At 44.1% G+C, this 70903-nt stretch overlaps 5 protein-coding genes and 1 pseudogene across 8 annotated transcripts in view; 3 read left to right on the top strand and 3 right to left on the bottom strand.

Annotated features, from left to right (window-relative positions):
- LOC114763501 (H2.0-like homeobox protein) overlaps positions 1–1188 on the bottom strand; it is a 2648-nt gene extending 1460 nt beyond the window's left edge. Inside the window, exons 1-2 of one of the 2 annotated variants that reach the window (XM_028953241.1) lie at positions 653–1187; positions 308–463 (exon numbers count right to left, since the gene is read on the bottom strand). In XM_028953241.1, the coding sequence (XP_028809074.1) occupies positions 308–463; positions 653–1142 (646 nt within the window). In that variant the 5' untranslated portion in view covers positions 1143–1187. Of the gene's footprint in view, positions 1–307; positions 464–652 lie in introns of both variants that reach the window. The other variant, XM_028953242.1, reaches the window with a different exon arrangement.
- A 7201-nt stretch (positions 1189–8389) lies between these two features.
- On the top strand, positions 8390–15133 carry LOC114803070 (cleavage and polyadenylation specificity factor subunit 3). Its single transcript, XM_029002361.1, has 18 exons — positions 8390–8544; positions 8623–8686; positions 8760–8857; positions 8937–9065; positions 9670–9847; positions 10022–10111; positions 10184–10334; positions 10461–10636; positions 10722–10880; positions 11077–11223; positions 11942–12094; positions 13426–13534; positions 13648–13746; positions 13881–13975; positions 14135–14222; positions 14342–14408; positions 14643–14739; positions 14821–15133. The coding sequence occupies exons 1-18, from the start codon at positions 8474–8476 to the stop codon at positions 14920–14922; spliced, it is 2073 nt and encodes a 690-aa protein (XP_028858194.1). The 5' UTR covers positions 8390–8473; the 3' UTR covers positions 14923–15133.
- A 1-nt stretch (position 15134) lies between these two features.
- LOC114803071 (disintegrin and metalloproteinase domain-containing protein 17-like) lies at positions 15135–25193 on the bottom strand (annotated as a pseudogene).
- Positions 25194–26956: 1763 nt separating this feature from the next.
- Positions 26957–35076, bottom strand: LOC114803104 (14-3-3 protein beta/alpha-A-like). Its single transcript, XM_029002413.1, has 6 exons — positions 34997–35076; positions 33863–34318; positions 28297–28420; positions 27441–27604; positions 27183–27278; positions 26957–27095 (listed from the first exon to the last, which is right to left on the bottom strand). The coding sequence occupies exons 2-6, from the start codon at positions 34154–34156 to the stop codon at positions 27039–27041; spliced, it is 735 nt and encodes a 244-aa protein (XP_028858246.1). The 5' UTR covers positions 34157–34318; positions 34997–35076; the 3' UTR covers positions 26957–27038.
- A 25684-nt stretch (positions 35077–60760) lies between these two features.
- On the top strand, positions 60761–66112 carry LOC114763515 (TATA box-binding protein-associated factor RNA polymerase I subunit B-like). 2 transcript variants are annotated; one of them, XM_028953259.1, is made up of 16 exons: positions 60761–60837; positions 61455–61553; positions 61685–61772; positions 61851–61948; positions 62032–62124; positions 62291–62384; positions 63059–63215; positions 63606–63705; positions 63794–63941; positions 64276–64459; positions 64581–64615; positions 64746–64836; positions 64921–64991; positions 65102–65330; positions 65696–65710; positions 65799–65900. In XM_028953259.1, the coding sequence occupies exons 1-15, from the start codon at positions 60820–60822 to the stop codon at positions 65697–65699; spliced, it is 1509 nt and encodes a 502-aa protein (XP_028809092.1). In that variant the 5' UTR covers positions 60761–60819; the 3' UTR covers positions 65700–65710; positions 65799–65900. The 2 variants fall into 2 exon arrangements, with proteins under 2 accessions (XP_028809092.1, XP_028809091.1); XM_028953258.1 differs by lacking the exon at positions 65696–65710 and having other exon boundaries at positions 65799–66112.
- A 409-nt stretch (positions 66113–66521) lies between these two features.
- LOC114763514 (grainyhead-like protein 1 homolog) overlaps positions 66522–70903 on the top strand; it is an 8208-nt gene continuing 3826 nt past the window's right edge. For both annotated transcript variants that reach the window (XR_003742346.1, XM_028953257.1), the window contains exons 1-9: positions 66522–66704; positions 67755–67932; positions 68077–68138; positions 68239–68542; positions 68694–68752; positions 69060–69216; positions 69309–69420; positions 69515–69609; positions 69909–70164. Coding sequence is in view for 1 of the 2 variants with exons in the window: in XM_028953257.1 (XP_028809090.1) it covers positions 66685–66704; positions 67755–67932; positions 68077–68138; positions 68239–68542; positions 68694–68752; positions 69060–69216; positions 69309–69420; positions 69515–69609; positions 69909–70164 (1243 nt within the window). In the remaining variant the exon portion in view is untranslated. The remainder of the gene's footprint in view (positions 66705–67754; positions 67933–68076; positions 68139–68238; positions 68543–68693; positions 68753–69059; positions 69217–69308; positions 69421–69514; positions 69610–69908; positions 70165–70903) is intronic.

Consider the following 70903-nt stretch of genomic DNA (forward strand, 5'->3'; position numbering starts at 1 on the left):
TACCCCTAAAACAACAGTACAGTCGACTTTGTCCAGTTGCGTTCCTCATGGGTCAATTATTGGAACCCTAGGAATCTATCTTGACCTATAGATCAATTATAGGTTCTATATGTGCACAGGTGTCCCTTTGAGGTACAAATGAAGGTAACGAGAACCCAGTGACAAGCCGATGTCCCTACAGGTGGTGTAGAACGCGCGACATCAGTCCCCTGCTGTTGATGAATGATGCCATGTTAGAATTAGGAGTGGTGTGTGTGTGTGTGTGTGTTGAAGTGTAGTTAATGCGGTGGAGTACACGCTAGGCTACCTGGGAAGGTGTCCTGAAACTGATGCTGCCCTGTTTGTCTCCCCCCGCCGCTTAATGAGCTCAGCATGGGCGACCTGTCGCTCATCCCCGGCTCTATGGACGTGAAGTACGGGCTGGCCGCCGACTGGTGGTTCGAGCTAACGATAGACGAGAGATCTGAAGTAAAACGACAAAAAAAAAGATACAATATATATATATATATAAAACTAAACGAATTTAGTAGATTTCTGGATTTTATTGATGGATTCGTGGTGTTAAAATGGCATGAATGAAAGAAGAAGACCCCTCCCTCCCCGGGAACCCCCATTTGCACGCACGATCGGGGCAGCTTCGAGCCGCTTTTACCTCGCAACGTCGAGCCCTCCTTCGCTTTGGGCTCGAAGTCCGTGGACAGAATTCGGTCGATGCCGAACTTGAGGTCTTTGCTGGAGGGCGGCGGCGCGGGCTGCCCACGGGCCGCGGCCGTGAGGTGTATTCCGTGCCGGTGGTAGGGGGACGCGAAGACGGCCGCGTCGGCGGCCACCGGGGAGGGACGCAGCGGGGACCCGGGGACCTGAGAGCGGCCGCCCATGTGAGCCATGAGCGCCGACGAGCCGGCCAGGCCCTCGGCGTCCCCGACGTGCAAGATGTCCGCGATGCAGAACGAGGACTTCTTGGCCGCGTCCACGCCGAAGCCGCCCGAGCAGTACGCCGACCACAGGCTGAAGTTGGACGCGTAGAACGGGCTCAGTCCGGCGGCGTACATCCTCCCGGGTCGGGCTGGGCGAGCGGCGTGCGGCGGCGGGACGAAGGTGCGAGCGTGTACCGCGGGCGCGGGCGGGAAAGGCGACCTCATGCGTCACGGGGACCTTCCGCTCGGTTCTGGGGCTCCAGACTGCGGTCCAGGCGAGATGAACGCCGGAGTTTCTCCTCGCGCCCCGATTGGCGGAGCTCTCGTCCAATCAGAGCCGCGCGATAATGATAAGGGTAATAATAAAAAAAACAAAACGCTCCCTGGACCACGTGACCAGATGCTGGTTTCAAACGCACCGTGACAGGGACATTAAAAACACAACGAAATATTCGCTGCCATTCGGATGCGTGAGTATGTAGTGAGTATGTACGTGAGCTATTAGCGAGTGTGCAGGTTACTATTACTACTCCAATTTCTACTTCCTGGCCATTTAATAACATTCCCAGTCCGGATTTTCACTAATTCCCGCACACGGACCGTTATTTTTTTACTAAACTACATTATTATTATTATTACTGTTGTAATAATTCTGATGAAGTCAGAGAATGAATTATGTCTCCGTGTGTCGGGTTCAGTAAATTAGCGGGAGTTACGCGCACCGCGTCCTGTTGTCGACGGGCGGACGCGCCTAAAAATAGACGCCGCTTCAGTATTTTAGGATGCGGCAGAAATCCTTATTTCTTCCGGAGGAGGGCAGCGGAGGGGGGGTCGGGTTTTATAATGGCCGCTAGAACTTCCTTCTTTCAATATTTGTGCAACTTTATCTCGACCCGCAAGTTGTACAGTGACGCAAATCCGTCCCGGCGCCCATAATAAACAGAGGAAATCTATTCCCCGCGAAAAGCAAAACACAATTAACTTCAGAGGCGATACTTCATCCATATGACCCGAGCAGGAGAGCGACAACAAGCATCGTCACCAAAAAAAAAAAAAAAGTCATTCTAATAGCGGCTTTAACGGGGGGGGGGGGGGGGGGGGGGGGGGGGGGGTGCAGGTGTTGTTGCGTCAGTTGGAGTACGTGTAACTATCAGTATCATTATCATTATTATCATCACTGATAATAATAAACTCGTCATCACGATCGTTAATAGTTCTTGTTACATTAAGTGCGTGCGCACGTTATCTTTTTCCCGCGGCACCGACCCCGACATCTAGACGACACGTTTCCAGGATAATAACTACCTATATATATGTTTATATATATATATATATATATATGTGTGTATTTATATATATATATATATACATTTTAATGAGGTGAAGGACAGGATGTGCGGAGGAGCGCGCCGGCCAGTACGGGTGCGTGCGTGCGCGTCCCCGCTGTGTCGCGCGCTCCGCGGCGGAGGTTTTAACGAGGCGATCGAGATGAACACGGCATTTCATCTCCAAAACTTTACGTACGTGCGTTCATATTTAAACCGCGACGTGCTGTGAAATCGCTGCCTAGAAGTAAAATTATAACTAAAAAAAAAACATACAATTTCCGCCGATAGAATAAGAGGGGAAAGCATTATATTTATATATATTTGGCATATGCAAGGTGTAAATCGGTATAATGCAACATGTTGTATAGATTATTTTTGATTTTATAAATCAAAAATATATATATATATGTGTGTGTGTGTGTGTGTGTGTGTGTGTGCATCAGTACATTTCATTGTTTATAATGAGAAACGCTAAACCATATTTCGACATTAAATACTTTTCGCATCGGCTGTAATTAATAATTAATGTGTAATTAGTGATAATTTCCAGCCGGGGTTATTGTCGTGGTTTTTTTTCTTCTGGTGTATTAGACTTAGTTTGTTGTCCCTCTTAAAAAGCACCGCCCTGAAACACGTCTCCGTGGTCTGGAGTCCCACACGTCCACGCGGTCATTGTTCCAGGCCGATATCGCTCCCGTCAGGAAATGTCCCGGATCACAATTAAACCGTCCCCATTATTACAGCCTGGAATTATTATTCCCTATTTCTGGCCTCCGGAAGGAACCCTCGCAGATTTAGTGGGAGTGGGGCATTGTGGGGGAGCGAGATGGTGGAAGACGCACATAACGGACGTTTGATCTCAGCTGATGAAGGCTCGAAAAAAAACCTGACGAAGTGTGCGACGTTTCCTGATTCCTGATGGGAAAGAAGGCTATAAAGCGGTTTTTGGGGAAAGAATAATGATTTAAAAAGGAACCCGGGACGGACGATCCACGGAATGTGGAATGTTCACGACCGGTGTAATTCCCCACGCGTTTCTTTACTTCGCGTGTTTGCCATTCGTGATGTAACACACCGATAATGGACAGATTATTATCTGAGAAATCCATTCTGCCACTAAACTACTCACACAAGCTACAATATTCCCATTAAAAATAGGAAACGAGCTTTCATAAAATATTGTGCCGACGGATCACAGTTGGCCAGAAATGAAAAAATCAGACACCCCTTAACACTCATTCTGGGGCTACAGTTAAACAGCTATAATGTTGCGTGGAAAAACACACACTGACTTTAAATTTTTTTTGTGATTGTTTAACATTTAATTTAACAGTTTAAACGAATCGAGGAAGGTGTTTTGTTCAATTTAAATGTTTCTGACGAGACTATTCGTGACCCTCGTGGATACGTGCAGGGGAGCCCCCATCTCCTCAAATCCCAATCATGGGAAAATATGGTAGCATCTTGGGTTTTTTTTTTTTTTTGAGGTCCGTCTGGGTCGAGCTCATATTCAGCTGGACTCGTGGGATTCCTGCCTGACAGTCTCTGGAAACAGACATGATAAAATAAATACGAATCCTCTTTCGACACACGAGAAATTCTGGTTTAAAACTTGCATTTTTAATTTGACTTGCTGCAAAAGGCAAATTATTGAGTTCCTGTGAAGAAGGTGATGTGCTGTGATATTAATCACGAGGCGGATTATATTCAACTTCCACGTTGAATGCAGTTTCAGGAATTAGAAGAGGTGAACAAAAGGAATTTAAATAAAATAAAACTCAACATTTGTGGCTCTGGCTTGTATCGGTGCTTCACATTTCACCTCATCAAACTGCACGAGATTCAACATCTCAATCAATTTTCATTTCTGGTTTACTTTTATCTTTTGTATTTGTATTGTATTGTATTCTGGAGTACGCATGCGCGGAGCCGATCGGGCAAGTGGTGAGGATTGGGTACCGACAGGGCTAATAAAAAAAAAAAACAAGAATGTCACCATAACAAACCAGAAGCCCCCGAAACCCACCAGACCGACTTCAGCCCTCCCCAGATCTTTGTCTCCACAGCTGGATCGTCCAGAGTCCAAAAGACAGAAGCAGCACCTTCGGGCCCTCGGGGGCCCCGCGTGGATCCACACCGGGAATTAGGCACTGGAATGCAAACAAATATTACTGAAGTCATTCATGTGAGAGACTTTAATCCTGACGTGTGTATAAGACGTGACTCGACAAGGTTTGAATTTAAATCGTGTTTTTTTTTAATAGTTGTAGTTGACAGAATCGGTTGATTAAGGGAGCACCGAAGAGACCCACTGGCATCGGTTGGTGCTGCTCTGTATGGAGAAACGGGCCAAAATTCCTCCACCACAACACGCAGGACTGAACGTGCAGATATTGAAAAAGCAGATGCTGGTACTCACAGGCAGATAATACCGCTCACAGGTGCAATATTGTGCGTCCGGTTTATACAGAAATCGGGAGCCTTCGAACGGATAAATGACCAAATCGAACCAATTACTCACATTGAATTTAATAAAATATGACAGTGTGTGTGTATGACAGGGATGAATATTGTTCTCCCTTCGCTGGCGCCTTTTGAAATGATGATGAGCCTGGTCTGGACCCTTCCTGGTGTCTTGTGCTGGGTGGCGACGCGTTACTGTAAATCCGAGATGCACCCACGCTGCCACCCACAGCGCGCTCGTTTATTTAAAATTCCTGGGTTCGATTCCCGTGGTTGCCTAAAAAAGCATCGGTATCTGGCGACCAGCCTGATAACAGGAAAGGGGTGGATGCAATCAGATATGTTACGAATCAACGAATTGATATTAGGATAGATCAATAAAAAGTATGCAAATGAATGCATGCAGTAACTTATTCAAATGAAACAAGTGTGAATGCAATAAAAAGCGATCACAGTGCATGAGTAGGATGACTCTGTTCATAAAAAGGCAAAGATAAATATTCAAGCAAGTTCCGTACACTGTAAAATCTATAGCGCGCTGTTGTCGAAGCACAACTGTAATCCGGCGTGGTCGAGTTTAATAGGCCAAATTATTAAATATAAGTGTCACTGTCAAATATAAATGTCGCCCCTCTGCTGACACCTAGCGGCCGTACTGCGGAACGGCAGCGACGAAAGGAATGAAGAGAATACCGTTACTTCAAGTTGGTTTGTAATTATGTCAAAATAATGGACACGCTAATGGCCAGCTTAACATAATGAATGGCAAGGGAAAACTTTTGGGACGGGACAGCGCTGTGGAGTCTGATCATCTGCTCTGGAAAACATCCCCCGTCCATATTTCAGAGTTGAGTTACGTTTAGAGGGGCGACTGTGGGACCGTCCAGAATCTGGAGCCGAAGTTTATTCCCAAATCTGCGCGGGTCCTCGTGGGAGCTGACCGAAGGCAGGAGCCAAACGCAATTTCGAGCAGGAGCGCAGATTTACGACGGATGGGACCCGCGCTTGTTTACCCGCCGAAGCACCACAGCTGTTCCCACGCGGGACATCCCGGCAACGACACCCCACTGCTCACCTACACACAGATACGGCGAGAGCAAAACTCATCACACACAGGTTTACATACAGGTTTCAGCACCCAATCCTGCAAAATAAATACTCTATTACACTGAAAGACAATGAAATTACAATTTAGATTACATTTAGATTAACTAGAGGACAGGCCAAAAGTTTGGACACACCTTCAATGTGTTTTCTTTATTTTCATGACCATTTACGTTGGTAGATTCACACTGAAGGCATCAAAACTATGAATGAACACATGTGGAGTTATGTACTTAACAAAAAAAGGTGAAATAGCTGAAAACATGTTTTATATTCTAGTTTCTTGGCTCTGATTACTGCTTTGCACACTCTTGGCATTCTCTCAATGAGCTTCAAGAGGTCGTCACCTGAAATGGTTCTCCAACAGTCTTGAAGGAGTTCCCAGAGGTGTTTAGCACTTGCTGGTCCAGCTCACCCCAAACCATCTCGACTGGGTTCAGGTCCGGTGACTGTGGAGGTCAGGTCTCCACTTTTTGTTAAGTACATAACTCCACATGTGTTCATTCATAGTTTTGATGCCTTCAGTGAGAATCTACCAACGTAAATGGTCATGAAGATAAAGAAAACACATTGAATGAGAAGATGTGTCCAAATGTTTGGTCTGTACTGTATGTCTACGAGCTATTCCATAACATTGGATTATACTACCAAACGTGCTGCTTCATGAGTCTAAGACAGAGGTGAGATTCTGTCCATGAAATGTGACACTGCCCCTCCATTATATTTCTGGATGTTACAGCATGTCTGAAGGACTCATGATGTCCAATAGAGGATTACATTTCAGCATGTTCCTTGTAATTACCTTTTTGCAAAAAAAGTTTTAATGGATAAATGGCACGATCAAGTTATTCAGGCATCTCGTAAAGGAAGCATGTCCTCATGTTTGTGTGTCCATACTTACTGCTTTTCATGTGAGGTGCAAATGAAACCCGGAATATGGTTCCTCCAGCCAACTTCCGTCCATACCAAACCTGAGAACCAATTTTTTATCAATTTATTGTACATCAATTTCAATGGTGCGTTTATGTTCGGTTGTCATTGCCTAATTTGTTACCTTCTTCTGAAAATCCTTAAAACTTCTGTATTTATAAAAGTGTCTCATCTGCAGAAGTCTCGACTGGTCCCCATCCTCTAATCTCCTTTTTTTCTTTTTAGTTACTTCTCCACCTTGCAGTTGTGAGTGAACGGTTAAGAACAGCCAGCCAGCAAACACTTTCCACCATGTTCCTTTTCATTTTGTACTGAACCTCAATTTCTGTTCATTCTACTTCATTGCAGGTCAGGCATTGCAGGTTGTCCAATCAAATCGCTTTTATTGTCACATCACATATTTCCACTCTGAACACACTCTACCTCATTATGTTCAGAGCATTTCTGAATAATATCAGCACATTATTTTTACTCGTTTCACTGATTCCACAGTTTTTGGGGGTTTTTTTGTGCTGTCTGTCTTCTCTGTTTTCCACATGATGACGTTACTCTTGTTATTCTTGCACTGCCTGTGTCCATTTCCGTTTTTCTTATTGTTGTGCAATATGTGTATGCATATCTACTCTGTACAGATTTACACTTACTTATACAGTATACAGACATTCGCAAATATATATTTTTATGTATACACTGATATTTTTAAAACTCACATCCACTGTTTTTTTCCCAGACTATTTATTCGTATATTTAGAACTTTTTATTTTGTACAGTTGGCTTATTGTCTATGCAGTTATTTCTTGCAGCTCTAATCTTGTGCTGTCCACTTTCTGCCTTCACAATAAAAATTCTTATCTTCTTCCATGTTTTTGCACTTCATGTAGCCTGGTTTGTCGATGTCGTGCACGTGCACTTTATGTCAGCCTGCAACCATATTTTATATGTTACATGTCATGCCTGGTTTTGGAGAAACATGCTATTCTTTGACTTTGTACTGTCTAACATGTAAGTAGCTGAAATGACAATAAAGCTCACTTGAACTTGCACTTGATCACATGACACCAATACACAGGTATTAGTACCTGTGTGCGGTTAAGGAAGCGGCCTCGTAATCCAAAGGTTGCCGGTTCGAAACTGAGGTGCCACCGAGCAAGGCACCTTCCCCACACACTGCTCCTCGGGCGTCTGTCATGGGCCACTGCTCACCAAAGGTGATGGTTAAAAGCAGAGGATTTTGTGTGCTGTGTATCACAATGACAATCACTTCACTTTCTCATGCAGCAGTGGTGTGACAAAAGACAATAAACATTTATGTGAATAATGCATATTAGAAACAACCAACAATACATCTATAAACATATATATACATACACTGTTCAGTTCAAACGTCTGACGGTCTGATGGAAGAAACTGAAGCTCTACCGTCCGCCTGATGGCAGCAGTTTGAAGAGTTCGTGACTGTCCCCAAATATATAAAATGTATTCATTATCGCATTGCAGTCAGCGGCAAATGAATCGATGGCGAAAATTAATTGATTCGAGGTCGTTTAATAAAACGAGGCTTCGTGCGTGTTCGGGCGTCTCCTCGCCGGTCGCAGGAACCAACGTAAACGGCAGCGTTTCCGCTACGGAGCGCTTTCACACGCGGACCCGGAAGTGGGATTCGAAGCGTAGCGGTTTTTGTTGTCATGTGCCGCGTTTCTGTGTAAAGATCGCCGACCAAAATACGATCAAATGGCGGCGAAACGTAAAGCCGACGCGCCGGTGCCCGCGGAAGAGAGCGACCAGCTGCTTATACGGCCCCTGTGAGTTGAACGTTTCATTTGTCTCGCTCGCTGTGGAAGTTCATGTGTTATAACCCGAATCGTGCTGCTCGCCGACAGCGGAGCCGGACAGGAGGTCGGACGCTCCTGCATCATCCTGGAGTTCAAGGGCCGGAAGATCATGGTAAGGTCGCGCCGCGCCGCCGCGCTCCGGGCGAAACGACCGGCTTCGTGACCAACTCCGCTGGCTTTTGCAGCTGGACTGCGGCATCCACCCCGGGCTGGAGGGAATGGACGCGCTGCCGTACATCGACCTGATCGACCCGGCCGAGATCGACCTGCTCCTCATCAGCCAGTGAGTCGCGGCTCCCGTCGGTCGCGTTCGGTTCCGGGTAGAGGGTGTTGTGTCTCACGGCCGTCTGCCCGCTCCGCAGCTTCCACCTGGACCACTGCGGCGCGCTGCCGTGGTTCCTGCAGAAGACGAGCTTTAAGGGGAGAACGTTCATGACCCACGCGACCAAGGCCATTTACCGATGGCTGCTGTCCGATTACGTCAAAGTCAGGTCGGTTCCTGCACGTCCCTGCTGTGCCATTTTTTGCCGCCTCGCCAGAATTCTCTACCGTAGCAGAAATTTTCAGTCACGTCTGTCGGTTTTTGCTAAAAAAGGTTCCAAAAGTTCCTACCAACACCCCTGAATGGACATCTGTATAAGGATTTATGCTATAACAATAACTTTCCTGTACTTTAGACGGGGTAGCAGTTTTTTCACGTACGTTTTGATGATGTTTTGACTGAATTATTAATGTAATGCGATCCACCCAGATCGTACACAGCATCTTCAGTGAACTGTAGAATATGTACAATATCACAATATCGTATCGTTACCCACGTATCATGATGCATATCATATTGTGAGATCCTTTAAATACAAAGCCCTACACTCGCCTATGAACCAGAAGACCCAGGCTCAAACCCCACATTTTACTATTGTGTCCCTGAGCAAGACACTTAACCCTGAGTGTCTCCAGGGGGGGACTGTCCCCTGTAACTGCTGATTGTAAGTCGCTCTAGATAAGGACGTCTGATAAATGCTGTAAGCACAAAATCTTTGACTGTTAGTGTAGCTTCAAATTCTGTAACATCTCGCCTCTCCTGTCTGTCTGAAGCAACATCTCCGCAGATGACATGCTGTACACAGAAACTGACCTGGAGGAGAGCATGGACAAGATCGAGACCATCAACTTTCACGAGGTGAAAGAGGTGGCCGGCATTAAGTTCTGGTGCTATCATGCTGGACACGTTCTGGGAGCAGCGATGTTCATGATCGAGATTGCTGGGGTTAAGGTGTGTGTTTTTAGCCCGTTTCTCAGCACTGCCTTTAAAAAAACCAACTCAGTCATGCTTTTTATGAAACATGTGAACAGAAAATATTTTTATTGGAAAAGCAAAATGTGCTTCTGATCCACTTCACCATACTGGTGTAATATGCCAATATCCTTAACTGCTACCTTTGCACAGCTTTTATACACAGGAGACTTCTCTCGTCAGGAAGATCGGCATTTGATGGCGGCAGAGATTCCCAGCGTCAAACCTGACATCCTCATTACAGTGAGTAACGAGACACCAGACCTCGGCGCGGTCACACCGCCGGCCGTGCTTAACACTCACCGGCTTCCGTAGGAGTCCACCTATGGGACACACATTCACGAAAAGCGGGAGGAGAGGGAGGCGCGGTTCTGCAACACGGTCCACGACATAGTCAACCGCGAGGGCCGCTGCCTCATCCCCGTCTTCGCCTTGGGCCGAGCCCAGGAGCTGCTTCTAATCCTGGGTGAGAGTTTTTTTTTTTTTAATATATATATATATATTATTAGCGTGGGCGTTTAGGTGAAAATAAATAGAAGAAGATTAAGAAAGAGTCACAAAGTTGACTGTTTTCTCGTGTTGGCTGTTATAGATGAGTACTGGCAGAACCACCCAGAGCTTCATGACATTCCAATTTACTACGCCTCCTCGCTGGCCAAGAAGTGCATGGCCGTGTACCAGACGTACGTCAACGCCATGAATGACAAGATTCGGAAAGCCATCAACATCAACAACCCTTTTGTGTTCAAACACATCAGCAACCTGAAGGTGCGTAGGGCCGCAAATCCGATTTCATTAAAATCACTCTCAACTCTGAGCCACTTCACCCAAACTTTTCTTTTTCGTGTCTCAGAGCATGGACCACTTTGATGACATCGGTCCCAGCGTGGTGATGGCCTCGCCAGGTATGATGCAGAGCGGCCTGTCTAGAGAGCTGTTTGAGAGCTGGTGCACTGACAAGAGGAACGGTGTCATCATAGCCGGTTACTGTGTTGAAGGAACTCTGGCCAAGGTGTGTTTGCTCAGTTTTATACCAGCTGATGGTGATGATGATGATGATGATGATGCTGCTGGACTGTTGTAGTATCAGGTTTGGTGAAGCTGGTGTTTAGCTGGACTTCATGGGAGTGTAGGGCTGTTACCAGTTATATAATTCCCGCAAACAGCCCTGATGACGCCATTTTGCCGTGACCCCTGACCCCTTGCAGCACATCATGTCGGAGCCCGAGGAGATCACCACCATGTCGGGGCAGAAGCTCCAGCTGAAGATGTCTGTGGACTACATCTCCTTCTCCGCCCACACTGACTACCAGCAGACCAGCGAGTTCATCCGCGCCCTCAAACCTCCACACGTGGTACGGTATCAGCTCGTCACTTATTTCAGAATTCCTGTTTATTAGCATGTTACAAATATGCCTCTTTTTGTTTTCCCATTTTTCTCTGATTTGAGCTTTTCAGGTGATTGCAGTAAGAATGTAACGTGTTATTACTGTGCGACTGAAAAAATGTCGCCAGTCAATTTAAAGTATTACATGGGCTCATAAATAATATTTATGATTCTATGTTAATTAAATTGTGAACCTTTTTGTCACGTCCTCGTCTAGGGGTGGAGAGGAACGTGACCAGGATGGGTTTGGGAAAGGGGTACAAAACTGTACAAAAGTGCGTTTATTTACAGTGAAACTATGTACAAGTATACAAAGAGACATTGATCGGAAATAAACACACACAGTACGGACACCCAACGAAGGGAGGGAGGTGTTAGGGGACAACTAACATCAAACTAACAGAGCAACCTAAGCAGCCTCTGCAACCAAAACCACAGGACGAGATCTCTAGCAGATCTCCTTTTTACGTGTTGTGGCCGCCAATCAGTGAGTAGTGGGCGGAGCCAGTAGGCATGGATCTACTCCAACCACGGCAGCCTTAAAGAGACAGACACGTCTAATGTCCCAACCACACTGGGACGTAACATTTTTTTGTAGTGCGGCTTGTCTGCATTCTACACTATAGGCATGGGTGACCAATGAGAGAAGTTTTATACGTTTTGAAACCGCTGCCGACTGTGTGTAGATCCTGGTGCACGGGGAGCAGAATGAAATGGCCCGCCTGAAAGCGGCTCTGATCAGGGAGTACGAGGACAACGACGAGGTTCACATCGAGGTCCACAACCCTCGCAACACGGAGGCGGTGACGCTCAACTTCAGAGGAGAGAAACTCGCCAAGGTGAGAAGCAGCCTGACCAGGCACACAGGCCACAGGCTTCCGAGGTAAGGAGTCAGGCACATGCACGGCTCCCTAGACATTATGTGGGGTCTGTCAAAAAAAAAAGTGTAGTTTGTTTCTTTAATAGGGGATTGAGCTGTCAGGCTCCTGTGAGTGCACCACATCCCACTTGACCCAACCTTAAATACCATTTTAATTAGCACAGGTACATCCTTCAAGGTGTGACCAAAGACCAAACACAGACCTTATTACTCGTGCGTACAAATCAGAAATCTGACGCAAAATAAGATGTTTGCCAAAACTTTTTTTCCACATTATCATTATGGGGTGTTGTGTGTAGAATTCTGGGGGAAAATACTTTTTGCACTGTACATGTGTGTCAAATCACCAGGTTGTTGTCATAAAATATTCTCTAGTTACAAATACCCATAAATAATCTCAAGGTACCAAACCTTTATTTATTTATTTTATTAGAAATGGTCATAAGCTACCTCGAGATGTCCAACAATTGTGCATTATCTACCAAGCTATGGTTTTGACAAGGCTGTCAACAGCACCCTACACCTTCCCCATTATCTTATCTTAGGTGCTGGACTTTTGAGGTCACTGTGCACCTGTCTTGTAACTAGTGGTGTGTCATAGTAGCTTAGTGGGTAACACACTCGCCTATGAACCAGAAGACCCAGGTTCAAACCCCACTTACTACCATTGTGTCCCTGAGCAAGACACTTAACCCAGAGTGTCTCCAGTGGGGGGGACTGTCCCTGTAAGTACTGATTGTAAGTCGCTCTGGATAAGGGCGTCTGGTAAATGCTTTAAATATATAAATGTCTGGAACTCCCTGTTTAACTTTTAATATATAACTATTTAAAAGGTCACAATATAGGAAGGCTTCCCAATATATACATTAGCATCTGTTCCTCTTTTAAAGCATTTGTTTTATTTTGTATTTTTTTTATTCTGTCCCTGCTCTTCCTTCAATAATACTGTACGTGTGGCAGAATCTAAGCACCTGCCCTGTTGGGGTAACATGTTCACTGCATTGCAAACTGTTAACTCTTGTCCATAGGCATTTTCAATCGTTTGTTGCTCCGCACAGTTATATACATTTACATTTACAGCATTTACCAGACGCCCTTATCCAGAGCGACTTACAACCAGTAGTTACAGGGACAGTCCCCCTGGAGCAACTTAGGGTTAAGTGTCTTGCTCAGGGACACAATGGTAGGAAGTGGGGTTTGAACCCGAGTCTTCTGGTTCATAGGCGAGTATGTTACCCACTAGGCTACTACCATGCTATATAAATAGTAACTGGTGACCCCTCCCTGCAGGTGATGGGCTGTCTGGCTGATAAGAAGTGTGCTCAGGGCCAGAGGGTTTCAGGCATTCTGGTGAAACGCAACTTCAGCTACCACATCCTGTCTCCGCTGGACCTGTCCAGTGAGTTTAAATTCAGTCTTGTTCAGTCTCATCCTGTGCCGTTCTGTCTGCAATGAGTGTGTGTATGTGTGTGTGAGTTGTGTGAATCCTTCGCTTTCTCTTGTGCCACCCAGATTACACAGATTTGGCGATGAGCACAGTGAAGCAGACCCAGGCCATACCCTTCACCGGCCCTTTCACCCTCCTGGTCAACCAGCTGCGCCACCTGGCAGGTGGGTTCCACTGCAACACTGGTTGTCACCTTGTGACCTTGTGATGTGCAGATATTGAAATGCACCCAGAAATCCCTTCCGTGCCATGTGCTCTGGAGTCATGTTAAGCCGCGTGCTGGTGCCTTTCGTGTTAGGTGATGTCGAGGAGATCGATGGCGCTGAGAAGACTTCGCTGAGAATCTTCAAGAACATCACACTGGTGCACGAAGTTGGCATGGTTATGCTGGAGGTGAGTGAGTTTCAGAGCCGCAAAGAGCCACATACACAGTGTCCGAGGGCTTGAGACACAAACACCTTTTTTTGGTGTGTGTGTGTGTGTGTGTGTGTGTGTGTGTGTGTGTGTGTGTGTGTGTGTGTGTGTGTGTGTGTGTGTGTGTTTTCCCTGCAGTGGATTGCCAACCCTCTGAACGACATGTATGCAGATGCAGTCACGACTGTAATCCTGGAGGTTCAGTCCAACCCCAAAGCACAGAAAGGTCTTTTTTAATTTAATGAATGCTTTAAATAACATTTGCACGAGCAGCACGTGTCCCTTCGGTAGCGTGTTACTGAGCTGCATGTATTTTTGTCCTCAATATGACGGAACCATCTGCAGTCATGGCGATCAAAGAGGAGAGTGAGGACCTGGAGACCTTCCCTAAGAGAGTAGAGATCATGTTCCAGTAAGTGGGTTTGGACTGGAAATAGAGGACTGGATCGTTTGCATTCTCCAGGGATGCACTTCATCTCAGTTATCAGATTTTTCAGATGTGTTAAACCATAAATGAACGTTCCAGTAGACACATTTGCAGATGAAAATTTTAAACACAGATCATATATGCCTGATATTAGCCCGATGTTGTGCACGCTGGGGTAAACTCTGGCATTAACACTGGTGTGACGTTGTTTCCTCACAGAGACATGTTTGGGGAGGAGTGCGTCGAGCTTAAAGATTCAAATCGTTTGTCGGTGACTGTGGACGGCAAGACGGCCTCCATCAACCTGAAGACGCGGGTGAGCTAATGTTGCTGGATAACGTCACTCAGAAGTCGACTGACCGATAGGCCAGGAGGTAAAGAATCTTGTGACACACAGGTGGTGGACTACGAGGAGGGCAACACGGAAGACGAGTCCATTAAGGAGATGGTGGAGCTGGCGGTGCAGAGGCTGTACGACGCCATGAACCCCGTGATGTGACCCACGCGGAACCCCCCCCACCAAGATCAGTCGGACTGCAGCTTCACAATGTTCTGTTGGCTGATTTCATCTTTACTTATCAAAACAGCATATGACCCATCCAGACACGGGATGTCCTGCTTATGAGTTGAGTTTTACACACCAAAATGTCTGTATGAAAGTGTATTTTGGATGTTTACTAAAATAAACAAAACATTTTGTTTTACTATGACTGGATGTAATGGTGACCTTGTGTCGCCTTTATTACAAACATGACTTATTATTTGAAGGTTCTGTGCATTGACTATTGATGAAATTAAAAAAAAATACTAATAAGGATGTTATATTATTAATAATCCAACACATCCTAAGACATTAACTATTTTTAATTCATCTATTACATGAACACTGATTGGGAGACATAAGGGCACAGTTTCCTACACCGTGGTCCAACGCTGAGATGATTCTTGCCTAACAGTTATTTTTGTAAACTATAAATATGTAATGCATACTGAAGTGTGCGCACTTAGACTTTGTGAAAAAATCCAATACAACATTTGTACTCACACTGTTACCTACAGGGGGGAACAATAACCGGTGTCCCATGTGCATGTCTTCAAGAAAAATGCATTAAGAACCCTAAATCGCGTCCGTAAACGCACAGATTCTCAAACATATAATACCTGTAAAGCAGCAGGGTGACGATGAACAATGAGTGTGTACATGCGCGCACACACACACACAGAGAGGAATGTCATAACTAAACTTTGTTCTACCGAAAAGCCTTCAGAATAATGGCAAATCTTGTAAAGCAGAGGAATCATTACATACAAAACATCCTCTATGACACTGTTGAAAATAAAAAAAAAGGCACTTAGGTCTCGATGTCAGCACGGTAAATCTTAGATGATAGTTTACATACCAGAGACTCAAGGCATCAGAGGCACAATAAGGTCACTTTCTCAGTAGTTCATAGCAAATCTGATGTCCTGTACAGAAATGTGCTCATCAGGGAGGTACAGAGTGAGCAACCCAGCTTGCCTATTTGCTGCAGAAATCTTGTTCCAGAATACCATATTTACTTGTGAGGTGAAACTATCACAAAAATCTGTATTTCATGCTGTTTTTTTTTTACTGGCATGAATAAGCCTCGGCGCATGGGACACATTCGCAAAAGGTCACGTGACCTCAGTACATTCACATGATAAGAAACTAAAAACATGAGCTGCAGGACAAGCACTGCGCCACTGCCCCTGCGCTTGGTTGTATTTATGCCAGCAATCTAAAGTAAGAACCTGTAAAACAGCAGGAAATACAAAGGTAAACGTGGGTCTACAGAGGTAGAACTTTTCTCATTTTCGTTGTCCGATGTGACATCGGAAGGCGTGATACTGGGTTTGGAAGTAAAGTGCTGTGGCTCTTTTGTTTGACCCAAATAACCCTCTCCCTCCTCGTGTTCCAATCTGAAATGTTCAGAGGCTTTGGTTCCTATTAAAGCCATGAGTACTGTGGTGCAGTAAAATATTCCATACCTTTGATAACATACCGTACCGTACTGCAGAGTAAAAAAAAAAAGGCACTAGTGTGTCACCAATACCCCAATTTTGGAAGATCAGCCTTTAAAAGTCTATGAACCAATGGCGAGGGCCAGGTACTGATGAGTTACATCCTGAACAAGTCCTGCTTGTTACTCTGTACCTAAATGCTCACTGCTCAGCGCCCAGACGTCCCGGTCAGCACTGCGTCTCTTTGCTGTTAATTTGCCTCTGCAGCCTGAAGCTCTGGGCCTCGTCACCGCGAGACATTCTGGCATGACGACCGTCCGTCAGGTCCTCAAATGAACGCGCCGCAGACCCTGACGGGGAGAAGTCCTCCTCCAGAATCTGTTCATCCACCGGGGAGTCACAGCTGGTGTCCTCCTGTATGGTGGCCATCCTTGAAGGCTCCATGGTGGGGATGGGAGGGCCCGGGAAGGTGGCCAGGATCGGTGGACTGCTGGCCTGAAGGGGTACCGATGCTGGGAAGCGTGGAGTGTTGGAGTTGGAGGAGGACGGCGGCTTGAAGATTCGCACAGATGCTGAATCCAGACTGCTGAAGAGCTCATTCTGCCCAGGGAAAGAAATGTGTGACACACACAGACTTCCACCAAAGTTAAAACACAGAAATCCCTCACTGTGGGCATGAGCCTTCTGTTTTACATCTACAGATGATCCAGAATGCTGCAACACACATCCCCTTTACTGGCTCCTTACCACAAAATACGTTTCTAAATTGTTCATTTTTATTCTTCTAATCCTACAAAACACCAAATTCTATTTGCAATAAAAATCAAGAGTGGAAAAAGTAAGGTAACGAACTAGACTGTGGGAAATACTTACACTATGATAAAAGAGAGATTTGGTTTTCATCTCATACTGCTGATCAAGTTTCCGATCCTAAAAAAAAAAATAAAAAATTGTAATCAGGCATCTGAAAAGCAGATTTCAGTCGAATAGATCTGAATATGTAAACCTACCACACAGTGCACCAGAATGCTGAGAGGAATCCAGAAGAGAAGGGAGAAGACCAGCACAGAGCCCACAATGTTGTCCGCCAGGAACTTCTCTAAAGACCATAAGACAAAAAGAGCTGCTTCTCCAAATACCAAAATCAAGAAATAGAAACACATTTGTGATATTTTAGAACATGAAAACTCACTGAAAGTGCTGCTGTCGAGCTTATCAATGAAATCCCAAAGTCTCTCAATCACGTCCTGCACCTGCTTCATGCATTTACCCTGAAAGGTGTGATTAGGAATATTAAATGTCCCTTGAAATCTTGTTCTTAACTAGCAGATTTTCCCAAAAATATTCAATTCAAAACTACCAATCGGTCAACAATGAGACAAATGCTCAGCCTAGATGCCACATTCATGTCAGTGATGTTTCTTGCTGGGTATAGTGCCTTTACATAGCTATTATGACTATTATAACTTAATTATTATAATATGTATGTACAGATAATAAAATAGTCTATATATATATATGCAGTATATTTGCATAGTATGCCAAAATATGCCTCAGCAACAGATACAATATGAAGTGTAGCATGTCTGCAAACATGTACTCACACTTCCATCACAATAGCCTACAAAGCAGGGCTTGCCCTTCCTCAGAAACAACGGGGAGTCTGTTTCATTCTTGTAAGGCCTGCAGGCGCCTTTCTTATTTCGGCAGCACACCTTACAGGAGTTGTTTGGTTCTGCAGAAGAGAGAGAAAATTAGGCTACGGAGTAACTGCTGTAAATCTATACAATTTTACAATGTATACTATAAAATTAACAGAAATCTTATTTTTACTCTAAGGAATTTATGTTTGCACTTTGTACAGTGCTCTAACACAAGTAAATTATTGCTCAACTCAAACCATTACCCATACCGCTGCCCACACCTGTAGTAAATGTCAAGGAAAGAGAGTAGAACACTTTTAATGTCAGACTGTGAGTGGTTTTTATGCCTGTTGACATGCATCTCATACTGATGGGCTGTAGAGGGCGGTTTAGTAATCCTATCCAGAGGTCCCAGATTTGCTGAAACACTAGCTGCTTACCCCCGACTGTATACATAATCTTTTTAAGAGTTGCAGATAGTTCGGAAATCCATTCACACGTCCTTGGTCTACTTACATCTTTCCGCAAAAAAAAACAACTTTTTTGCCAACAGTAGGTAAAATCCTTATGTTAATACCATTGCATGTGTATTATCTTCACTGTCTCACCTCTACCCACTGTCAAGCCAGGCAATAACATCTAATAAAATTGATTCTGATAATTTCATGTAAATTAAAAAGGTAGCAAATCAGGATGGATGGGTGGGTAGATGTGACACTAGCAACCTGTTCGCCCTTCTGGATACTCACCGCTGCAGGCGCACGATATGAGGTTTCTGACAGCCTCGCAGAATGGGACACACTCTCCATTCTTGCATTTGCCATTGTCCACGCATGTGTCATTGTCTGGTGCATTTTGGGGAGGCGGACACTCGCTGCTCATACCTTTAAGGGTAAAATGGGAAGAATCATATAAAATTCAGTCTTCACACTGGAACCTCACTGTGAGGAACACAAAGCCGGTTAATGAGAAAGATGCTTATTCAGCGTACCAGTGCAGTATGACTTCCCTTTGCAGGTAGCACTGATTGGCTCCTGACACACCTTCCCCTCCTTTTCAAACATGCAGCCTTTACAGCAGGCGCTGTTCCTGTCACTGAGGGCCGAGGACACCAGACAACACTGAACATTAATCACACATCGCCTTCCTGGTGTTGTGCTGCCATCTTGTGCCACACGGCGGCGCTGTACCTGCACTGTTTGTTGAGACGGAGCTTGCACTCCGCAGTGCAGCAGGGGTCATCGTTGAGGTGAAGCAGCCCCGGGTCGCACTCCTCGCCCTTCTCCACGCGAGAGTTCCCGCAAACGTTGCTGTTCCGCACGCGGAAGCAGGACGGCGCCTTGGACTTCAGGCGCCTGGCGATCGCAGTCTTGCTGCAGTTGGAGAAGAACTGTGGAGAGCGGGACACGGAGCAGGAACACGGAGCAGGATGAACAGGAACCAACTGGGGAAGCACATTTGAACTAACTGTGTTTCCTAGTGTTGCGGTTTAGACACTGAAATCTCTCCCAATTCCAGCAGTGCAAATGCGCCAAAAAGTTCATTCTTTTGCCAATAGTTATAAGAACTGTGCAAAAGCTTCAAAAAAATTGGGACTAGTGGGACCTTTGTTGCTCAACAACAACAGGCACAATGGCAATAAATTCTGTAGTACCAAGTCCAGTCGAGATTAGATGAGATACAGACCTTGTTGTTGGTTGTGGTCTCCGCTAACAGCGATTGGATACATGACGTATTTCACTCCCTGTCGTCACTCGGGGCGCAGCCGGGGACGTCGTCGGGTCGTGCACGGCCGCCGAAGTTGTGACCCAGCTCATGGGTGGTCACCAGGTCAGCTTCCTGCGGGCAGCGCACATGCAGAAGTGAGGCCTTGGATGAAGCGGATCTGAATTGGACTCATTACAGAGAACGTGCCCCTCAAACTCGCCTTAGTCAGGATAGTTTCCCATAATTCTTGGTGCTGGTCAGCCCTGTATTTAGGTACACCACTTTGCCATCATTTGCTGGACTGACTCCTAACATATGCAACAGAAAAATTGCAGCATTTTAAATTCTCACTAGAACTAAACAAAAATAAGTAAAGTAACTATATTGCTTCCGCTGGTAGGTTGCCTAGGCAACTGTTGCCTATGAATGAACATTACTCGCTGGATGAATTGATTGTATTATTAGTATCAAGAATATATTTTTATGTCAGCGGATTCAGCTATGCTGCCTGCGGCCATTGGCAGCAATAAGTGTTATATTTAATTAATGGCATTTATCAGGCGCCCATTATCCAGCGTAACTTACTATCAGTAATTACAGGTACTTGCTAGCGGTACTTCCGACTAGTGCAAGTGGTCAGGGAAACTAATCCACTAGCGAGGAGTGGACGCAATTTCAAGGTCTCCAAAAGAGACCCTAAATCCATACAATTAGACAGTCAACTCTGTGTCAAGTCGGTGATATATGACGATACGATGCTTTAATTACAATACACTAATATGCTACAGATGGGTTTTAGGCGGACAAATCCTTTGAGATTCCCTCCTCTATGATGTCGTTCTCAGCAGGAGGCGGATTGAGTGTGTAGGAAACGGCAGGATGCTCACCCTCGGAACACAAGCCGCCGGGGAAGCCTGGACGAGAGGGGGCCACGAAGGCCAGCCCCAGGGTTCCCTCATCAAAGTCCTGGTAGGTGAAAAGGTGGGCCAGACACACCCGGGACGCGTTGTCTGCAACGTCTATGCTGAATTGCTGTGGTCAGAGTGAGAGGGGCGTGGCAAACTCTTAACTGTACGATGTTAATGGCACAATCTGCCCATAAAAAAGCAAGGTTTCTCACAATATTGTTTTTGTGCCAAGGACAATACTGGTCAGTAAACACCTTATCCTTCACTATGGTGACCATTACGCCCTGTGGTCGAAGGAGGGTCCCAGCCTTTCTCCCCCCACTCACCTCCAGCAGCCTTTTCACGTCCCACACATCTTTGCTCTTGTCAGGGCTCCCGAGCATATTGTAGTGAGCCTTCCCTGCCGGCACCAGAGTCGGCTCTTTGTTGATGATGATCTGAGGGAGACGGGTGAGATAAGGAAAGCTGGGTTTTAGCTGCCAGCAACATGGACAGACGCTGTCGCTTCAGGTACGCTCACCTGCTGAATCTGCACCCCGTAGCCTTTAAACTCGTTGTCCCAAGACGTGTTTCTGTAGATGTCGTCCACGCGATCGATCAGCTCGATCTGGGGTGAACAACACCATTTCATGAGACAGGAACTAAAGCCTTCAACAGAGAAAGTAGCCTAGTGGGTAAAACACACTCGCTCACAAACCAGAAGACCCAGGTTCAAATCCCACTTACTACCATTGTGTCCCTGAGCAAGACACTAACCTAAGTTGCTTCCAGGGGTCACTGTCCCTGTAACTACTGATTGTAAGTCGCTCTGGATAAGGGCGTCTGATAATGCCGTAAATGTAAGAAAAGAACCGTCCTCACCAGTGTAGTTGAGAGTGATGCTCTCCTCCTGTCGGCCCATATTCCCTGAAGAAAGCGATAATCTGCCACCAGCAGCAGAGGACAGGTGTTGACCACTGTGGTCGTGGACCTGCCGCGTCTCCCTCAGGCTGACCTGCTGCATGTCACATTCGAGCTGCACCGTTATCCGGTCAACGAGCAAAGCCGCGTTACGCTCAGCAGACGCTTGTTTGTCACCTTCCTGCATCTATGACGTGGCTTTTGGTGATCGCGCCATCATCTTTACCGCCGATCTCATCAATTACCACTCACACACACACACACACACTTTAGCTTACACAACTCACACAATGTATTACACACGTACAAGCAGACGCCTCATTAACTGGGTCTGAATAATAGATAACGGTGATGAGGAGGAGATGATTAATTTAACAGACACATCGTGCCCAGTGAGCTAAATGCAGATGCCAAAAAAGAAAGTCCTCCAGCTGCAATTCTCTACCAACACTGGACGGTACAACCCAACCTAGCAACAGTAAAACAGCTTAACCTTTAACCCTTCTGGTCCATCTGACAGTATGGAACGCAGGTTTTTTTTTAAAAGAGGAACTAAGGAAATTCACCAGAGGGACAAAAGTAGAACACGGGCTTTTGCAAAGAGGAAGGTTACAACATCTCTGTTTCCTACATGGGTGTGTCGGGAATAATTTGTCCCTGAATGCTGTACAATGTAAATGCACAAAACAGTTCATCTGCATAATTGTAAGCGTAACTGCTTGCCGTGGTAAGCGGCAAAAAGGACAGGACTTCTGATTCTGCCTCACCTTCCTCCATTCCCTGGTCCTCGGTGTGGGAGGTTCGTATTGCCTCGGGCAGGAGGCTGACAGAGCTGGCGCTGATGTAGCCGCACACTTTGGGCGAGGCCAGCCGACTGGCGTTGCGGATGTCGGTGGAGCGGTAGATCAGGAGTCGGCCGTCGGGGTCCCCTTCGGTGAACCGCCACAGGGGCTGGACAGGGAGATGGCAGAAAAGCTTAATGAAAAACATAAAAAAGATGTGTGTGTGTGTGTGTGTGTGTGTGTTTGAATTAAAGGGAGTGGCGCCAGTGGTCGGTGCTAATCGGCCTAAAAGCCCCCTGACATTCATTAATAATGCAGCGTGACACATATGTCAGTGTGCGTCAGCTCATCAGCTTATTAACAATATAAGCCTAATGAATTCACTCACCACACAAGCACGCATACCGTTTTGCTGCACTAATATTAATGACAGCAAAGTGATGTTCATCACAATTTATAATTGACACGGCTGTTCAAAAACAATGGCCATAAAACCATATATTAGCAATATTACAGGACTTCTTTCAAATGATGATTGCAGCACAACAAAACTTCCTAACTCTTTTGGTGGAAAGTCCAGCCATGTCATGGGTAGGCAGCACGTGTGCCTCATCCATACCTCTATATTGTACTCAGCTTCATGGGTGAGAATGTGGGCGGAGAAGTCGTCGTCATTGATGTGAGCCTGCACCCGAGAATGCTCCTCCCCTGAGAATGACAGGCATTCTGATTAGGGTGTGAGAATGAAACCAGATTCATGACTGCGTCAACACGTCAGTTACATATTTATATCACTGTAACTAAGGATGACGTGCGGTGGAGTGACATGGAAATCGCAAACTCATGATCTTAGGGTGCTTATTGCTCACACAGACGTGGTTCTGATAGCAGTGCAACTGATTTCATTAACGTCCATAAAATAAATATAAACCATTACATGGAGTTACTGTACTAATCTATTATGGCTGCCTTAACAGGTCATTAACAGGGCTCAACCAATCACATTTTAAGGTTTTTCATCTTCCCACTATTAACTCTCAATAGCCCCTTCCTGAACAATCTATAGGCATAAAACAGACTAATAATTCTTATTAAACAGTGAACGTGGCAATAATCTCATTTGAATTGAGAAAAAAATTTATGATTGCATCATCTGTCATGTGTGACCACTGTGAAATATGAAAACGTTGAGTTCAATAATTACTCGCCTTCCAAAATATTTGAAGCTATGATTCACCTGTTGCTAAGCAACATCATGGCATCATAGGTCACAAAGCAACAGATCTGATAAATTCATGATGAGACTGGTTAATGCAATGTAATTAGACAAGGTGATAGTTAAAGATGGCCTATGGTGGTTTGGAGCCCCGCCCCTGCACATCCAGGACCCTCAACTGCAGTGTGGATTAAGCAGAGATTGAATGTCAGTGAGATTTAAATGCAGTTTAACGCTGATATCAGGCGTCCAATGTTTCGGCCAATCACAATGCAAATCTGTAACTAGCTCTATAATTTAGTTCAGATATAAAAAAAAAATTAAAAAGTCCTCACTAGTGCAAAACAAGCCTTGTGGGATTTCAAGGTGAAATTACCAATAACATGCCCAACAAAGAAGTTCTGTCTCTGCACGTTGAACGTCTCCTCCCTTCCATTTGCACCCACGACCACAGCCCTGAAATCCTCGGTGAACAGCTCGGTGTTGGTGGTCAGGTAGAGCCTGAAGTGCCTGAAAATGTCAAACGTGCAATAATGACAGGAAACAGATAACAGGAGGGGGGCCTAAGTGAACTGAAAGTGAAGTGATTGTCATTGTGATACTCAGCACAGCACACTGCTGACACAACGAAACGTGTCCTCTGTATTTATCCATCACCCTGGGTGAGCAGTGGGCAGCCATGACAGGCGTGTGGGGACGGTGGCACCTTGGCAGGTCGGGATTCGAACCGGCAACCTTCTGATTACGGGGCCGCTTCCTTGGGGCCAGGCTCCACCACTGCCCCCAAAGTGGACTTGAAGTGGATTTCTGGGGTCTCCCCCGACAGCTGGGGGTCCTGTTCGTTGTCTCGGCCCAGAATGCAGTGCGCGTCGTGCCACGCGTGTGAGGGCCCACCTGCGCAGGGCGCTGAAGGTCAGCAGCCGCTCCGTGTGGCTGCGCGTCCGGACGTCCGCTTCCTCGCCGAGTGCTGCTGGAGGCCGGACACGGACAGCACCTCGAAGTCGGACAGCACGGAGCGCAGAGAGCCTGGGGGGCACAGACGGTCCAAACGAAGAAGACGAGTTTTTTTTTTTTTTTACCCGCATTCGCGCGTCGTTTCCCCGTTCAGTAAAAAAAAAAAAAAAACTCACCAAGTTCGGGGTCCTCGCCATCAGCCCGCGCCGCCTCGAAACCCCCCGTCCAAAGTATAAAAAGCAGCGGCAGCAGCAGCAGCTCAAGCAGGACGCGTTTCATGGCGGCCGAGGCGCAGAGCTCCCGTCCCCGACCAGACATTACAGCGCGATGTCGGCCGGATTAATTCTTCGGATGGAAACGACATCTGGGCATAACGATGCGCCGCTCAAAAAACAAAAAAAAAAAAAAAAACTTCCCCTTATCGCCGCAAAGCGCCCAGCGTAATCTGGCCGGAAACGAGAAAAAAGAAAAAGACGAGGCCCGGAAAGCGAAATATTTCCGTCTTAAAAAGCAGCGGAAAAGTGAAAAGCACCAGCCCGTCCACCCGGAAGTAGAGTTCGGGGTGGGAGGGCGGCCTGGTCACGTTGCGCGGGTTCTGGACGGCGTGACGATGCTCGTTCCTGGGGCGGCGCAGGACGTGGTTCTGCGGGAACTTCGTGTTGTAAACCGGCCGGGGTGGGTGGATGGAGGGCGGGACGTGGCCCCGACTCTCGCGACTACTGTGCGGCGTCCGCTCGGTCTATTTATGACGATCACACTATTCGTCCCGATTAAGAAGCGGAGCTGGTGGGTGCGTTTTTAATTTTTATTTTTTTATCCCGCCGTTGTAGATGGCGCCGTAAATGCAGACATACGATCTACATTCTAATGCGGGGAAGGAATGCGTGGTTCACGTGTTTAAAATGCCTATTTATAGGAGGAACTGACCATGTGGTCCCAATCACCAAAAAAAAATAAAAACTTAAGACTGGCCGATTTTCATACACCATTTCATGTGTTTACGAAATCAGGCCAAAAGTTTGGATGTGTTCAATGTGTTTTATTTCCATGACCATTTACGTTGGTAGATTCTCACTGAAGGCATCAAAACTATGAATGAACACATGTGGAGTTATGTACTTAACAAAAAAAAAGGTGAAATAACTGAAAAACATGTTTTATATTCTAGTTTCTTTGCTCTGATTGCTGCTTTGCACACTCTTGGCATTCTCTCGATGAGCTTCAAGAGGTCGTCACCTGAAATTCAAATCGTGTCACATACACGTGTCACAGAAAACACATTAAATGAGAAGGTGTGTCCAATCTTTTGGCATGTACTGTATATTATCCTTGTAATAATAAAAAGTCTTCCAAACGTTAAAAGTAACAAATGACAAGTAACTCAAATAATGGTTTATAAAATGTCATTTTATTCATGTTACATTGCTATTACGAAGGGCATTAACATTTTCACAAGGCTCTTGGGGACTACAATCAATGATTAGCAAAACACAAGTGGTCCGAATCTCTAGTGACAAGCACTGGACAAACTGTACACCCTCAACACATGTGCACAAACCCGCAAAACAAAAAGTACTAGATCCAAAGTGAAACTCTGTGTATGCAGTATTGGCTCCCATTCCAGTGTACACTGAAAAAAAAAAAAAAAAAAAAAAAAAAAAAAGGCATGCAGTCATGTGATTTTTCATAATTTCACCATCCCACGCCCCCCCAACATCACTTGGTCTTGCACAAACCACGACCGTTTCAAATTTCAAGTCAACCTGACATGCTACAAAGTAACACACTGAAGTGAACATCACAAGAGGGAGGGTTTTATGGCCTTCACCGAGAACAGACCTGCTCATAATAACCAATGAAAAGCGCTCGCTTGGCAGAGAAAGGCTTGCTGGCTGGCTATTTGTAGTTCGACTATGGCCCAAGCAGCTCAGAAAGACAGATACCGCACAAGTTCTCAAGCAAACACAGGAATGGTCAAAAATTCTCACGATCCTGGGAAGTTTTTTTTTTTTTTTTTTTGCTTAAATCTACGGTTAGAACAGTGGTAAAAGGAGATCAAGGAGGACCGTATTGGCCAAACATTTTTAAGCTAGCAGGCGCAACCCCACCCTTACATTGCCACAGTGCCACCCTGGGCGCCCTCGCCGTTTGCAGTTGGCATTTGAAAGTCACCATACAGTCTAGTCCATCAAAGTCAAAAACTGTGTTACTGATGTTACATAAAGATAGTAATACTTTTCTCCAGCAGACACTGCACTTACGGAAGGCCAGGACAAACACAAACCAAGGAATGGAGATGTTTTTTTTGTTTTTTTTTTCTTAACTTAATATTTTCCATTATACCAAAATCCAAGTGCCCCAAAACAAAAAATAAACATAATTTCCACACACAGCTCCTTGGTAATGATGGTTTACATGGCTAGAATGCATTGAATGAAGGAAGGAATGAATGTGTAAAAAGGTTTTTTTTTTTTTTTTTTCTCCTTTGTTTTCTTTTTTCCGTATCGAAGGCTTTCCTCGTCTTAGTTTTCTCCATCTCCTCCTTCGCCTTCGTCAGCAGCACTGTCAGAGGTCCATAACTGCGGAGAGGTATTAACAATTAGGCTGTGCTCCATTACACACGACAAGCCACCCCTCGCTACGCACGGTACACCGCGGTTACTTACTGTGAGGTTGTCTCTCAGCAGCTGCATGATGAGCGTGCTGTCTTTGTACGAGTCTTCGTTCAGTGTATCGAGCTCAGCGATGGCTTCATCGAAAGCCTGCAAGGAGAATGTCACCATGTGAGATGGCATACGAGTGCGAAAGGGTCGCAGCGTTGCAAAGCCCATCTCCACAGGCTACTGGTTCTCCAAGCAAAATTCACTTGCCGCGTTTTTTTTTTTTTTCCCTTCACAATTACCCAACAACACGCCGAACCGCACCTGTTTAGCCAGAGCGCAGGCCTGCTCCGGGGAGTTGAGGATCTCGTAGTAGAAGACTGAGAAGTTGAGGGCCAGGCCTAGGCGGATGGGGTGTGTAGGCTGCATCTCACGTTTGCTGATATCGAAGGCGTCCTGGTAGGCGGTCTGAGAGTTGGTTATCGTGTCTGTAGCCAAAAAAAAAAGGAGACTTTGGGGAAAAAACAAGCAGACACCAAAGATTGAATCCACAAGAGCAATTTCCAAAAAAAAAAACAGAAGGAAAGACCTACCCCTGAAAGACCTAGCGAGTAGGCCTGACTCGCTGACTGACTGAGGTGTTTTTTAGGGCTTAAAATACCACTCGCCATATTTAGAGTCCAACCTCACTAAGCATGAATTTAAGTCCTCTAGTCTGCATCCTGCCCCAAGCAAAGATGTACCAGACAGGCTGGCAGACTTAGACGCACACTGGGACTTAAATAGTCTAGAGGTATTATGTGCAAGGTTAAAATCCAGACATGGGGGAAGGGGAAGAGAAGATTTACCCCCAGTAGAGTTATTACACACATTTTTGGTTTGTAGATTCATCTACTATCAATCCAATGAATTCAGCTGGCACATGAAGCTGCATGCGCCTCTTATTGCTGAATAAAAGAAATGAGCTATATATTTATATCAGGACATGATTCAGCAGACGGTCTGGGCCTATTTATGCAGTGAGCAGCACCGTACGCCCGGTCAGCCAAGTGGGTTTGGTGTTTGTTAGGACAGTGAACAGTGGCAGTCAGTTGTTCAACATTTATATACATCAATGCTGGCAGTGACAGTGGAAAAAACAGAAAGACAGATTCAGACCGATATATGCTTACTGACGCACCCTTCTTGTCGTCTCCTGAGGCAACTTCGGCAAGATATCTGTAGTAATCTCCCTTCATCTTTAAATAGAAGACTTTGCTCTCGGGGTTCGTGGAGTTCTCAATCAAATATTTGCTCAAAAGTTCCTGCAGAAAACAAGGGGGAAATTAAAGCAATTTCACTCAAATTGTGCTAAAAGTTGGACCTTGAACAGAAACATTGTCCAGTATGAATATATGCTGCATATTAAAACAAAACCGTGGGCACTCTGCCAAGTGGCGGGATAGGCGCAGTCATGTTAGGGCAGAATAATGAGGGCGAAAGCTGAATGGGAAGGAAGGATTGTGTGGAATCAATCCTGAACACGCAGAGCACACGTCTACGTTCACGACGGTAAAGGTTCCGTAGTCAAGCAATTTACCCCCTCAAAACTCTCAATACTACAAAGTACACACATGAAACGTAGAATGTGCATTCATGCTTTTTTTATAAATCAGAACACATAGATAACAACGAAGACCATGTAGAGAACATGCTAGCTTGAACGCATTTTCAGATGATCAAAGAAAACGCTACATGAAAACAGTGGTAATAAATGTTAACCAGGTACATGAATTACTGCATGTTACTGCAAAAAAAAAAAAAAAAAATGATAATAAAACCACCATTTGAGAGTTGCTACATATGAATGAAACTGTATGTGAGAATACAGTAGATTCATCATGAGGGGGCGTGTGCAGGAAGGAAAGAAGCAGGCTGGTCGGGCGGGATGATCAAGCAGTGGAGAAAGTGTAGGATGAAATCACCAGTTTAATCTGAGCCGCCCGTCGCAACGAGCTGAACTGAGATGACCCGAGTGTGTAGGGAGAGTGAGTGGCAGTGAGATCACATATGGTCAGGCCTTAATACCAGATTAGCAGCTTCTGCAGGGAGGTGGAGGACCAGCACAGCCTGCAGGGCGTGGGCAGACCAAAAGAAATCTGAGGTCTTATACAGCAGGATTTATTTTGTATAGAAAAAACATTTTATATTTGTATAAAAAAAAAAAAAAAAAACAATATTACACAATTTCAAAAACTTACAAATGTGCAAAACCATGGCACACAATGTACATTTAAAAGGATTTAACCTCTTATCTTTTTGTCACAATTCATTTTCCATATCCCAATTTTTCAATTCCTGCAATATAATGCAGCCCTAGTTGCAATCACCACTTCTACTGACCCAGATACTTTACAACAAGGAGGCCACGGAACTGAAATTCCCAATTAGAGAAGTAGTGGCATTTGATAAAAGGGGATTAACCGCAGAGGCTAAAGATGACAAAGATTACAGAATATTTCATCCAATGTATCATCAGAAGAACATAAAATAAAATGTACCTTTTCATACAGTGACATTAATGCAGGTTATTCTCCTGCAAATCATCCACGGCAAACCCCTGGAGATGGAATCTGAGATGGGTTTGTACTATGAGGGAGAGGGACTATGAGTCAGCAGACTCAAGTGAACTCTCAGTAAACAACAGAACATACTGTCTTTACCCACAGCAACTGTCATAGGTCGGGAGAAAGAAGTCTGTACACAGAAAAAGGGCTGGGCATCTTTCTGGTAAAAGTTAAAATCAAGATGGTTGTGTGGAGTTCCCGTGTTAAATTTCAAGGACAGTACATCTCCAGTCCATTCGCATCTTTAATCAGGCCACCAGCAGTCACGGGCAAGGATTCAATCCACTTCTCTCCGACAACGTACATCTAACCACCAATCAGAATAACCGAGCCAAAAGGTGCTACACTGAGGTTCACACTGGACGGTCAATAATACAGCGTCAGGGCTCTAGATGAGCTTTTTGCATTGGTGCACCTAATAGCAAAGTTTAAGGGCACCAAATTATTAAATAACAATCTGGTTTAAGTTCTTTATTCGAAACACAATTCTACAAAGAAGGTAATTTACTGAAAATGCGTTGGTGCTTAAAGTGCTTCACTGAGCTGAAATTAAATTAAAAGAAAATCTAAACTAAAAGTGAAAGTTTTAAGGGCTTGAACTTGACCATCTCGGCCTGGTGAGCCGTTTGCTGCTGCCTGTTGCTGATAGGCCGCGGGGAGAGGGGACACTTGGCCAGTACATTTATCGTTGCATGTAATGTGTTTTATAGGTGCATTATACTTTTTCAGCATTTCATTTCTAGCATTTTGCATGGGCGCGGTAAATGAGCGGTTAGGCAATGTATCTTGATTAGCGTGAAAATGGATGCTGAGGTGGTGAAATGGAGGCCACTTCGAACTTTTTAGTTGCACTGAAAGAAACTGACCATGAAAAAAATCATAACCCACACGAAGCAGGTTGTCAATGTTGAACTTCAAAAAAACTGTACTTCTCGGCCTCGAGTCTAAATTTCCTGGCGACATACACTCCACCTTAGTTGGTTCAGGCTACTCACCTCTCTGTCTGACTGCAGCATGCATACAGGAATATCTAGACCAAGGTCAATCAGAGGCAGGCCCCGCCCTTCATGATGTCCGATTGGTGTAGAATACGATATGGGCTTTTAGAGTTACAGACCAAATTGGTCGGACTCTAGAGCCCAGAGTATGACATCGATCTATTCTATGTTAGCTTTAATTAAATATATAGATATATTACAGAGCCAGTTAAGTACATATTACATGGTTATGAATTGGAAAAACTTCACACAGCTCAGCTAAACTCGATATGATTGAAAAACATGGACTGTCTGCTATACACGTACTCTGTCTGGTTACCAGTGTAAATGCAGCTAGTTATCAGGGTAGCTGCCGGTTTGAACTTTAGTTTATAAACCATTTTCACTGAAATCAAATATACGGAGTAGAGAAGTATAACAAAAATCTGAAGGCATTGCATTTTAAATGGCCTTGACTGCCTGACTACATTAAAGCAGCGCCATCTAGTGGAGCTTCCTTATAGAAAACTTAATATTGAAAACTTCACAACATTGAGATCAAGATACTTCACTTACATTTCATAAATAAACATACCAGAAAAAAATGAATGATCCATTATGATTTTTTCTAAAAAAAAAAAAAAAAACTTTATAGAATATAGGAAAAGTGTTAAATGCTGTATGTGTGTTCGAAACATCAATTAGTCGCCTCCATTACTCAGCAGGATGTTTTACTTTGGGTCATTTCCTCGGCACAGCGCAGAGCTGGCCAACCCCCCCCCAAACTTGTTAATTATGTAGTTAATTTCCCTGCAGGGTATGGGCCTGCCTCAGCAGACATGAGAAAGGAACTACTGCTCATAAGATAAGAGCACATGACTGCTGAGGGAGCCAATCAAACACACCATAAACATTGGCATAAATTCTGCAGTGAAAGATGAGTGCAGCCAGGACGCACTTCCTCACCTAAGGATCTGAGCAACGGCCAGAGCTACTATCTTGGAAAGCTGAATTATTTACAATCGCCTCCTCATAAAGCAGCACTTAAAGAAAGGATCCCATATACAATGTCGCAGTTCTTTTACATTATTTTGCTAGTAACAACGTAGAAGGAGAAAGTAACTGCATTCAGGAGGGCATCAGGCTACTCTACCAGCGCATGCACACCAACACCGAACCACACCTACACAGCATCCTGCAACAACATCCTTTTCATCAAACCACAGAAGTCTAAAGCCACTCGCTCATACGGGTGACCCTGCAGAAGCCACCCGGGCCTGTGGACGTAGCCGGTCGTCTGAATAGAGAGAAATGGAGGGCCTAAATTACCATCCCATCACCTCTCAGCACTACGCAGCGGTAAGTAGGGCTTACGTGATGAGTCGGTGCGTCTCTAGCTGTCTTCCTGCCTACACGAGGCCGTGTGTTAGAGCAGAGGCTGAATTACGCCCCCTCCTCACACACCACACACATAGTAAGGATGCCTGAGAGTTCAGGGCAGATTAGCTGCAGAACAATGCAGCTGAGCTTCACATGAACGTGTCCTTCAGCCCCTCAGACAAGCGGCACTGGCGTCCTATTTAAAGCTCACAATTCACGCGTGTCCCCAACAACGTGGTCCATTACAATGGAACATAGCACACGTTACCCGAGTAACCTCTCCAAAAACCCGCTGCATCAGGCGGCCACAGGCTGTCACGGAAACAACCAAGAGGTTAACCTGCCCCCAACACACACACACACACACACCTTTCATCAGTATTACAGGCCACAAATCTAGAGCGTATGAAGATGGAACCTGTAAATCAGGCATACATGTCCATATGCGCCCCCTGAACTGACAGAATTAGGGGCACGTGTTCCGTAACGGTCTCATAATGAATATGGCAAATTGACGGCTGTGACATTCGGAATAAAAACTTCCAACAAGGTTCCAAAAAAATTAAATAAATAAAAGATTGAATATCAGGCATGGTGGTTTTTAACGTTTCACTACAGCTGTGCCAAATCGTTAAAAAAAAGAAGACAAAAAAAAAAAAAAGAAGCAAATAGCCGTGGCTGGCGTTCATCAGCGCGCTGTCAGGAGCTGAGAAATCCCTCCCTAAGGAACAATTAGCAACTTCAGAATGAGTATTAACTGAATCAGAGCGGAGAAGAAGTGTTTTTGCTGCAGGGCACACAGCTCAGTTTGTTCAGCCTCATTTGGCGTGGAATTTAAGCAGACAATGCAACATTTGGGGCATAAATATTGGTTTCTTCCCGGCATCGTCCGCACTGTTCCGTAAAAATGGGAATTACCAGCATGCTGATTACGGGCTGTGTGGTTTGCGCTTGTAGGACTGCACACTGGTCATCAGATTAATATCAAAAGGAGCACCCCTGCATGTCCTATAAACGAAGTGCTGACACGGGACACATCCCCACCTCTGGGAAATGAGGGAGGGAGGGAGGGAGGGGTAAATGCAGTTTTCCAGGCTACGCATATTGATCGAGCAGTTCGGGTGGCAGACCGTGCCTCTGCACTGCTGCCCCAGGAAATCAATTCCTGCAGCTCTCCTGCACACTTTCCGATAAGCATCAAGCCATTAACGCTGAAGTGTCAAAGTCCACAAATGGCGCGCCCTCGCCCTCTTCCAATTCCGCCCCTCCCACAAGCACCTACACGCCATTAAAAGGTAGACCTGCGCTCAACATTCAGGATTCGGAGTGGCATTATATGCATTCTCTCGTGATTTACGTATAATACGCAGTGCCAATGCAATACTAACACATAAAATGTAAAACATAACCATGACCTAGCTGCCTAAGCCACAAATTGAAATTAAAACGCCAGTTATGAGTATGCATAACAGAGCGCGGTGTTAAGGACCACTAATAGTTTTACGCAAGTAAGATTTTACGTTTGGTCGAGAGAATTGCATAAGAACGCCAGGACTCGTTCTCCTTACTATTAATACTTGGACCTGACCCCGTTCGCAGCATGCATGAAGCCTGGAGCATTAGATATTTTTACTCGTCGCACAATCGGCCTCTGATTCCAAGCACGCACGGTTCGGTGGATCGCGCACAGCAGATATCAAGATACCAGATATTTTCGGGTTAAAGGTGAAACGGAGGAAGGGGAAAATAAAAAAAATAAAAAAAAAAAACGCCACCACCTCACCAGCACATCGTTGCAGATCTCTCTCAGCTCGGCCTCCACCTTCTCCCGGTACTCCTTCACCATCTGGAGCTTCTTGTCGCTGCCCTCGGTCTTCTGCTCGATGCTGGAGATGACCCTCCAGGCGGACCGCCGCGCGCCCACCACGTTCTTGTAGGCGACCGACAGCAGGTTCCGCTCCTCGTTGGACAGCTCGGCGCCGCGCTCCGTCACCTCCTTCATGGACGCGGCCATGTCGTCGTAGCGCTCGGCCTGCTCGGCCAGCTTGGCTTTCTGAATGAGCTCCGTCCGATCCATCTTCGCCTCGTACCTCGGATCGTAAATCCCGAAATGAGGGGGGGGTTTCCGGTCAGTCCGAGAGGAGGGGGCGAGGGGAAAACGTGGGAAAAGGTGTGCAGAGCGAGGGGGGCGTAGAAGGCGTACTGACGGGGAGGGTGAAGAGCGAGATCCCCGGAGCACCTGGTAAAAAAAGATGAACTCGATAAGATCGCGGAATCCAATTAAACCAGTCGGACGGGCCAGTTCGCCCAGTTAGCGGGACATGGCAATTTAAATCATTTTAAGTATCGACAATCAATTAATTGTCGATACGAATATATAAAATGCACAGGTGCGTCCACAAATCTATCTACCAATTTTCTACCGCTTCATTTTAAACAATACAAAGGTCGCGGACACGAACAGGTATATTTTGCAATTCCACTCTACGTAAATACCTTGGTGATCGGGTAAAATTGTTAAAATTAACCTGTCGCGATTTGTACATTATCCACGGCGCTTGATATAGCGGTCTATTGCAAAATAAAATTGTTAAAAACGCCTCGCCCACGTCGTTTTAACATGTTACTCCCATGTTTCCCGAGGACTGACAAATTGCGATACGTTCGAAATAAGAACTTGATGAAATAAGAAAGGAGGAGAGTGCAGCGCATCCTCCGGCGAAGTAACGTTAACGCTTTAATGCAAATGTCTTGCTAGTTAGCCGGTTAGCAAGCGATTAAAACACTTTCTGGTGAAAATTGAATTATATTCAGACACCTCTGTTTTCCTATTTGCCGGACTACCCTTGAATGTATAACAAACGGTATCGTGGACAGATTAAAATTACAATAAAAAAAAAGGAAATATTTTGCCAACCTTACAGCGGCTTCGTCCTGCGACTCCAAGTAGGCTAGATCCGCTTGAGGTGGGAGAGAAAAGGTTCTCGTCACCCTCAACCGAACATGGCGAAAAAGGGCGTGTCGGCGAGCGCCGACGGGCCAATGACGTGGAGGTTATGCTCCCGTTGGGCGGTCGCGTCTCCTCACGTCGACCAATAGAAGTCTAGCTTGGGGAACGAGGGCGGGGTTAATGTGGATTTGTTCAATAGGCCAAGAGGCTGGGGCTGAGGCCACGGGGTTTCCTCCAATTAGAGCAAGGGAGTAGACGTCACCATTGCCATGGATATCCTCATCATCCTGCACTCGTGCTGGCCAGGGCGGCGGTCGCGAGTGAGAAGATATGTTTCTGGGCTACACAGCACGTTTAGAGGATAAATCATTATGCCGCTTTCATAGCACATTTTGATGAACGTTTGATGGACGTTTAATTGCACATGCGCGTACGGCCCTATGTGGAGTCTCCCTAGTGTGGCACGTTTGTTTTTACGTGACCATGACTCGGTCGAGAACGGTTTAGCTCATGTTCAAAGGCTAAAAGCATGGCAAAGCACTCAGCCCTTCTCCTGCGCAAGGCAAGTCACGACTGCCCCTCTTGAGAACGTTGTGCCCATGTCTTTGTCTGTGTTTTCACGTCTATGCGAGAAAAAGGAGGCGGGGGGGGGGGGGGGGGGGGGGGTTGTTACAAAAAGCATAAACAAGGTTTCACCTTCTCAGAAACAAAGCAAGCTTCGTGAGAATTGTCGACTGACAGGCCTGGCCAGGAGACCTCGGGCCTGTCCGTGCGGTCCTTCTGTCAATGAAAATCATCAAAATTTTAACCACATAAACATCATACATATCTCATCAGATAGGATCGTATGATGCTTTATTAGTACCACAAGTGGGACATTTAGATTGTCATTGCAGAAAGTGGACAGCACTAGATAAGAGCAGGAAAAAAACAATAGCACAGACAAAATGTCGACTGAATAATCTAAAAATATCATCTTTTAGCTCACTAAAACATTTCTTTGTACATTTTTTAAAAATATTTTGCATTATGCCCTCTCATGTATTATGGCAATGTATTGAATGTGTTTGTTACTGGTCAGAACCAGCTAAGAAGTCTTTGGGTACTCGTGGTCACTAATGGCTAATCACATTCCAGTATTGATTGTCATCTCTTTGTTCAGTGGCTTCTCTCCACACCAGTGTGCACTACTTGTGACTCTCTTGTCAGTTCATTGTGAATCAAGATGAAATATGTAGAGAATCATCAATATACTACTGATCATATGTTCAACGCTCAATAAAAACATTTAATCTGCGAATCTGGCATGAAAAAAGAAATTACATGGACGTTGCAATAATGTAAAACAACCAAATAAACAAGTGTATACCCCTATAATAAAATAAAAATAATATCAATAATATTGATTAACTTAGGACAGGTGAAACAGGAGTGTTAACTGCTCAGCTTTTCTTTATTTGGTGAGATGGTGAGTTGATCTTCTGTGTGTTGGTGCTATTGTACACAATGTGCAACAAAAAGTAAATCTTACATTAGTCTCCTTCATTAGTTTCAGATTTTGAAATGTTGTAATGATGTAAGATGGTCAGTTAAAGTCCTTATAGTGGAATGATTGTCTTTAGTCTAAAACAATGACAAACCGTGCTGAAACATCACATAAACGGTCATAACTGTGAAACATTATATACTTTGCAAATATATTCTAAATCAAGTGTCAAAAAACACCCCATTCCCTTAAAGGTCATATTTTACTTGAAAACCATTTGAATCTAATCTCATTCATTAGACTAGAAAATTAACTTTCATTCATTTAGTCACAAAACACTACCATCTCAGTCCTGCTTATCCAGTCCAGAGTTATAGTCACAATCAGAAAGCTGTTCTAGGGTCATCAGTTCACAATTTTCACACTCTACAAACAAGGCAGCTTAAAATATCGTTTCAAATAGTCCATGCAATGTGCATCGGTAATTGGAGCTCTGCGCTGAGCCGAGTCAGCATTGTGACCCGCTGAGTTTAATATTACACACAGATCATGTCTTCAGTCACTTTGAATATGGGAGTACCTGTGCACTCTCATTTCAGAGGTGTAATTACTGAGCCGATTGCAGGAGAAGAGAACAAGCTGGGAAAAAGTAAAAGTGATGAGCTTGGTTGGGGGGAAATAGAGAAGATGGAAATAGATGCCATGTTCCACTTGAAATAAAGTGCTGATATTCTGTCTGCATGGCTGATTTGACATTGAGAAGAAGGGTTAATTGTCCAGAATGAGAAATGTAGGATGTTTATGGACCCCACCCTTTTTAAACTTTATAAGTGAAAAAGTGAAAGTGAAACACAGCACAGCACACAATGACACAACGAAATGTGTCCTCTGTATTTAACCATCACCCTTGGTGAGCAGTGGGCAGCCATGACAGGCGCCCAGGGAGTGGTGTGTGGGGATGGTACTTTGCTCAGTGGCACCTTGGCGGATCAGGATTCGAAAGGGCAACCTTCTGATTACTGGGCCTTTCCTTACCGCTAGGCCACCACTGCCCCAATTATAATAACATGAATAAAACACATTGAATGGGTGATATATATTTTTACACATGCACCAATTTCCCTTTTATAGTGTTTTTTTTCCCATCATATTCAAATATTTGCATGTACATGGAACCAGACAAATCATTTCCATCTATACACTGTAAGCCAGCAATTTGAATCTGACATACCTGTAAATTATGTCAGACCAGTAATTTCACTATTGTAGGCATTTTAAATGAGCCCACTTTGGCTTACAGCTGACCTAGCACTATTAAAATGCTAAAATATTGGAAATGCAAATAATGACATACAAGCGAAAAGGGTCACGTGTTCCTCCTCTCCAGGATACAGATAATCAGCGTGAGGTCATTATTTGTTTTCATCTGTTTGTTTCTGTAAATCTCGAAGACTCTCACCACATGCTATGTCCGTTATGATGCTTCAGAAAATCGTTTGGAGGATCCCTGAGTATAACACTGTTAAGGATCGGGCTAGGGACAGGATATCAGATTGTCAGTGTCATACACACACGTGATATCTGACAGCCTCTAGTGCACAGCGAAGCCATGTGGACGCTGCAAACTGCCAGCCTGTGAGCATAGCCGACGACTTCCAAAGAGGAACGACACTCGCGCCCATCCTTCTCCCGTTCCCACCCATGAACCGGATCACGCCGGGAGTGTTGCGTAATAGTTTCTGAGTGTGTCTGTGTGTGGGGAGGATGGGAAGGAGGATGAAACCTGCCTGGAGACAGGACTTACCAAGTCCCGCCAGTCACCACCTTGCCTTGACCACTCCTTCATGTTTCCCTTGCCCTTCCCCTCCCTCCCTCTTTTTCTTCTTCTCTACACGCCCATCCTGTTTTATCCCTGTCTCTCTCGCATTACTGTGGTGGAGGGGGGAAGGCTGAAGTGAAAAGAGAAGACATGTCAGGAGTCTATCTATTATTTATTCCAGGAAGAGTGAGCGAATGTGGATTTCAGTGTGGAACATTATAATACAACGTAATAAAAAATGTGCAAATTCAAAGATTATGTCTTCACAGAAAGCAACCAGGCAGACATCATACTGAATACTGGTGCATGCATTATTTTATTAAATGTATTTTCAAGTATGCATCTTTGGAGCAAATAACCTCCACAATTACATGAAACGTAGCCTCTTCAATTAGCCAGTACAGTACACCCCTCGATCCAGCAGTGAGTGCTAGACCTCAGTAACCTTAACAACCTTTGGTGTATGTACAGTATAATGTGCTCCACTTGTATTTTCATGTAGACCCAAACCTTAAGACGAGGTTCATGAGGAATGGTGACATAATACATTTACATTTACATTTACGGCATTTGGCAGACGCCCTTATCCAGAGCGACACAACGTGCTTTCAAGTTACCATCGATGAAGAGATCAATTCCGGTTCACTAGGACCCCAACTATGAATACATCTTTTTATTCACTCTGTTGTAGATTCTGTACACAAGTTCGACAACAAGAAAGTTACAATTTAATCTAAATATTCTCTAAAGAGGAAGGTCTTGAGCTGTCGTTTGAAGGTGCTCAGTGACTGAGCTGTTCTGACCTCGAGGGGAAGTTCATTCCACCACCGAGGGGCCAAGACGGAGAAGAGTCTAGATGAATGTTTTCCTTTTACCTTCAAAGATGGAGGAACCAGGCGAGCAGTACTGGAGGCAGATACTGGACCTGATTCACTATACATATCTGGTGATCTGTTAGTTGCTTATTAGATACATAATAGATACTGGACCTGATTCACTATACATATCTGGTGATCTGTTAGTTGCTTATTAGATACATAATAGATACTGGACCTGATTCACTATACATATCTGGTGATCTGTTAGTTGCTTATTACCAACATACAACAGCCCTATACTAGTATGTGTTTGGGCCATGGTTCTGCATCAGATTGTAACCGAGTGACACTTTTCTGTTGACCCTGAATGGCTCAAGACACTCATCCTCTTATCTTACATCTGTGGGACGCTTACTCAATCCAGTGAGTGGTATGTATGCAACACAAATGTTATTGGACCTTCCATACTCGTTAAGTGTAGTAACGTGGGTTGATGGGTCTCATGTGTGTTGGGTAATCAACAGATTTTTGAGTGACCTGCATTGGTGTCTCAGATGTTCTCCAAGATTGTAGCTGTCTGATGTTTGGTTTGATTCATACGCCCATAAATTAGGAGGTGCAATTTAAATTACTGTGCATTTTTTATTTATCAGTTTGAAACTCACCAAGATGCCACTGAACATGAATCGTGACTCAATTAGTCATGACGTCTCAGTATTCTGCCAGCACTCTCTGGTATCTTTCTAATCAAAAAGTACCATCTGGAGACTAATGAGCAAGAGCGATAAGACCGTGGAAAGGAAATTTGCTCCCGTGGCTGAATGGAATCATAATATTATGGCGAATGGAGGGGAGAGAATGGGTGATACAAGTCCCTGGAGAAGAAATGCATTAGCAAAAGTATGAGAGAGAGAGAGAGAGAGAGAGAGAGAGCATCACTCTCAGTCCATTACCTGATTAGCGCAGTTAAAAGCACAGTTTGTTTGCCATTGAGGCCCATTTTGATGATGCTCTTTGCTGAGAATAAACGTGGTCACAGAGGTCTGAAGAGGTGTAGAACAGTGTTGCCTCCTTGCATCATGGCTGCATGTCGAACAACATCTGCTCATTTTAAAAGAATTTTGCAACAGTTCCTATACATTCGTGTTCCTATACGAACATGTAACACATATGTATAGTAGCTGTGTCACCATGGACACCAAGAGCTGATGTGTGGGTGGAAGTTGACGGAGCTCTGACGATATGAAGCACCTTGTTTCTTAGTCTGCTGAGTGCTCTTTAAGACTTCCCTCCTTACCTAGCTGTCTCTGGCTCCACTGGAACACCATTGGAACTGGTGGTGAACCAACAAAAGCAATATGATTGAATGGTGAAAAACACTAGGAGAAGGTGCTTATATTTTAGAAATTTGAATTTTATATTCTATTATCAGAATAAAACTGTTCACAAATGTTTCTGTTTCTCAGTATCTCCCATTTGCACAACATGTTCATAAATGTGATTTCCAAAATAGAAATAAAGTAAAAGGTCAAGTATGTCTCCAATCTGCATATCAGAACTTCCCAAAATCCAGGACTTTCTGAACACACTTTTTACCGTCTCACTATAAGCATAATGCTTGATTCTGGAATCTGTATCTCTCAGTGTATTTCATTGACCCCATGATTTAACATTTTTGAATTTTTCGCGGGGTCCTCTTGTGCTTAAAATCGATTGTTCCTTGTTCACCCTTCCATCCTCTGATTCAGTTAGCCTTATTAAAAGGCTGGTATGCTCAAAGATGGTGGAACGTATCTACAGCACCATACTAAAGACGCCTTGCATAATTCGTCCAAGACCCTAATGCTGATGCGCTCATGAAAAGGGAAAGAAGAGCAGATCCGTGTGAGACATCATTAATAACAGCAGCAGACAACTGTTTCAACACTTACTGTATCCGGTCGTTTGCAAGGAAACCCTGCGGGCAATGCGCAGCAGGGCATTAAAGCCTCCCCGCATCAAAATCAAGCCTCAGCGCCCGCACATAAACACACTGCCCAGCGCACACACTGTTCATGGGCAGGCGAGCGTGATTTCGCTTTAATCCCCCTCGGTCTTTTGGGACCTTCTCTTTCCAGCCGCTCTGCTCAGCGCAGCCAGTACCAGTTTGGCCAGGTCCCAGCAACCCTCTCAGCTTGAGGAGAGTGGCCATATCCTGTCATCACCCTCGCCGCACCACCCATATGGAGCCCAGTGCCCACCGAGTCGGCGAGGATGAAATATTCATCAGCCTCTCTAAAAACATTATTGTAGGCCATAGTTTTCCTAAAACTGTTTTATGGCGGCACTGGCGAGTGGCATTTTAAAAAATGTGATAAATTGTGACGATTATGACAGGAGGTGGTGATTCACAAACACACACTCATGGCATAGAACACCTATCTTCCAAGCGGGTTGCAGGCTGGATCCTACCCCCCATCCAGGCTCAATTACGCTGTCTTACTCCCACGTGGTAAAACTAATGATACGGTTGATGAATAATTGATGGTCCAAAGTGCAAGTGATTACTGAATTACAGATTCTGCATCCTCACAAATCACATGTGTAACGTTTTATGGGACTAAGTTGCTGTGGATTTTGCTTCACTCAAACAAATATTGTACTACAAACTGGACCAAAAGGGTCTAGCAATGCATACTAATGATTGGTCTCTTGGACTGAAAACCCCAATCATCGCTAGTCTGTCAGAAAACAGAGGTATAGCCAATATAATTCATCCAGGCCAAGGCAACGAACCTGATTCATGGAGGGCTGGAGTAGTTACAGGTTTTTGGGATGGTCTGTCTGAGCCAATAAGGCATTTAGATGCATGGGAGGAGCCTATATTTATACGCTCCTCAAAAACCTGCACCTCACTGACCAACCCAGTCAGTCACCAGATCTTAAACCCTGTGAACGTTCATTTCACCTCCTGAAGAGAAGATTGAAATTTATATATGCCTGGAAAAGCATAAACAACACGGAAACATGGAATCTAGTAGAGTCTATGGGTTGTGCAACCAAATATTAAGTGGTTTGACTTGTTTGCTAACCTAAATGTTTAGCTGGGAATAAAACTAGAAGCTCTTTTTTCATATTAATCTTTTACACAATGAAACACAAATGTCTAAAGCTCAGCAAAAGCTAATTAATTGGCCTTGCTGTTCTGTTATTTTGCAGGGTATTGTACAGACTGCAGTCTGCAGCTACATCTCTCCTGGAACCCTTAGAGAAGAAAACCAGCTAATTGGGAAAATGTCTCTCTACTTCTGCCAGACTTTCGCGTTGAAGAGATGGGCAGACATTAAAAAACGCACCACACAGCCAAGCCGTCAGAGTGGCCCTTCCAAACACTAACAAGTCAATCAACTCAGTGTTCAAATGCGTGGCGCAAGCTGAGTGACACCTGAGACCGTGAGTGACGCCAGGCCACAGCCAGCCTCCAGCTGACGATTCAATTATTCATTCGGATTGGTCAGCAGCCTTTAAGCACAGATGACTGTTAGTATTTCAGTGTGCAGTCAGTTTAGAGGGCAGCATTCAGACCTAGTGGTGTTGGGTGCTTGCTTTTGCAGCCCATCGAAAATTGACTTAATGTTGCTTCCCTTTGAGTGTTCAGTTGCTGACATCAAGGACCCATTCGGGAGCCCCAGTTGGTGCTTAGGGGATGAGGGCAGCTGAGTGTTTCCAGTTGGTGGGGATTGGACGTGCTGTGAATCAAGGTAACCAATGCATGGTCTCATCACAGTAGGCATCTGACTGCAAGAGATTAAAGGTCAAGGTCCTTTTAGCTCATCCGTATAGCTCTGTTTTTGTTGAAAACTGTCCAGAAAACCTGTGGTGGTTTCAATCACCAGACCTCTGCCCTAGCAGGTGTCCCCCAAAAATAAATGTGCAACAAAATACTTTATCACGTGTTGACATTGACATTTAAGGCATTTGGCCCTTATCCAGAGCGACTTACCATCAATGAAGTGATCAATTCTGGTTCACTAGGACCCCCAACTATAAATACAATCTTTTTATTCAATATGTTGTGGTTTCTATACATAAGTAAGACAATAAGAAGGTTACAAGTTCATCTAAATATTCTCTAAAGAGGAAGGTCTTGAGCTGTAGTTTGAAAGTGCTCAGTGACTGAGCTGTTCTGACCTCAAGGGAAAGTTCATTCCAACACCGAGGGGCCAAGATGGAGAAGAGTCTAGATGAGTGTCTTCCTTTTACCTTCAGAGATGGAGGGACCAGGCGAGCTGTACTGGAGGTTCGGAGAATACGAGGTGCAGTGCGAGCATTTAAACCAAAGATTCTCATCTGGGATTGTTCTGCTCCAATGTACTGAACTCTCTTGTCTAATTAATAAGCGGTTCATTCAATATGGAAAAAGTACATCATTTAAAACATGATACAGTGTAGCCTGAGCCACTTTCTTCATATAATGGAAAACCCTTTTCAATTCAGGCTATCTTCATAGGCTATTAACGATTTCTTTTACATTTCACATCTTTTACATCAGTGATCATTCAAATATAATTTGTGTAATCATATTTACAAAGTCTTCTGGTTAGTTGATCCCTTTAGTTCAGCACACTGTGCACACAATGAAACGTGTCCTCTGTATGAAACGTGAAACATGTCCTCTTAGTGAGCAGTGGGCATCCATGAAAGTCACCTATGGAGCAATGTGTGACCTCAGAGGCACCTTGACTGCCCCTAGAATTTTTTTTATGGGATACAGGGAGAAACATCCAAATCTAAACAATGTGAGGCACAGATAAGTGAAGCACCTCCACTTCCTCAACTCCCTTTTAATTCCATAATCTCAATAAAAATGTTTAAATACAAGATAAGATGTTCATTTGTAACCTGTCTGTATGTTCCGATCTTAAATGTTCTGTGTTCCATTCAGACCTGTCCTCCCCTCTTCACTCCAAATATGTTATCTTCTTTGCAAAGGTACTTGTCATTGCCTTTTATATTCTTTTATAAAGTTCTTTCCACCGTGACGAGTCCTTGATCACTTGAACTGCATCAGAAATGAACAAGTGAAAGTAAAATCAGTGTAAAAAATGAAGACAATCCACACACCAGTTATAACACTTCCCCTTGTCCACCAGCAGCTTTATCAGCTGTCACAGTACATTACCTGTCCCGATTCTCTCAGGGTCTAATGAAGGCATGGAATATCATTGCACTGCTCATGTCCAATCTGTTCTTCACTTCAGTCAAGCCTAGTGGCTCTAAGATGGGTGCATGGTGATATTAGGAAATGAGGAGTGGGTTGCAGCGAAGAGATGTTTTGTGAGGGTTGTTTGAAATCGAACCAGCATCCTCTTGCCTTCTGAGAAAAAAACAAGAGAACAAATGGTGCCTGTAAACTAAATTTTCATCCCACGCTAAAACCTGTGCTCCAGGGCCATATTAGTTAATCCCTGATTTAAGATGTTTGGAGACGTCTTAACCAACGGATACAGAGTGACACGCCCTGAATGCTGGGTGTGGTTCCAATGCCTGAAGTTAAATCTGCTCTAGGCAACTAAACCTTTGAGAAGTTCCAAAATTCTTCTGCTGGTGTTACACCACCCTGGACAATGGTCAATTTTAGCTTACAAAAGAATGATGCCTCAGACAAAACGGGGTAGGGCTTTTGATCCAGTTTGGCAATAAAACGCTCAGACTGTGTGCTCATCCTTTTTACATGGACTTTTGTGGTACCTGTCCTTGTACCGTGTACAACCAAATCCGTCCAAAAGAGTCATTACAAGCCCAGTACACTCTGCTGACTCCATATTCACTTATCACAGTAGTCGATGACAGGAAAAAGGGGGAACAGGCAGTCCAGACTGGAAAATGTAATCATATCCTCTGGCTGCAGCCCTCTTTCCTCCATCCTGTCTGCAACTCGACTGTAGCTTGGCATAAACGTCCATTGAGAAAATGGAAACGTAACCAGGGGGGGAATTCGTGCAGAGTGAAAATTCCAGAGCTATTTTTTGCCACTGTAAAAATAGAACTGGACCCGACTGGAGGTTACTTCTCAGAATGCCGTAAATCTGGACGGCATCACTGGAGAGCGTTTACTGTAGCGCTGGACCAAATCCCTGTGGTGAGGTCACTGGCATTTACAACCCCATGGGGCTCTGTTCTGAAACCTAATGGGAAGGAATCCCAGGCTGTGATGGCTGCACCAGTGGTATGCTGTTTTTCAGTTGTTGCGAAATTTACCTTTGATCCCCAGGACAGCTGGAATAATAAAAGAGTCTAAAAATCCCAAAACATTTCCATGGTCGATGAAGCAGTTTTTCCTTTTCTGTGCTTCATGCCTGTATATGTACATCTTCCCGAAATAGCAGTATCCATAGGGGAATCCACCATTGCATCATTTATCAAATGGCCTTCAGTCAGCAGATCCCAGTCCCACTGGACAACAATGTCTTTGTGACCGCATCACCAAGATGCAATCACCAACACACCAAATGAGCAAACACGTTTATGAGAAATGGTGTCCAAAAAAACTGTAAAAGTATACTTCGTGTACGTAGGATAAATGGGGAAGACCATAGTTGCTACCAATCAGCCAAACATCCAGATAGATTTTCACGTTCTAATTGGCATTGGCTCTCCCCTTGTGTTTAGCCTGGAAAACAAGAAAATATACGACACAATTTTGTTCTATTACACACAAGGTACAGGACCCAATGGGACAGTTCAAGGATAATTAAAGGCTGTAAATCTCTCTAGATTTGGCAGTGCCATTATTTTATTGCAGGAAGCAAAAATAGCAACAGTGGCAACTCCTGTCAATTTAATTTAACCAAAGCCATTTAAAGTCATGTTGACTATATAATTAGGGAAGATAAGCTGTCATTTCAAATTTCTCTCAGTAATTAGTTTTGTTACTGGTTCTGTGCCATCTTTTGGCGGCATAGATTAAAGGGACATGAGTGAGTGGTTATGGTGAAAGATTGCTCTAATTAAACGTGGGCTAATTTTCTTTCTGATTAGTGAGTGCATTTGGGCTGCACTGGGGTCCAGAAGTATCCTGGACCGTAACATCTAATAATAGCTGAACGCAAACAGTACAGTAATGATTAGTGAAGATCAATATATTAGATCAATCCTTCAATCCATTTCCTGAAGTCAGCATTGAATTGGGCGAAGCTGTCCCATATATCCCATGGGTGGTAGAAACCTAGTAGGTTACACACTCGCCTATGAACCTGAAGATCACAAAGTCAAAGGTTCAAATCCCACTAACTATTATTGTTTCCCTGAACAAGACATTTAACCCTGAGTTGCTCCAGGGGGACTGTCCCTGTAACTACTGATTGCATGTTGCTCTGGATAAGGGCGTCTGATAAATGAATTAAGCAAAACCCATACTAGAGATCATTTTAAAAAAACAAAAGATACAGTACAGGCCAAAAGTTTGGACTCACCTTCTCATTCAATGTGTTTTCTTTATTTTCATAACCATTTACATTGGTAGATTCTCACTGAAGGCATCAAAACTATGAATGAACACATGTGGAAACAAGAATATAAAACATGTTTTCAGCTATTTCACCTTTTTTGTCAAGTACATAACTCCAAATGTGTTCATTCATAGTTTTGATTCCTTCAGTGAGAATCTACCAATGTAAATGGTCATAAAAATAAAGAAAAAACATTGAATGAGAAGGTGTCCAAACTTTTGGCCTGTACTGTATAATCCAAGATTGCCTAGCAAGACTAGTGTCCACTACACCGGCTCAGCACAGCAATGTTTGTCAAACTCTTCTGTAATGTGTTTTATTCATTGTCACTCAATATTCCAAGAAAGAACCCAATGGTATTACATGCAACTGTGGCACAATAATTGAACTGTGTTGCAAAATATATGTAACAAAAAACTATTGAAGTCTGATCTTGCTGGTTTTTTGTCCTCCAACAAAATGTCCCACCCACTGGGGGCCCAATCCTGTGGTCACCCTATTGAAGTGATAATTCTCAATCCTCGCAATCCGTTCCTGTCTGACCAGTCTAACCAGCTGACCCATGTAGTATCCAGTTTTCAGCTGAGGAGCACCAACCTTTTAATAAGGAGCATTTTCATCAGTCAGCAGATCTACCCCGAGCCCAGAATAGTTCAAAATCACAAGAAATAGTTGTTTGTTGTTGCCAACTGTGCCTTGGAAGAAATAAATAGAAACTGGCAAGGAGAACAAACTGTGACTCTACAATGTTTTGTTGAAATACGTGGCCCATCCCCCATTAAGGGACCTCCAGGCGGTGAACTCAGCCTTGTGACCGGATCCCTTCCTGAGTGACTGTGGATCTTTGTTGAAGTTTGTTTTATATTTGCAATGTGTGTCTGTGAATTGGCTCCTTTGATGTCAGGTCAGTCTGAACACCACAGTATATTACTTTACTTTACCCTAAGTGACCTTTGGTCGTGTGGAAACCCACGTGAGAAACTATTTGACGCCATGATGGCAATATGTCAGTGGGGATTGTTTACCGGGTCACCGTCTAGCCGGCAACAACTTTTCATGGATGCTGCCCCAAGACTTACGTGGAAGACAATGTTCTCTTCTTTGTGCTCATGAAATCAGCAGATAACACACAAATAACTATCAACTATCAGTTTACCTAAACTGTCCGTTTGTCACAGCTGCCAAGGTTCCAGCCCAGCCTCTGATATTGTATCCAACACCAATGACGTCCAGGCCTGCCAACCACGAGTACTGCCAGCCGCTAATGCGCCCCTCACCCGCGAAGGTGATATTATTGCAGCATTAAACTATGACATTAAGAGTTAATTTCCCATTCGTGGGTTAAGCCAAGTCCTATAGACTAAACACATTTTTGGAGAATTTTATGGAGGTTCTTTTTTAGTCTATGTGTCTAGAGAAAGACACTCCTATTGAAAGTTAACCTATTTTTCTCTGAGCAGCAACACAATTTTGTTCTCCAGCTTTATTAGTTTACAGAGTTGGGAGAGACCAACCTCCAGTTCTTCTAGCACATCAATAGTTTTTGCCACTTTCAATTTGCAGTGTTTTTCATTTGTGTGTTTTAGACTATGTTGGGGAGGTGAAAACCCCTAAAACCTTTGCACAGTGCTGTGTATAATAATGTTGTCTATATTGTGACGGTCTCCCTTATTCACAAGTCTCGTTTGTTTGTTTGACGGATGCTATAAGGGTGAAAGTGTGTGTTCATGCGGGCATTCACGCATGCCCCTTTACACGTATCCCTTTGTGTGTGTGTACCCAGCACAATTAGACGTTGCATGCCTGCGCTTTTAACTCTGAGCCTGTCCTAATGACTGCCAATTACAGCAGGACTCCAACACCTACAGACTCTGCCAGAGCAACACTTATCTGCTCCATCCTGGCTGTACTGCAACCTCGCAGTACAAGGGACGTCGGCGAAGCTCCCACCAAAGCATTTATTTTAGCGTTCGCCATCACCTCAATTAGGCCTGTAACATGTTCTGTTTTGTGGGGCATGAGTGGTGTACGTGTGAGTGTGTAGCACCTACTACAGAAGAAAGGAAGTGAAACTGTTCACTCTGCTTCAGTCTGCGAGAATAAAAAAAAAAGTGAAAGGGAAGTGATTGACATACACAGCACACGGTGACACAACGGAATGTGTCCTCTGCTTTTAACCATCAGCCTTGGTGAGCAGTGGGCAACCATGAAAGGACGGTACTTTACTCCCCGGCACCTCAGTGGCACCTTGGCAGATCAAGATTCGAACCGGCAACGTTCCGATTACGAGTCTGCTTCTTTACCGCTAGGTCACCTCTGCCCCTCAATAGTGCTTCTAAAAATGAAGACCCGCGTATGCATGGTGTGCACAAGAATTGATTGTGTCTCAATGAGTGATAATATGTGTCTGTGTGTGTGTCTATGATTTTCATCTCTGGGTGGTAGTAGCCTAGGGGTAACACACTCGCCTATCAACCAGAAGTCCCGGGTTCAAGTCCCGCTTACTAACATTGTGTCCCTGAGCAAGACACTTAACCCTAAGTTGCTCCAGGGGGGACTGTCCCTGTAACTACTGATTGTAAGTCGCTCTGGATAAGGGCGTCTGATAAATGCTGTAAATGTAAATGTCATCATATGTACAGCTCAACTGTGTGACAGAATCTGAGAAAAAATCCAGAAAATACAATTGTATGCTTTTCTAAATTATTATTTAGCATTTTGAAAATCAGCAGTATATCAAATACATATTTTCCCTATTGTGTGTGTGTGTGTGTGTATAGTCCTGCATCCTGAACCTTTTTGGTTGGGATTGCTGCGGTGTATATGCGTGTATTCTGCCATATCACCATTCTGGGTACAACTGTCTATATTGGTCAGAGTTTTCCTGCTTATGCATGAATAATGCACATTTTTTTGGAACATGCTAAGTGCAGAATGTGTAAGAAATTGCTTTCAGGACAACAACCCACATTCAAACTCTCTCTCTCCCTCCCACACACTCAGACTCACACACACCCACACACACACAGGCACATGCAGCAGCTTAACCCACCAGCAGGAGGAGATGCTGTGTGTCCTTCACCAAGGACAAGTGAATTTTTTTTTTCCTCCAACCCTCTCCTCCCTCTTCATCTCTACCTCCTGCTCTCATCAATGTTTCTGCCCTGCTAACGTCCCTCCTCTTCAAGGCCGTCTGAGAGCTCTCTGTTTAATGTTTAATGACCTTTCCTTGTATCCCTGATAATCCTCAACTCTCTGCCTCAGATCTGTAGTGAGGAGTGAAGAAGTGCTTGCAGTTCACCGTTTCATGTAATAGCATGTATAATTTCACAGCAATGCTAGATTAAAATGGGTCATTTGACAAACAGGAGGAAATAAGTCATTCAACACTCTCATATATAAACTGCATCTTTGTTTTCTGAAACCAAACATGAAGTCTGCTTGTTATCTTGATATCTTGCTAGTTATTTGTATGTATTGAGTTGAAAGCAAAGCTATAACTAACCAATATTGTCAAATTAAGCTGATGGCTTTCCCCACAGAAAATGCTCAAAAACTGCCCAAATGCACATTATTTACCCAATTAATTGTATTGAAGATTTTTTCTTTACATTTACAGACTTTATCAGACGCCCTTATCCAGAGCGACTTACAATCAGTAGTTACAGGGACAGTCCCACCCCCAGGAGCAACTTAGGGTTAAGTGTCTTGCTCATGGACACAATGGTAGTACGTGGGATTTGAACCTGGGTCTTCTGGTTCATAGGCGAGTGTGTTACCCACTAGGCTACTACCACGTACACTAGTACATTAATTTGCATTGCTGCTTTGAGCACTGCAACTTACTTTACAGTGATGCAGATAAAGCATCGTCACTGTATTCTTCACAGTGTCTTTGTTAAAAGGTAGTACATTTGCATGTTATGATAGTATATTTTATTACATATATTGTATGCATTCTTGGGGTTTGTTTCAAAGATGCTATATTATTGTAGGCACATGTTTAGAAAAAAAATAGCAAACTGATCTCAAACCAACCAGCATTTTTGTTTGCCAGCCTAAAACCATTTTTATTCGCAGTCGAATTCAAAACCATCCCAACTGGCAACATTGCAACTAACTACTGAGTCAGTATTCTATTGTTTGCGTGCAATCATTTTCAGTGGCGGTTTTGATATGACGTGGTTTAATGTGTCCATGCATTAATACTTTAGAGCTCTGTTAGAGCTGTCTGTATACAGTAGGCATGATGGTAAACTGTTCTTACTTTCTGTCACTGTTACCATCTGCGTTGAGTTTTTACTGCGTGCTTGTGACTTTCCAAATGATCCGAGCTGCAGCACTGCTGGTCATTTAGGTCAGTCAGCAGACAATTAGGTCCAGGACTGGGATGGGGGCAGACAGTTGAGTGGAGAATAATAAGGGCCGAGGGTCTCATCCTTTCGCCTGTGGCGCCTTCATGGGACTGGACCATCAGCTGTGCAAGACATGAATTTTGTCTAGAAAGTGTTATAGGTTTTATAGACTTAGCATCTCCTTTGATCCCTGTGCATTTTAGTTAAAGAATCTCCTCATTTCCGTGTCACAGTTCCTGTTTCGTTGCACAGTACCTGTGCAATTTTCTTCCTTTACTTCCCACCTAATTCAAACAGGTTTTACATGCTGAATTGGTTTTGTTAGTATTGTTATGTGGTGCACGGTTGCAGTTGGGAATGAAACGACTGAGAGCCAGAAAAGACCAGCTGCAGTAACAGCATTGTGGGCTGGCTCTGCAAAACGAGTAGGTGTACTTTAACACCAACTCCACCGTCCTGCTCTTCTGAGGAGCATGTTCTGGAATTGTGCACTACGGTTTACCTCATGGAGACAGCAGCCATGAGGCTACACACTCAGGATCTCTCTCCCTCGCTACTGATTGTACACATGCTGCATCTAGTGCGATGACATAGCTCTATATTACATAATCAAAAATAAAACTGTGGGAGAATACTGTGGGAGCCATTTCTCGCATAGAATTTATTAGCCTTGACTTGTCAACGTTATTGGTTATCCGACAGCTCATGGTGCTCATATTTATCTACTGCCATGAAAGCTTCGCACGTTACTGCACTCCTGACGGCTGTATGAATTGCTCTGTGTGGGCACGTTTTTTGTGATTAAGCGGGGTACTGTTCTTAATAAGCAAAGATGCTATGCTGTTAAAGTGAAGTCACTGTGGAGACAGACATGATATAGTAGAATATGGGTCAATAGCCGGGCAGGGATTATATAACAGTTTAAAAGTAGGCTAGAGCATTTTAGCAACCCAGCAGCCATCTCCTTTTGTACCTGAAGAGAAGAATCTTCTGCTGCTTTTCAAGTATGGCTTTCATCAACCAATAATAATCAAGCAATAATAAGATGTAAGTAATGTTTCTGACAATCCAGTGATCACATTATACCATTAACAATGCCATGTTATGGTGTCATTATCCTAAACGATTTCCATTGTAATAAAAAAAAAAAAGACGAAAGATTTAAAGAAAGCGAAGACCTGGTTGCAGGGACACTTGGATGGGTGGAGGGATGGAAGGATGAGGTCTCCTGAAAGCCAGACACCCACACAGCTCTCCAGGCCTGTGTGGAGGAGGAGGGAACACTGGCGTTACGCAACAGGTGGGTGACTTCGGCTTCCCGTGGAAGCAGTGGGATAACGCTGCTCTGCTAAAGAGTGTGTAGGCTGGAATCACGTCCTTTATCTCCCGCGTTCTGCCGCTCTCATATTCAGGAAAATTCTGTTTTGACACAGAGCAGGACCCGTGCTCTACATTCAACATCTAGTGCCGCCATCATGCTGTAGATTCTCTGTTAAGATAAGGGGACGCTGGGTAATGATTTCATTGTGTCTGACGTCTTCCCCGCCCACCGTTATTACAGGGAAATATAATGAGAGCTCTTATCTTTCAAGTTAAGAAGATGACGCCATTCTCTGGATAAAAGCAGCACTGTCTTCTGAATGAAGCATAAAATTACCAAGCAGTGGGAGAGAAATACGAGCCCAGTTCAAATATTCACTTGTTGAAAGTAGTGCCCCTCATATAAAATTTTTACTTTCAGTAAAAAAACTAAAACATTTTTTCATTTAGACATGAGACAAATGTATTTATTTATTTATTGTGTGTATATATATAAAAATTATATATTTTTTATATTAACAAACAGCAGTATGAAAATATGAAAATTGCAGATATTGGAACCTTTATTGAACCCATTTCACTGGGTTTTGAAATCAGCAGTGTAGTGTTTTAGACATTTACTTACAAACAAAGATCATTATTCTCATTCTCCACAGAAAGTCTGGCAATATACCTCCAAAACATATCACACAAATTATATAATACACCAGGAGGGGAAACCTAACCTGCCGAAACTACAAACGATTTTTGAGTATGAACGTATTATATTATGATATTATTATACTGCTCAATCCATCCAAAATCTATAGGCTCTTCCATAATGTGTTTAAATAACAACACTATGCTAAAACTTTGTATTTGTATTTGAAAAATGACTGTAGAGCACCCACAGCAGTGCAATTAGCCAGGAGCCTGGTAATCCATCTTAAGGTAGCTATTAAGATATATTATCTATAGGAACTTAAGAAGAAAAACTCTTGAAGCGGTCTTTATAATTACATATATAACCCAGTAGAACTTTTATTCCAGATTTTATTGAACCCCCCCACGCCCCTAATGCTTTATGTAATTTTACCTAAATATATATTTGTCTCAGATCCACAGTAAGTACTGCACCACCATTAAGAGTTTCTCTCTCTTTTTCTCCCTTCTCCCACTGTCTGACCTCCTTTACAATGATTGCAATCTGATCTGTTCATCCCTAACTCAACAGTAGGGTCTTTTTTCTATAGACATCATTCTACAGTAATGACAGAACCAAATGCTGTGACTTTCTTCATCAGTTAGCATCATTTTTTATCACAAAGTAATATAATGATACAATTGTAAGAAGTGCAAACAGCAGCATGTGCATAATATTTGCATATTTGCATGCGTGTGTGTGTGTGTATGAGAGTGTGCACTTCAGATTTTTCACAAATCTTTGGGCTTATCCTAAGGGAATAGCCTGAACCTGCACCAAATTCTTATGATCCCTCTTCAAACACCATGACCTACTCCAAATCTAACACATTCATGCACACACACACACACACACACACACACACACACACACACACACATAAACCCTTACTCGCTCTGCAGCCCTCTATCTTGTTTTTAGGCACAATCGTCCTGTTGCCTTGGAGAGTCTGTTCGTTTCCATGACAACAGCAATAGCTTTCCCACGTCTCCTTTTGTTGTGCCATCGCTGTGGGCAGGTGGTAGACAGAACGCCGATCACACAGAAATACTCACATTACAACACATTACAGGAATTAAACAGACTAGACAACCCCTGAGGTTCTCTCACAAGATTAAATCCATTAAATACACTAATTATTCTATCAGGTTCATTTATCAAAAATTTGCTAATTAATAAAATCAGAAGAGAACATGGGCTAAATGGCTCCCCTCTGGGACAACACTCAGTGCAAGGTCCTGTGACCTGTCTCTCGGCTTTACATAAATATAAAAAAACTGTGATTTTCTCCTGGAACCAGGCGTGGAGCTGAGCTCACTGCCTGTGGGCAAAGTGATAACTTGCTGATTATCCAGGACCTTGCCCCTCTGCTCGGAGTGTATGGATCTGGCATCCCCCCTTCCAAGAGCATCTGCAGGGGCTGGGCTGGTCTCCCAGATATGCTGCAACTGAAAGCTGTGCACCCAGACAGAAAGCGTCCAAAATTAGATCAGGTCCTACAAAAAATAAATTACACACAACTTTCACAACATGGACAAAATTACACATTCTCATGCATACAGCCATACGGATGCCAATTTTTCACCATCCTCTGCAACATGCTGTGCTGCTATTTACTGCATTCATATTTAAATTACATTCTTAATTTCCTATGCTGCCGGTTCATATGTTGCACATTGCAAGTGTATTGGAATCTACAATTATATTGGGTAATTTTACACAGTCCCATCTCCTTTGACTCCCTGGTCTTGTTTTTGTACCATTTATACCCCTTTCACGTCCCTGCCCTCACGTGCAGCTGTATTTTCTTATTTTTTCGCCGCATTACAATCAATAAAACTTGAAACTCATAAAGCTTCTAAGCTTTTATTGTGTGCTAATTGTATTTGTGCAGATGACTTTACCGCGGTCAAGCTGCTTCGCAGAGTTTGTCTACATTACACATGTTGGACTCCACCACAATCTGCTGAGTGTGTTGAAGAGGCCAGGCTGACTGCTCTGCGTCAATATTTAATATGGAGGGAAATAATTAGGAGCCATTGACTTTTAGATGACTGTCCCTCGCTGTGTGTGACGTTCCATGTTTGTGAAGACCCTTTGCCCGTAGATTTCACGGACACTTATTTATACTGTCATTACATAGTTTGTGTGGGTTCACGCCGGTCTACAGTTATTTTGAAATGTGAAATAAACGCAGTTCTTAATGAGGACCATTGGGCCTCAGGGGGTCACTGGGTGCAGGGACGCTGTCCAGCTGCCTTGTGCTGACCGCAGCATTATGGTAATTAGTGTTTAGCCAGGCAGTCATCAATCGACGTCTGACCCTTATAGCTACAGCTATCTAACAGGCGAGGAGCAGCATTTTCTTTGTTGTTCAACATTGGACCAATATTGAGCGTAATCCACATTGCATAAACGTGTTAACGTGTTAAAATGGTGTACAGGAGGTATTTCTAAATGCTGCCAACTTTCCTTCTGAGTCTCGAACCGACTGCAGTCTGGATCAGATTAGGATCAGGAGGCATCTGCAGGGAAGTGGCTCTCGCTACGATAGGGGGCTGGGCGAACAGTGCCATTTGTTGACATGCCGCCTGAGTAATGGTGACAGTGAGGTCATTCGTTCCAGCTGAGGAGGAGCCATTGTTTGTGTGCAAGTACATCATTGTGTGTGTGTGTGTGTGTGTGTGTGTGTTGTTGTCGATGCCAACGGAGTAGAAGTGAAGCCCCTCTGCTTTTATCTGTTTTGTTACTTTTATCTACTTTTACCTCTAGACAGTCTGCAGACTGCACTGATCGCCAGATTCTGTGCTTTAAAATAGTTTTTTTTTTTTTTATCTCCTTTAAAAGGATTTTCTTGATTATTTTTTTCAACCCAATTTCTTTCAGTCCCACCTAAAAATGATTCCCTTAATGCATCTCTCTGTACTCTCTGTACTCAGAAAAATAAAGCAAGCACGTATTGCACTTGTAATGAAAGTTAATGGTGCAACATTCACCCTTGACTTAATTAATTTGATGCGCTTCTCATGAGAGTATCAAAGAGGTGGCCAGGTTACTAGAACATGAAGTAGATTATTGGATCCCTGATAGAGATGGCAAGTTCTGAGACACCTCATTTCCGCTAGACTGCTGAAGGTATGCTGTGGGATCTGGCATCAATCTGTCAGTAGCAGGTCATTTAAGTCACGTTAATTCTGAGGTGGTGCCTTCATGGATCCCACAGATTCTCAATTGGGTTCAAATCTGGACAACTTGGCAGCCAAATTTGACAATCTGGACAATTTGAACTCGTTGTTGTCGAACCATTATTTTTCAGTGCGGCAGGCCACATTACAGGACACTGACAACGGTTTCCATAAAGGGTTGTAGCTGGACAACAGCAATGTTTAGGTATATGCTACTTCTCAAAGTAACGTCCGCATGAATGAAGGACCCAAGATTTTCCCAGCATCACACTGCCTCCGTCAGCTTTCTTCACATGGTGCATCCTGGTGCCACGTCTTCCCAAGGAACGTGACGGCACACAACAAACTATCCAACTTCCAAGTACACAAGTTTCCAACAAAACCAGCGCCATTGTGCATCAGTGAACCTTAGTTGTTGCCACTATGACCCAGAGAAAGATGCGGAGATTAGCATTATTAAATGTGGCAAATAGAAACTGTGTGGAATATACTGTTAAGGGTTCCTCAACATCCACTACAGCTTGTACGGTGATGTTCCGCTAACTCGAACTGACTGTATATAAGGGAGAGATCATGTTTCCAGCCGACACTTGTCTAGTTGTGATGTAAAAAAACAATATATGTTCTTCAGTTAATGTCTAGAAAACCATACTAGGGCAGCTGAACTGTGACAGTGAGATTATTGGTGTTGGTCCCGAGCCCGGGTGAATGGAGAGGGCTGCACCAGGGAAGGGCATCCGGTGTAAAACTTTTACCATGACAATCGTGCGGACAGCCAGACCGGTTTATCTGCAGTGGGGACCCTTGACACGAAAGCCAAAGAAGAAGAAGGAGAGAGTCTCTTTAATTAATGATGGGTGTGAACCCAAGAAGACTGAAAACTGTAAACAAAGGTTTCGGGGTACACGATTATGCATCCAGCTTCACTCAGTCACTTTCTGAAACTGCTCATTCTGAGTAGACATTTAAGCGAGTAGCAGCATTGCAACGATTAAGGATAGCAGACGGTCCCATAACATGGCGTGTTTTTTTAATGGTCCTTCTGTCAATAATTCAATATTGTTAATATTGATGTGTCTCATTACTGTATTGTTGGTTTTCAGTGTAAATATTTCATTTCTCAGTCCAGCCTTCACCCTGCCTTGAAGCAATATTCGAAGAGCAGTTTTTTACGGTGAACCACTCCGCTGTTCTGCCCACGCTACCTGATATGATGTTTCTGCCTAACTGGTCATTAAAAAATATGGCAGGAATGAGACAAGGGGGGGCGATAACTCGCGTTTTACACACTGCCCGTTTGCACAGCCCCCGCACGGTCTCACCACCCTCTGCCTGTGATGCCACAGGACCCCGTGGTTACCGGAGAAACCGGCACGGAGACGAGCTCGGCCGAACCAACCACACGGCATCTGAGGGAAAGGCATCAGATGGACTCATTGCACATCAGATATTGTAACAGCCAAAGCGGCCTTCTCGAATTACAGGCCTGCGGGCCACGGTGACATGAGAGGGAACTTCCTATAATATTCCGGAAAGCAGCAGGAGAACTTGCGATGTCTCCCCAGCTGTCAACTCGTCTTCCTGTGTCCAAATGATGAATGAGACGGAGCAGAGAGAGGTGCTTTCCCACATTACCTCATGCCTCACGCCCAGTCTTCCGCACAGAATATGGAGGTTGTTTCTGCGCTCGGCCAACTCCAGAAGACAAAGAGGAGTTAGCGGTGAACACGCTGCCAGCGCAGTCCTTAACCTCCTGACCAGCTCCCACAGGTCATCTCCCACCTTCCCTCCTACATTCCTGCCTCTTCCGCCTCCACCTTGTTTGGCACAAAATGCACGTCAGGCCCTGGGGCCAGCAGGACAGCGCTTTGCATAAAGAACGCTGTAGTCAGCCGGGAGGTGCCGAAGCGTTAAAGTGGCCAGCTGGAGGCTGAGGAGTCCTTTCTTCTTACTTGAAGTGACGATGTTTGAAGTTCGTTTGCATTTCGATCATCATCATCACTTCAAGTAATAAGAAAACAGTACAGTACATATAGCAATTAATCAAGGAAATGAATCTTGTTATTCATTTCAAATATCATCAATGCACCACCATGATGGACTTTTTAACACCAACCCTGCCATGACACCTACAGGACAGGCCAAAAGTTTGGAAACACCTTCTCATTCAACGTGTTTTCTTTATTTTTATGACCATTTACGTTGGTAGAAAAAGGTGAAATAACTGAAAACATGTTTTATATTCTAGTTTCTTTGCTCTGATTACTGCTTTGAACTCTTGGCATTCTCTCGATGAGCTTCAAGAGGTCGTCACCTGAAATGCTTTTCCAACAGTCTTGAAGGAGTTCCCAGAGGTGTTTAGCACTTGTTGGCCCCTTTGCCTTCACTCTGCGGTCCAGCTCACCCCAAACCATCTCGATTGGGTTCAGGTCCGGTGACTGTGGAGCCAGGTCTCCACTTTTTGTTGTTCCAAACATTACAGCATCTAAGCCCACTGTGGTGTACTGTGATGTTTGTGTCCTTGGCCTATACATGAAATCAAGTTTGCTGTTGTTGTAACATTTGAGTATAACTAATGTTATAGTCTTTATTAGTGTAATAGTTCAGAAGGCATATAGCACCTTTCACAGTCCTAGTGGGAATAACAGTCATACCAATAGGGCACCTGGCCACGCCCTTTTTGGTTATCAGTCCCCAACCCAACCTTTGTCCCTTGTGTTTTGATTGATTACCCTAATTGTGTTCAACTGTGCTTGCATGAATATAAGCCTGCCTCATGTGTTTGTAACTCTTAAAATAAGTCTATAAAATAGTAAGAATTTAAATCCATTTCTTCCTCTTTCGCTTGCTCGCTCTTTTTTTTCTCATTCTCAGGTGCAAATTACATTTTTAATCGAACTGTTGAACCTGCATTTCTTTTTTTTTTTATGGTCCACAAGCCGTAGGCTTCCTACTGCTTGTAATTGTGCACTGACTGAAACCTACTTTAGTGGCTCTGGCAGGAGGGACTCCTGAGTCACGTTGAGGGCTCGTTCATTTTTAATGCTTTTTTCTTTTTGCAGCTACATGATAAACGACCATTAGAGGCAGCGTGACTAACCTTTTACTGTCCATAAGAAAAAATAAAATGAAAACAAAGCAAATGTGTTTTGTTTTTTGTTTTTTATTGTGAGATTCGCACCTGGTCTTGAACACTGGAGTTATATACGAAAATGCAAATCATGAATAACAAAAGAGATGCATACATAATCTAAACACACACTCACACAATACAGTTAAGCCCACCCTCCCTCAGAGAGGCATCCTCCTCCAGATTGTGGTTTCCATGGTACTACATCTCTCTTGGTGTCATCATAACACACACTCCACTCCCACCCACTCCCACCCACGCAGGCCTGGTGCACACATATTACCATACAGCTTGAACTGGAGTGTGCAGAGTAGCACAGTAGCACAGTAACTGAAAACTAGAGTGTTGTGTTCGGAACATGTGGCACCACAGCGGCATTTTATTACATTTCTGTTCAGAAGAGGTGGTAGTAGCCTAGTGGGTATGAACCCAGAAGACCCAGGTTCAAATCCCACTTACTACCATTGTGTCCCTGAGCAAGACACTTAAGCCTAAGTTGCTCCAGGGGGACTGTCCCTGTATCTACTGATTGTAAGTCACTCTGGATAAGGTCGTCTGATAAATGCTGCAAATGTAAGAGGTGCATGCGCATTAAAAAAATAATATATATTTTAGAGGAAATTATATTTTCTGGCATCTGTGGCCTGTTTGGAAATTACATCCAACAACCACACTCTCCATTTGAAGTAATGGTGCCTTTTTAAAAATCTTTTTTCACTACCCCCTGTGGAGAGTCCATGTTACCATGGTTACTAAGTACACAAATCCTGAAATGAAGATTCAACACACAGTTATTTCTAACTGATAAAGCATAATAAATATTACTATTCCTGATATGTTTAATTTAATCTTTACTTTACTTTATTTAGCAGACGCTTTTATCCAAAGCGACTTACAAGAGGAAGACACCAGCAATTCTCGTTCGATTTCTATAGAATATTGAGTTTACAAACTAAGAGCCCTGATAAGGCTCAGACTTGTCAGTGAAGAGCATGCTCAGAGATTGTTAGGTGCTAGACGAAGAAAAAATTATAATGTAGTTAATCATGTAAGAAGGGAACATATTAAAACACTCTGTTTATATGACAAAACGTATTGAACTTTTTTGTTATGCCCATTAGAAGTTCCCCTCGGTGTTAACGTGCAACAGAATAAAGAAATGTTATATTGTTGTTGTTTTCCTATTACTTCTTTTTTTTTATGCGAACACATTTCCAACCATTTCACAAGCTGGATTTGAAGCGCGGTCTTGTGGCGGAAGCAGGTGCAACACTTTTTCTTTTCTTTTGCAATATATAAAAATATGACAAACAATCATTTTTAAAATGACATGACATAAGTTGATAAATTTACGATAAACTAATTTTTACACAAATGTCAGACAGACTAAAAGAAGGGTGGGGTAATGTATGCAGAAGTAATGTTTCTACACGGAATAATCTCACGGTAGCACACCGGAAGTTGGTGTGTTTTAGTGAGCCGCGTGTGGGATACGTTTCACCACCATGGACGAAGAATTAACGGTAAACATTTTTTCGCAATGTATTCGTGCTTTTCCCCAGGACGGATATTGTTAGTTGTTGTGTTTATTAGTTTGATAGTTCAGTAGTCATATCGCACCTTTTTCGTGTCTGGTGGGTACCTAAGTCTGAGAAATGGGGGCCACGCCCTTTTCTGGTGTCACTCCCACCCAACCTTTGACCCCTGTGTTTTGATTGAGTGTCCTAATTGTTTTCACCTGTGCTTGCATGACTATAAGCCCTTAAGCCATGTGTCTAATGTGTCTTTAAATATCTAAAATCTGTTCAGCTTTATTAGTGAAAGTGAAGTGATTGTTATTGTGAAACACTGCAGCACAGCACACAGTGACACAACGAAATGTGTCCTCTGCTTTTAACCCTCACCCTTGGTGAACAGTGGGCAGCCATGACAGGCGCCCGGGGAGCAGTGTGTGGGGACGGTGCTTTGCTGGTGGCACCTTATGATTCTGGGCTGCTTCCTCAACCACTAGGCCCCCATTGCACATATTATAAATTGGTTTAGAAATTATGAATCCATTTCTCGCTTTTTGTTTCTCCGTCTCAGTTGTAAATGTAATTTTTTCAACACTACTGTAGCCGGCGTGTGCTTGTTTCTCCAGGATGGATATCATGAGCCGTGCCCACAGTGTTTAAGCGTGGACTGGGGGGTGTCCGATGCCGGGCAGTTTTTCTGCAGGTTCTGCCACAACGTCATCGAGGTGAGGTTTTTACTGTCCGGCCTTTGTCCCTCTGCTACTTTTTGAAGGTAGTTTCAAAAGGATTTCGAGTTTGTTGCTGTAGAATTACTGTTGTTCGTGACCATTAATATGCCTCTTGCTTGGCTTTGCAGAGAGTACTACTGTATGAAGATGCAGAACTACTGTCCACCAGCAGCAGAGTCTCGTCCTTATCCCGGGCTTCTATAAAAAAGAGGAGAGGTATTCGTCTGTCGGCCGTCTGTCTCTTGATTTTGTGGTGATTGTGCTCATGTCAGTTTTTTTTTTTTTCCTCCTCAGAGCTTCACAGAAACTGGATTGTTATTGAAGGTTTCCAGTTCGTGTTGCTGCACCAGGCGGAGGCTCTGGTTTCTATGGGCGTTTGTTCACAGTTTAAGGTCTGGTCCAAATGATTTATGCGTTGAATGCCACATTAATAGATGCACACATATGTTCACTGACGTTTCTGTCTGTTTTGTAGGATGACATTTTGTATAATTTTTGGAAGCGGTATCTCCAGGCCACCAATCAGGCGTACACAAGAGCACCCCTGTGCTACGGGGAAGTTGAAGCTGTAAGTTTACTCTGCTGGAAAGTGAGCCCAGGTTATTAATTAAATAATTGGCAGCTCATCAGTCGTTGTTCTTTATGCTGTTGAGTCACTAAACACAGTTCCGCAAGATTAGCATTATGGAAGAAAAAAAATGTACCATAAAAAAATATTTTTTTGTTATTTCCAGGTATCTGACTTCACATCTGAATCTGAGTGTCCGAGTGAGTTGTCGTTCCAGAGTGAGCCCAGTCTGCGAGGCAGGAGAAAAAGAACAGCCTCAGGTATGACCTGTCTCTGCGGTAAAATGGCCCTTGACTAAAAACAGTGGTGTGGTGGCCTAGTGGTTAAGGAAGCGGCCCCGTAATCAGAAGGTTGCTGGTTCGAATCCCGATCTGCTAAGGTACCACTGAGGTGCCACTGAGCAAAGCACCGTCCCCACACACTGCTCCCCGGGCGCCTGTCATGGCTGCCCACTGCTCACTCTGGGTGATGGGTTAAATGCAGAGGACAAATTTCACTGTGTGCACTGTGTGCTGCTGTGTATCACGTGTGACAATCACTTCACTTTCATTTCATTTCATTAAAAACACTGCTTAGCTTTCTACGCTTTCTTGACAACAATATTGTTAAAACAACAAAAAGGAAGAACTTTATTATTTATTTCTTTTGTTAATTTTGCTTCATTTCTATAGTTTTATACTGTATTAGATATCACTTTATTCCTCCTCAAAACTGCTGAATATCTTCTTACTAAATCTATTAGAGCAGGAGCTTAAAACACACCCAGCTCACTAGTTCTCCCTCATTTGCTTTGATTGACTGAATGTGAGACCAGGGCTGCAGTTCAGCGTTGGACCCATGTACATACAAAAATCAGATTAAAACTATAAAATATGTTACAGGTAGTTAAACGTGTGTGTGTTTTTTTTTTTTGGTGACTGAATGAATCATCCAGGCAGCAGTGGGTCTGTTGTCAGCTCTGGCTCCATGGATGGCAGCAGTTACAGCAAGAGGAAATCCGGTGACTTTATGACCATGCCCAGGACGCTGGCACTGTGCTACTTGGCTCTGCTGTGGGTGCGAGAGGGAATAACTCTGTCGGACCTGCTCAGGTGGGTGAAGGAGCTTCATCCCCCACTGTACTTGATGATGATGATCTTAATTTATTTAGTACACACCTTTTAAAAGTCGTGTTGATACAAGACCTGCTCCAGTTCGTCATTATTCGACAACATACTGTACATTGTTTACAGATACAGGTTTGTATCGCCATTTTCCTCTCATTCTGATTACTGATTTATTTACATCATTGGTCATTCTTGGTTGTATGAAAAGCAAATGCTGATAAAGAAATCCAAAATATAGTTTTGGCGTCGTAAACATCTCGAAAAAAAAATCACTAATTGACGTGCAGTGTAGTAAAATGGAGATACATGAGAGTTCATGAGTTTCTGTTGCTTAAGCCTCAGTGATTGCTTGTGTGTGTTGGGTCCCTTTTGTAGGTTTGCTTCTGAGAAGCACTTGCCCTACATTAACGTCCATGAGTATTTTCCTGAGGAGATGACTGTATTTGGCAGAGATTGTCAGTACTTCAAAGTGGAGGTATAACACAGAGGCCAACATTCAGTCTTCATGTTATTCATTTAAAAGTGCAAATGTCTGAGTAAACTGCGCATGTGTCTTCCCAAAGTCTATCCCCTCTTACAGCCATGTGCATAAGGACATTTTGAAGTTGGCCAGGATCATGAAGCTGCCAGCTTTCCCTCCAGTTACCCCAGACTGCCTGCTGCACCCCTCGCTCCTCAGTCTCCGCTACCTGGTGGAACTCAACCTGCCAGGTGAGTCTGACCTCCACTAGTTACCACCAGCTCTTCCTATTACAAGAATCGGACCGAATTATCCAATAGGGCCAATAATTATCGGTATTGGCCCTTTATTTGTGATGGAGGTCAACAGGAAATTGGAAGAGAAGCTTGTTTACTTGAATCATTTCACTTCAATGGACCTGCAGCTTAAGGGCCCAGTTCAATCCAATTCTCTATTGATTTGCCATTATAACGCCACAGTCTTTCACAATGCACTCTGTCGTCATTTAGCTTTATGATTTATGTTGTGCTTTTGTTATATATTCTAAATTGGTCATTTATTTTTGCTTTTGCTTCCCTCGCACAGATGAACTGCACCATTGGCTGTGTAAAGTGATAAAGCAGGCAAACATGGCCGAGCAGGCACTCCTGACATTTGACTACAGCAAAAGACCTATCGGAACCTCACACTTCAGCTATGACCTGCAGGCCTGCGCCCTGATTATTGTCACGATGAAGCTGCTCTTCAGGCTCGACGACAGCAAAGAGTGGTCAGTTTAATCCGTTCATTTTTAGCCAAACCAGTAAAAAAAATATTCTGACCATATATAACATGCCGTTTTAATGCAAAATTATATTCATATGTGAAAAGACTGCTCTTTGTTTTTCCAGGAAATTGTCAAAAATTGCAGACTTTGCTGATCCAGGTACATTTATGTATGTCTGTCTGTCTGTCTGTCTGTCTGTCAATTAATTAATTAATTCATTAGTTAATTCATTCATTATTTCTCCGTATACATCGTTCAGGTCTATTTCTATCTCCGTTCTTATTTGCAGATGCCAAGCAATACAGCTTGGCTTTCTGGCACACCACCATGCACAAAGCTCTAGTTCTGGCCAGGAAAAGGGAGAAGCTTCACACGGCCAAGTAAAAGAAAAGCCGCTCTTCCTCTTAACCTTGGATTCAGGTCAGTAAACACAAATTTTAAATACTCTTCTCTCGTTCCAACAGTCAGCAGTGGAAGTCGTCCAAACCTTTCATTTTGTCAGAGAGGAACAAAAGTGTATTTTTAAAGAGGAGACGTAAGTGACCCTTCTTTCCTTTAGTTCACTAATAAGTTAAACGTAGGTGCTTTTTTTTTTTTTTTATTGATGTTGCCACGCCTCCACATCTCCCTGTTCGCACCTCCTAGGTGTTGTTGAGTATCTGCAGACGCGCTTCCAGAAACTGTCGGGACAGGCCGTCGAGACTGAGCCCACCAAGCCAAGCAGCTTTATCTTCCTGTGGGGAGACGGGGAGGACTCAGATGGACCTAGTCTCCATTGCCAAAAGCTGGACTGCAACCTCAAAAAGAGACGCCAAACACAGTTGTGTGCCAACAAGAAGTACTGGCACCCTCTACTGCGCCCCTGCAACCCAACGTACTGTAGTCCTGTGTCTCTGATCGTTTATATATAGCTGGAAAAGTGGCCTATCACTTCCTCTGTAAAAACCTCCGTTTTACTAGATTCCCTGGGCTGCAGAAATAGTGTGTTGTCCGCAGCTTGAAAAAACTAAATTAACAGCAGTTATCAGAAATTATTTGATATTGTAATTAAAGATTTTATGTCTCTGTACAATATATTACATTTTCATTGGTTTACTTTGTTTTACGTGCCCGTTGTGTAACATATGGGGGATGGGTTGGGGAGGGTGGGCGACTCTCAACCAACCCGTCTAGTTACTTCTGGTTTCTCTCTCTCTTTACTGGTATTATCTCGCTATTAACAACCCATATTTCCTGCAGTTAAGCTTTTTCCAGGTATGAAGCATATGAAAGTGTACTGACGTATAGACAGAATGCGTGTGGTTTGTTTACTTTATTTACGGCCTTTCTTTATTCTAATCAGGGTTTGTGGAGACCATTTTGCTGAAGTGGAGCCCACCCTTCCCCGGATGTACGTGTGGTTGCTGGACCTTTTTTCCTTCCTGCTAAGGGTGAGCTCATCCCTGATGCACGAGGAAGTGCTGAAAGTGGAGCGGAGGTTTTTCAAGGGCCAAGCCGTGCAAGGAACAAATAAGAGAACCACAAAAATCAAGCAGAACGGCAAACCCAAGAAGAAATAACAGACTGGAGTCAAATTAACATTACTGCATTCTCATGGTGTTTCATCTGTATAATATACACTATTAAAAAATGAAATATATATATAAGCATCAATAATGACGTGTACTTCAGGTTGTGGTCCATAGAGACTGGCTGATGACAAAACACGTATTTGCCTCTTATTTTCATCATTATTATTCATGTGCGTGTTTTACAACGTTTTCTTTCATCTCATACAAATCAATCGGCGTCGGGCAAGTCTCATCTTGCTTTAACAAACCCGACCAAAAAAAGGATTCAGGAAAAAAACATTTTCCTGCTGAGGTTCCGGCGAAGAGTATTTTTAAGTGGGTTTGAAATTCATTTCACGTTTCAGAGCTCGCAGGTTTATATCGAGAGCGACGCGCTTGTTTATTTACAGCGAAAGTCGCGGCTGGGCGCTGCACCCGATTCGTATGCAAATGAGGCCTCGGGCCACGCCCCTCTCTCGGGCTCCTCCCCCAGTCGCTCACCGGCGCAGGTAAAACTGACCCCTTGGCTCAAACTCGCCCGAAGAAGCCAGAAAAGCCACCTGAACCCGTTCCGAGCGAGCACTGTTTACCGTGGCATACCCGTAGCGCCGTTTTGGCTGGAGTGGACTGATAGGATTTACCGAACGAACGAGAAAGTCCAGTTTCCGCGGGATCGACATGACACAGGAGATCGGAAGGTAAGTCGGTCATTCCGCGGTGACAGCCACGATGGACGCAGGCACTGCTGTTTCTCAGCACGGGGGTCACCGGGTAACAAGTCTGCCACTGGTTTTGAAAGTGTTTTTGTTTTTGCCTTGGCGCTTGTTGCTGTCAAGATCGTGGTTCCTAAAATGATTTGGCTGCTTAAATGCATCGCCATTAATTAGAAAAATACTAATAAACGTTAGTGCTAGGATTTATAATGTTTGAGGGCGGAAAAAAAAGTTCTATATCCTCGTGTGCGCAGTGGCCAGAACTTAATGACAGTTTGACATTCAGTGCTGATGCCATCAGCATAACACTCAGGGTGTTGGCTGACATTCAGAACCGCCTGTGGGTTTTGGGGTCACTGGGGCTCGCCGGCGTGAAGACGGGAGAGATGAAATCTTTTCAGCCGGCCTGGGCGGCTTGTCACCTTCCAGTCCACTTTGGGAACTGCGTTAGGTCGAGCGAGTTTGCAGTGACAAGTTACAAGGTTTCCCATCTCGACTCGTCCCGCAGACCTGTCTGTCTGGTTGAGCAGGACCCGCATCCTGCTCTGCATCTTGGTCTGTCAGCAGTGAGATCTTACAGGTCTTCATGTTACATTGTTGGCATTTTCCTTTTGTTTCACGAAATAATGGACACAACAGTCAATATTAGAGACCGATTTGGGCCCTTCTGTTGAAGCTCACCTTTCATCCAAACACCACGTATTTGTGCAAACACAGACAAGGGCCTGTGGGCTGTTTCAAATGTAAGCAGAGAACATGATCTACGCTGACTGTCAGTGCTGAAATTGTCCAGCGCTCAGTCTGGGCGTTCACAGCCACTCCAAAATGAAAAAAAAATTTTTTTTTAACTATGATATATACTGATTGATGTACCAAACATGCTCCTATTAGGAATCATAGCTCAGTAGCGATCTCAGCCTTGCAATTTAACACCTTCAACTGTCCAACATAAGTAAATAATCGCTTAAAACTACCAATTGTATGTTAGTTAAATTATGTCCTAATCCACTGATTAAATAATCCAACTGTGCGCAGAGAGAGGAGTCCACTGATACACCAGGTCAACCTGCCGAGGGCATCTTACTCTGACGAGGACGAGGCCTGGAGGTCCTTCCTGGAGAACCCACTCACCGTTGCCTCCAAAGCCATGCTGAGCATCAGTGGGGACGAGGACAGCGCCGCTGCTCTGAGTCTACTCTACGACTACTACAAGGTGGACTGTTGTTGCCGTGTTATTACACCGTTCATTAGGGTCCCTCTCCACGACATTCACAACCAAAAGTGAAAGTTTGTTTGCGGCAGATAAAAGTGCTGAGGGATTAATGGAGGCTGTTTTTGATTTGTTGCTTTTTGGCAGGTCCCACGAGAGAAGAAAGTCACACCCATCAAGACAGAAGCAGAGTCTCCTCCTAGTGAGATGTAATGATTCATCATCTTAAAATTCACCGCTCATGTTATCTATCAAGCCAACATACAGCTGGTTTTGAAAAGTGAAATAACATATTCTTCCGACGTGTAGGGAGCCCAGCACCTTGGAGAAGCCAGATCTGGCCATGGCCTCCCTCAGGACCGTTCCTCTGAACCTGCTCTCTCAGTGGAGCGTGCCTGGCTGGGACAAGAGCTCCGACCCCGCAGGCGACACCGCACCCCACTACGCCGTGAGCCCCGAGGGGCGTGGTGCCTTCCCCTCTCACAGGGGCCAGTCTGACGCGATGGCTTTCAGCCACCAGCCGAGTCACAGCTTCGGCCATTTTTCCGCCAGGGCCCAGGGGCCAACGATAAACTCCATCCACGCAGAGTCCACCAGGATGAGCTCAGCCGAGGTACAGCATGAACAGCCCAACCAGTAGATCAAAGAGCAATACTCATATCACTAGTTTTCTTGAGAACTCGTGATAATGTGCTGTCAACTCTGTGGAACGCTCCCTGTCCTTTGAAACCTTGCCTGACCCGTAGGTGTCCTCTCATCCTCAGGATCTGCACGTCACCTCCGCCACGTCAGGCAGCTACTCGGGCAGCAGTAAGATGGAGAGGTAATGCAGGTGGAGAGGACACTCCTTTATTCAAAGACAAAATCCATACACATTCATTTTTCATTTCCCCCTTCATTACTGGTGCCGCTTTAAATGTGAAAGATTCACATCGTAGCTTTTTTATTTGAGGTCAAGTTTTAAGCAATTCTAAAATTCCAAGTTAAAAAAGAATGTATGTAAATGAGAATGTATTTCATACTAACATCTATCTTGGTGGTCAGGCACAATGTATTGAAAAATAAACATTATAAACTGTGTATTTCTCTACATTCAACAATGATTATTTATTATTATTTTTTGTGTGCAGTGGTCAGTTTGAATACACACTGGAAGCCCCACGGTCAATTCGCCAAAAGAACGGGAACTGTCTAATGAGCTACCTGAACAAGGGTCACTTCTACCCCATCACCCTCCGGAGAATAAATGACCGTAAAGCCGCACGTCAGCAGGGCACCATGGTCCGGGTACGTATCCGTCAGAACGTCGGCTTTCCCACATTGTGAGCGCCGCTGTGAATGGAGAGACCTCTGGCTATAAAGTTGTTGTGTTCCCTTAGAGTGTGGTAATGCTGGTGTTTGGCGAGGAGAAGTGTGTTGAGGACCAGTTAAAGTACTGGAAGTTCTGGCACAGCCGGCAGCCCACTGCCAAACAGCGCTGCATCGACATTGGTGAGAGAACCCACCGGGTTTCATGCCCATCTCCTTCCCAGTCACGAGGCAGGGGAATGACGGATGCGGTGTACCTGTTTTTATCGGTTTCCAGCTGACTACAAAGGGAGCTTCAACATGATCACCTGCATTGAGGAGATCTCCTTCAACGCCGTCTCCTTCACGTGGAACACGAACGACGAGCCACAGGTGAGTCTGGCCTGCTGGTTTTCCCACTCTCACCACATCAGTTGCAGTTGCATAATAGTGTCCGGTAGAGGGAGACAAATACAAGCGCATCACAGAAATAGCTGCACGAAAATATTTTTGATTATATCCTTAATTATTGACATCGTCATGATTCTATAATAATTGTTCATAAAAATAAATAAATATATATTTATTTATATATATAAAAATTTTTTAGCTATGTGTTTGATGTTTTCAGTGACCATTGATTAAATTAATTGCATTTAATTTTATTAACTCTTCATTTCGTTATCTCTCAGATTTATGTCTCGGTGAACTGCCTGAGCACAGACTTCTCCTCGCAGAAGGGCGTGAAGGGCCTGCCTATCAACCTGCAGATAGACACCTACAGCTGCGGTAGCCATGGCGACCAGGTCCTCATCCACCGCGCCTGCTGCAAGGTTAAGGTGTTCTGCGACAAAGGTGCCGAGCGCAAGATACGAGACGAAGAGCGCAAAATGTCCCGCAGGAAGGGGAAGAGCCAGGACAGCCATGCCGCGGGCAAAGCCAAAGCCGGTGAGTGGACCACCCAACCCAGCATGTACACACAGAACATGACAAATAAATCATTACGTTTATTAGAAATGGTCAAGCTGGAACTGAAAACTAATTATTCAAATATCAAATAAAAAATTATATTCATTTAATTTGAAAAGGTAAACCTCCATAAATGCTCTACTCATTACACGTATAAAAAAAAGTACAAATCTTTGGTTTAGTGTTAATTACAGTTCCAGGAATCCATTATCTCAGATTATTAGAGTGCTATCCTATAATCAACCAAGGATTCACAAGGCTGAAATATCCAACTTCTGAAAAGTTAGTGTTTTTCAAAATATATATTATTTTTCCAGGGGCATTAGTATGAATAGCAGGTCTTAAAATGGCAAAACACTGAAGGAGAATTCAGAAATAGTATTTATTAGTACTGCTAGTGTGAATTTGTTGCAACACGGCAGCATGGGGTGGGACTGACAGACATACACAAGTTGTGAAGAAGACATGCAGCCCACATGTACTCTATCTCTACATGTACTACCATTGTGTCCAGGGGGGGACTGTCCCTGTAACTACTGATTGTAAGTCGCTCTGGATAAGGGCGTCTGATAAATGCTGTAAATGAAACAGGTCATGTGGTCTGAATGACCTGTGGGTGGTCTGCAGCGCCCACGCACCTTAGGTGCAGAAGACGAGCACCAGCCTGAGCGCTGGTGTTGGTCTGACACCGCAACACTCCTCCCTGGCATCGCCTGTG

Source organism: Denticeps clupeoides, chromosome 14 (genome assembly GCF_900700375.1).
Source record: "Denticeps clupeoides chromosome 14, fDenClu1.1, whole genome shotgun sequence".
Classification (NCBI taxonomy): Eukaryota; Metazoa; Chordata; class Actinopteri; order Clupeiformes; family Denticipitidae; genus Denticeps; species Denticeps clupeoides.

Excerpts from the sequence above, each read along its gene's own strand:
- LOC114803104 (XM_029002413.1), bottom strand. The coding sequence starts at position 34,156 with ATGGATCGGACGGAGCTCATTCAGAAAGCCAAGCTGGCCGAGCAGGCC. Across the intron at positions 27,605-28,296 it reads CTCAGGAGACGACAAGAAGG|ACACGATAACCAACTCTCAG; the intron begins GTGCGTCAGTAA and ends TTTTGGCTACAG. Across the intron at positions 27,279-27,440 it reads CCTGCGCTCTGGCTAAACAG|GCTTTCGATGAAGCCATCGC; the intron begins GTGCGGTTCGGC and ends TTCTCCTTGCAG.
- LOC114803070 (XM_029002361.1), top strand. The coding sequence starts at position 8,474 with ATGGCGGCGAAACGTAAAGCCGACGCGCCGGTGCCCGCGGAAGAGAGC. Across the intron at positions 11,224-11,941 it reads CCCTCAAACCTCCACACGTG|ATCCTGGTGCACGGGGAGCA; the intron begins GTACGGTATCAG and ends GACTGTGTGTAG. Across the intron at positions 13,535-13,647 it reads GTCTCCGCTGGACCTGTCCA|ATTACACAGATTTGGCGATG; the intron begins GTGAGTTTAAAT and ends TGTGCCACCCAG.
- LOC114763515 (XM_028953258.1), top strand. Across the intron at positions 64,460-64,580 it reads CTCGACGACAGCAAAGAGTG|GAAATTGTCAAAAATTGCAG; the intron begins GTCAGTTTAATC and ends TTGTTTTTCCAG. Across the intron at positions 64,992-65,101 it reads TGTATTTTTAAAGAGGAGAC|GTGTTGTTGAGTATCTGCAG; the intron begins GTAAGTGACCCT and ends CGCACCTCCTAG.